General features: G+C 43.6%; 1 long non-coding RNA gene across 1 annotated transcript; it reads right to left on the bottom strand.

Annotated features, from left to right (window-relative positions):
• Nucleotides 1-21,243: 21,243 nt before the first annotated feature.
• Nucleotides 21,244-49,732, bottom strand: LOC310701404. The gene is made up of 3 exons (XR_014523039.1): nt 49,630-49,732; nt 35,315-35,400; nt 21,244-21,311 (listed from the first exon to the last, which is right to left on the bottom strand). It is a non-coding gene; the product is annotated as an uncharacterized lncRNA (long non-coding RNA).
• Nucleotides 49,733-72,089: the final 22,357 nt, after the last annotated feature.

Raw genomic sequence — 72,089 nt, 5'->3', positions numbered from 1 at the left:
CCCAGTTTCCAAAGTTCATAAAGTTGAATTTCAGTAAAGAACAAAGTGCCTGGGAACTCCTCTTCGCATTAGTTCTGTCTGTAGAGTAGTGAACTTTGTCCAGAGCACAGGGCAGCCTGTTGTTCAAAGATGTGTGTGTGTGTGTAACTGATTTGGCCTCTAGGGTAAAGAGACAGCAGCCTTTGGCTTCCTTGCTATTGTCAGTTCCTTCCCTCCAGTCACCTGGAGGTGTTCCTATGATTCAGTTAAAATTTGGCTGCACTGTACGCCCGGTGGCATTAAAATAAAACCAAATTAATTTAAGAGAAGAGGTATTTCAATGGGTTGTGTCCTTTACTAACCTGCCAAAATGAGGACATTGAGGTTTTAGGGAATGTATGGGTGAGAAAGGTGAATGCAGTAGCATGAAAGATGAGTTCCATGGTATGAATTGCATATGCAGTTGTTTGTATTCCAAAAAATGATCTCTCTATCTAACCCAGGACTGAGAGGGGGCATGTTGGGCCAGGCTTAGTGCCAGCATGCTGCATCCCTTGACAGTGCACACTGAGGTCTATTGCTGCATTGATGCTTGGAGCACTATTTAAATTCCCCACTGTGCCACAGAGATACTTATGGCACTGTAAGAAATTAAAATGGTGGGCTCGAGCCACACCCAGCTGTCATTTCTCCTCTGGTCACTGCTGTGGATACATGACCTGACTGTCTCCAGGTACTGGTGAATGGGACAGAACAGCAATATCTGGAGGGCTACATGTTCTCTACCCTTAATCTATACAATGTTGGAAAGTGTATAACTGTAACTACCTTGTGAAATAAAAGTGTCCTCACCTCCATTGAGATTGTCCTCTGCACTCTTGTCCAGAAAGGTGGGGTGAACTATAAGAGAGCAGAATGCAGTGGACTAAGGTTTCCTCAGTTGATAGATTCACCACTGCGGTCACATTTCTGGTGAGCCAATGGCAGAAACAAAGCTTCAGCTCTCATACAGACCCAGCATGCCACAAATTACTAGGAGGACAATTGCGAGATTTAAGGCAACGTGGGCAGTGCACAGGGCACTGAGTCGAGGGGGCACAAAATTGAGAAGATCCATTTTGGGGCACCAAATTTGGGCCTTGCACAGAGCACCATATTACAAGTGATTATCAAAGTCAGCCCCTGATGAGGAGTCCAGGAGGGCTGCAAAATGAGAGGTCCTTTTCTTGGGAGCAAGAAGGGGCAGCTTAGGAAAAGTAAACGCTTGCTCTAGTCTCCAGTGAAGGTCTGAAGTGCAATTCTGAAAGACCTAAACCTAGAACCTTGCAGTTTCACTGCATGGAAGAGATCAGTGCAAAGTAATAAGGAACAGACTGAAAAGATCTGGAAGTCATTACCCATAATGATTATATTAGGAGGGGGAACTGGCGCAAAGTCCACAAAAAGCCCAGCTTTGGTCCTTTCTCTTTCTCTCCCCCTGCCTCCACCTCCCTGATGCTTTCAAGTAACAAAGAACAACTGGCACTCATTTTGACTTCTGTTCTGAGTCATCAAAAACGAGAGAGGAAGAAAGGCTGGCCTCCTGTCCAGCTGTGCCTTGTCCACTTGCTATGGAAACACACACCTGGGTTAGAAACAACAAGGGACTCCAGAAAAGCAGAAAGTGCTGCAGACCAAGATGGGAACACCTTTCTGACTGGGACGACTGAGCCACTATATCCCCTCCTTCAGTCCAAAGTAAGGGAGGATGTCTGAATGCTGCACATAGTTATTCATTAAGAAAGCAAACCTTGTGGTAACTTAAGAGCAGGGAGGGCCAATATGTCAGTTTTGGTTCCTTCCAGTTTCTCGTTTTTCCAATCCTAAATTCAGTTCTCCACTTTTCCCTGTCTGTTTGAAATTTGTTTATTCTTTAAAAGTCCTCATGAAAATTCCTCAGAATTTCAGTTTGGATTTCTCCTAATATACACATGCTTCTGTGCAACTTTGCATAATATGCACAAAGATCTCTCCTAATATTGCACATTTCTGCATGTTGTTTTCATCAACATATGCATTCTTATGCACACTTTACCCTACTTTACCTATTGTATGGGGTGTTTGGGGAGGGGCAGTACCTCTGGTGGGGGACATGTCATGCTCCTTCTGGAGTCGTTTGTCCACCTTTGGGCCTCCTACCCTTGGCAACAGCAGCCACACCTCAGGAATGGCTTAAACTGGCCAACTAAGCCTCTGTGTGCTGTCTCTCTGTGTGTAGCAGCCTTGTTGCCCAGGAATTCAAAGAAACCAAAATGTGAAGTTTTTATATCAGTGGTTAAAATTTGTGCAGTTTTGAAATGTTCCATCTGCCACTTTGATTCAAAATGTCTTCCAATTGTATACAAATAGACAAATACCTGCTCCTTGATCTCAGGAACCATCATGTAAAAGTTGCTTATGATATCTCAGCAGGTGCCCATATGCCTAGTGAACAGGCAAACAATGTTCCAATATATCTATTGTGTGCATGTAAGTATCTATATCTATCTATGCATATGTAAATTTTAGGCAAATCAGTTTCCTCCACTTTGGTAATGTGTTTCCTCTTTGTAGGGAGATGCAGAAGTGGCCACCCAACTAGACTGGGCATCAGCAATGTTTATAACCATGCCTTTCCTTCCCATCAGTTGCCTTCTGAATGCATATATATATATATATAGAGAGAGAGAGTGTGTGTTTCCCATTCTCCTGAAGTAGGGCAGATGACAAGGAGCATCATTATGCCAGTCTTCTCACCTACCCAGTCCCCCCAACTCTTTCCTAAGCATCCACAATGAACAGATTCCTTTTCTGCATCGTTAAAAAGGAAACATGAACAATGTATTTGGAAAATCTGCAGTGTTCCTTCTTCCCATGTCACATAAAACACAGCTACAGAGGAACAAAAAGCACAGTAGTGCCTTGGGGAGTGGGGGTTTGGCTTTGATTATGCCAATATGGAGGAAAGTCTGAAACAGGTTACTCAGTTGATGGGAGCAAGGAACCAGTGAACTCAGCTCTGGGGCTAGTAAAACCTGTCTGAATTAGAGACAAGCGGAGCAAGATTAATGCTTTACTAGGTCCTTCCCTCCCTCCCTCCCCTACACACACACATTTGGCCAACTCGAGACACAAATGATTAATTTTTCTAGTTGCAGGGGGTAATAGAGTTAGCAGATGTAACTAAAGTATTACAAGTCATGCTCTCAGTTACAAGAACAGCCGCTTCCCTTTGCCAGGTACATGGAAAGATTTTTCTTTCTTTTTTGAATTGTATAGTTAACAAAAGTACTGAAAATGGAAATGGCTGCAGGGGAATATAGGGAGGTTTGGATGGTATTTTCATCAAATGGTGTTGGGCTTTCCATGGTTGAGAAAGGCTTAATTGAAAATCACAAACTTTAAGCATTTCATGGAGTAGTTGGGCGAGTGGCTGTTCCGCATGTAACACGGTGAAGATGAAAAATGGGAGTGCAAGTCACTCATGGTTCCTCCATGGTGGAAACCATAATAAGAGTAATTATATTTCAAGTGAAGAATGTTTCAGACAATCTTAGGCTTTTTAAAAAAAATATTAAAAAGTTGGACACTCTGTTTCACAAGGCCTGGATCGTGCTGAGTTGTGAATGACTCCCTTACTACAAAATGGGATCTCTAAGGACTGTCTACAAGGAAGGATTTGCACCCTATTCAGGTATTTGGTACCTGTGGGCACCAAATGCATGAAGGGTGGTAGTGTCAAGTTTAGGAACCTAGCGTGGCACTCTAGATGTTGCAGGACTCCAACTCCCATCAGCCCCACTCAGCACGATCAATAGTCAGGGATGATGGGAGTTGGAGTGCCATCTGCACTAAACAATTCCGGCAAGTATAGTTTGTTAAGAGTTCTGAGAGTTGTTAGGAAACCCCTGTTCCCCTCACCAAGCCACAATTCCTAGAGTGGTTCAACAGTCAATCCCTCTTCCCAGGGAACTCACAGCACGTACAACTTCTTATTAGTTCCCATATTTCATGATTGTTAATATATCATGGAAAAGTTCAGGTCCCCCATGTTTTGAGGATAGCAGGTTATCTTGCAAACAAAGCCTTCTTGGAATGTAGAGTCATCCCAAGAGTCATCCCCTACCCAAGACAATTAGCATTGTGTTTGCTGGAGAGCAGGGACAATTCAGTTGGCATCCCCCATCACTATTCTTGCAGATCCCCACATATTGGGGGCTGCCCTGCAGTGGGTTTCTTGATGTCCTCCAGAAGTATTCCTCCATACTTTAGAACCCAGATCCCCCAGGGTTCCAAATGTGCAAAGAGTTTACTTAACTTGAGTAGTCTCCCTGCCACAGGTGTTCAGACCCTGGCACATGGGAGGCTGTAAGAATGGCAACTTGGCTGTATGGGAGGGGGTGAGGCCAATGAACTCATTCCCATTTCCCCCCTTGTGCATTTGTGTGTGTGTGTGTTGGGGGTGGGGGTAGATGAGCAAATAGGGCTATTGCATCATATGGCTGGCACTGATCAGGTCAAGTCTTCCCAGCTTTTCTTTCACAGCGCCATCATAACCTCAACTGTTATTCTTTCACAGTTGCATCTTTGTCCAGAGCCATCTAAATCTCAGCTTCCTCATCAGCCAGAGTTGCCTCTGGGGGGCTTCTGTGTGCCTTTTCCTCCCCGAAAGCCAGCAGGAGATCCAAGTTTTTTGGATTGCACCAAGCAGAAATTTATGGATAGACAACAAAAGAAAGCGTCTTGGCATGTGCAAGTGTCTGGGAGGATTAAAGAGGCAACAAGATGCTCCAAATCTAGGCTTAGAAAGAGCAGCAGAGATGGGATTTGCAAAGAAGACTCGACTGAGAGGCTGCCTGGGGGCAATTGCTTTTGATTCACATTGCAGCACTTTCTCACCATGTACCAAATAGCCAGGACTCTAATATTGTGCGCTGACACTGACACAAAAAGCCACAACAAGCCTTGACTAGAGAGGCCATGCAATTTAGAAAGGTTTGTGGTTCAAGCCAAACCCAAGCTTTCACCTCACATGACCTGTGCTGCTAATCTAGATCAGGCACAGTGGGAACCTGAACAATTTCACCACATCATTGCCTGTGTGCATGTGTCTCTGCAGGTACACAACTTCCATTTGCCTTGTTGCTAGCATCACAGCTGACATAGCAGTGGCGGAGACAGTGCTGCCATCACCATGTGAACCCACTAATAGGATGCTTTCCCATAGCCGCACATCTTATGGAGAATGCTGCAATGTTTAGTCACTTACTTTGCCAGAAAGGGAAATAGAGGACTTCTTACATTGTCAACATCATAAAAATAGCCTTGCTGGAACTATCTAGACTAGCCTCATGTATCCAATCATGGTCTGTTGGAATTTCAAGTGCACAGAAAGTTGCTCCCAATACCAGTCACCACACAGAAGCAGCTTATTTACTGTTGCAGTAGATAAGGCTTGGTAAAACAGTTCTGGATGTAGATATATACAGATACAGATACAGATACAGATACAGATACAGATACAGATACAGATACAGATACAGATACAGATACAGATACAGATACACAGAAGTACAAAGCATCTCAGTTGCTCCAAATAAACTCCAGTAATTCAAGATGTAGCACTGAACAGGTAACACAAACAGGCTGATAACTCACAAACTGAGCTGACATGTATTAATCACAGATATAGTTGGGGCACTGTGTTGTTACCATAGCGACTGGCTTGACTGACCCCTCCACCTGAGATTAACTCATCCATTGGGCAATTTACTCTCATGAAGGAAATTAACACTTTCCCATGTTCAGTTACTCCAACATGGTCAACCGGGTGCATATGAAAAGGCCATATGAGAAGCAGAACAGAGCAACAGCCCTGTCCTGCTTTTGATTTCCAGGGACTGGTAATGGGAAGCACAATCCCTCTGATCCTACAGGTAGAATACAGACATCATGACATGCAGCTATTGACAACCTTGTCCTACATGAATTTGACTAATCTCTGTTTAAAGCTGTCTAAGCTGGAGGAAATTTCAAGAAGCAGCAAGTACATGCAGGAGCTTTTGGATCCAGATGAACAGTTTGTATTTTGACCCTAACATTTCAACATGAAGATTTGTAAATAGCAATCCAATTGGAAAGCAAAGGGCAGTAGAGTAGAGCAAAAACATCTGACTCTAATCTCCCAAAATATTTGTGAGCCCAGAGCTCCCATCCTGAATTCTGCATGCCTTGGTCCCGCCAACTGAATGTTACTCAATACAGTAAGTTCTAGTGGAGCCAGAGGGTTCTCTGCCATTGCAGGCTACATTGCATCTGTGCAAAAGCATCCTGTGCTGACATGGCATGATACTATAAGTGTGTCACTTTGATGCAGAGAGCTTCTGTTCACATACGGTATGACCTGCAATGTTGGAAAAGGCTTATGGACCTGCCAGATTCTAGTTGGTCCAGGTACCATTCAATTTTTGAATGCCATGAGTGAAATCACAAATCCAGTTCTGAATTCCACTGTTATGTTTTCTGAAGCAGTTTCCCTAAAGTACACTGGGCAATATAAAGTGGAACACTGGGCTACACTAGTAGGCAACAACAACCTCCTGTTATTCCGGTTTGGAACAGGCTTTGGAGAAAGCTTTTTAATGTTCAAGGAAGTAATTTTTTAAAATTCGCTTTGATCAAGAGCATTTACCTGCTGGCACTCCACTGCTTGCTGTTAGATGGGCACAAGGAGAAAGAGAGTCCCGCCCCTGCTACCGCCCCGGACGTGGAATGCCACAAAAAGATGCTAAGCCAGATTTCTCCAGCCTTGACAAATAGCACAGTGAATGGCCAAGGCACATCTCATGCCAGGATTCTGCTTAGGGAAGGGTTTCCAGTTGGAAAACATGTTTTCTTGTTGGCCAGGGTGAGAAGGCACTGTGGAGGATTCCATCACTCAGCCCTGCCTTTACACCACACAAACGTGCCTAGTATTTTCATCAGCTGGCCAAGTTGCAAAGAGCTCTAACAGAGACCAGTGCTGTGACCAAATTAGCTGAGGATATCTCCTCTTGTGGCTATACTTGGAACAGAAAAAATATCATTGTGCTAGTAAGATGAGCAAAGTGGCTCCTTCCTGCTGGCCATTTAAAATGGGGGTATGAAAGAACTAACTCTGGAACATTTTAAGGCCAAGTTACAGGTAGGTAGCCGTGTTGGTCTGCCGTAGTCAAAACAAAATAATAATAATAAAAATTCCTTCCAGTAGCACCTTAGAAACCAACTAAGTTTGTTATTGGTATGAGCTTTCATGTACATGCACGCTTCTTCCAAGTTAGACATTATATGCTTTTGTTTTTAGTTTAATGCAAACATCAGATGTGATGAGCAGGGGTGAGGTTTCGTGAGACTCCCGTCATACAGTTATGGGAGATTGACTTCCCTCATCAGCCTTTGCTGCTGGAGTGGGGCTTATGACTCAGTGAGAATCAGTGGGAGGTTCAAAAATGGGTGGATTTCATCAAAGATCCCCATACCCCACCCCATTTAACCAGGGCTTTGTGCCTTAAAATTGTCAGTTTACACATTTTAAGGTTATCAGTATACAAGGTAGGATTCAGAAGGAACCAACAATAATGTTTCTAAGGTATTTGCCTGAATTTTTGAGGGTTAAAAGTGTGAAGAGTGGCAGGCCCTGTTCACAATTGTCCCCTGGCACACCGACTGTCCCCAAACACATTAATCACAAAGCTGTGAATGGTCTTGTTTTGTTTTGTTTAAACAAAACAAAACAAAACAAAAATTCCTTCCAGTAGCACCATGGAGACCAACTAAGTTTGTTATTGGTATGAGCTTTCATGTGCATGCACACTTCTTCAGATACACTGAAACAGAAGTCACCAGACCCTTATATATAGTGAGAGGGTGAGAAGGGGTATTACTCAGAAGGGTGGTAGGAATGGGTGATTGGTTGATAGGTGTGGTAAACCTGCTGACGACTGTTAATGACTGCAATTGGTTTTACAGGGAAAACCAAGGGGTGAGATGGCTAAAAATAGCTTTATCAGGTATAATGAGATAAGAATCCAATGTCTTTATTCAAACCAGGTCTCTCCGTGGTTTTAAGTTTGGTAATAAGTTGCAATTCAGCAACTTCTCTTTCCAGTCTATTTCTGAAATTCTTTTGTAATAAGACAGCTACTTTGAGATCTTGTATAGAATGTCCTGGGAGACTGAAGTGTTCTCCTGCTGGTTTCTCTGTCTTGTGATTCCTGATGTCAGATTTATGTCCATTTATCCTTTGGCGTAGGGTTTGTTTTGTTTGTTTGTTTTTATTTAACATGAATTGCCACCAAACATGCTTAGAAGCCTCTACTGGATCCCCAATGACACTGAGGCTTCTAAGCTTAAATCTTGAATTTCAACCTGCCTTTTCAAATTACTTGGTATTAGTTTAAGGACAAACCAGAATTGACATTATTCATTTCATTAGCTGTGTGAATGTGTTGCCCTTCCTAAAGTACATTGTCTCCATGCAATCTGGAGCAGGCCCTTCACCAGCTTCCAATTGCAGCAAGAGGAAAACTCAAATTACTGCCAATAGGAGATTTCTCCCCATGCAAATAGAAGCTATGAGTGTCCTGATTCAGATCAGGCATTCTCTTTAAAATAACCAGGTAGGTTGATTTCTATAGCTGTCAGAACGACTAAGCTTAGCTTAAGCTCTTATACCTCTGAATATATCTAGCCCTGATTAAATAAGGTTGTGTATACATTTAAAGCACATTTAAAGCATGTGACTCCCCCCCCCAAAAAAACCCCACTGGGAACTGTAGGTTGTTAAGGGTGCTGGGAATTATAGCTCTGTGAGGTTCCCATAATTCTTGGGGGGAAGTCGTGCATGCTATGTGTACAGCGAAATCAAGGATGAACCTATGGTTTTTTCAATCATTGCCTATAGCTTTAGATATGATTATCAAGTGTGTACAGTAAAGAGATACACACATGTTACTCTTTCTCCACATTGGGGTTTTGTTAATGCCAAGCTATCAGCAACATTGGGGAGTTTCCAAGGAATGATTCTCTCTGGCTGCGTAGGGAGCAGAAGGAGAGGAAAGCAACCAGACACACTGAGACCGGAGCTTAGCCTTGCACTTAGAAGGTCCATCTCTGGCTGATGATATGAGACTCCAATCCCCAGCCTGGCCGAAAAGGCATAAAGAAGCAGTCCATGCCAGAAGAACAGACCATATAACCCCCCAAAGGCCCAAAGAGAATAGCAACTACATCTCTGAAGCTTCTGCTTTTTGGAGCCTATTACCCAAATACCTCCCCCATCTGCATGGAACAGCCTTTTTAAAAAGATGAGAATTGCAAGATTGATGGGGAGGAGGAGTTGGCCTGGCACTGAATGGCCTGCAGCTGTTTCAAGTGAAATTTGGGGAAAGATTTAAGGACGTGAAGCTTTGGCTGAAATGGAAAAGAAATGTTTAGCTGAACAAGTGCAGCTTTCTGTGGGATGGAGGTCAGAAGGGCCTGCATGGGCCAGAAGTATAGGATCTAAATCTGCTCTGGGAAACTTGGAAATCACATTTGTAACTAATCAGATGTTCCTCTGTTTCTTCTTAGCCCAAAGAACGGGATTAGGCACCTGTGGAAAGGAGGGAACTGTTACAATCCTGCTGTTACCATTGCTTGCTAAAGAGCAGAATTGACTTTGTGATGCTTGGCAAGGAGGAATGTTCCCAGGAGAAGTAGTACAAAAACACAGGCTGCAGAATGGGCAAGGTGCTTCTGAGGAAAGCATGGTGAGTCGCAAGATGCGGAAGCCCACCATAAAGAGATACTCGCAACACCTTGCAGGTGCAATGTTATGCTGCCCAAACTGCATAAACTTTAGTGAGTCTGGCATCACAGTGTTGCCGAATAACCTAAAATGGAAATGGGGGTGCAGATCAGTGCCTTCAAAAACTCTTCCTATAAATTATTCGGAATGGGTTTGCAAAATCTGGAAAACACTGTAACTTTTTGTCTGACAGATAACAACATTGTTGCACTGAGCATCAGTCCAGGTCAGAAACGTATACTGGAAAAGCCCTCTGGTAGTATCACTATCTTGTGATAAGAATTTTAATGTGTGTTTCAAAAGCTTAGGCAAAGAAGACAATATGCATTGGGGTCGAAGAGGTGACCCAGGCAAGATTTGCTTCAGGATTTGATATCCAATATGGGGTAGGGCAATTTGGTGGCTGGTGATGAGGCTACTCAAGTTGTGTTCCAGAGGGAATCTGGAAATATGGAATGTCCCTCAGGGCACAACAGCCAACTGCCTCGGTGGCAGATCTGGCTCCTGAAGAGACCATGACTGGCAACGTCTTGTGGAATTGCAAGGTCCTGGGGAATTAGGAAGTCTTACAAGAACCAGAAAACTTGAAAGATCCTCATGGTAGAGGCCATGCCCAGCTGGAGTCCTTATAATGTTCTGGGGGGACTCCGGTGGACAGAAATAGTAAGAACTTAGGGAGAACACCCCAGAGCTGACATACTGCATGAAATCAGGGTTAGCACCATGGTTCCCCACCATCACCAATGACTTAAGACTTCTCTTGGTAGAGGATGAAAACTTTCTCATGGGCTCATCATAGCATGTGACAGGGACCTAATACATTTCTGTATAACACCAGAGGGTCCTGCCATGCTTCTTTAGGTAAAGTGCCTATATGGAGGTAAAACATGGCCAAGGCTTAAGGAAGGTTTCGTAAGATCAATTTTCAGCCAGGTGATTTTGGACTCTCATCAGCCCCAGCCAGCATGGTCAACTATGATGGGAGTTGTGTCCCTTCAGATGTTGCTAGATTACAAGTCTCCCTACCTCTAAAAACAAAGCAATTAACACTAAGCAATGGGTCTAGGAGTGAAAGAGAACCGCAGGTGCACTCTTCACATTCAGCAACGTGAGGCCTGGAGATATTGAATGTGTCATAATATTTGGTTTTTCCTCTTTTTGAGGAGTGAAAGAAAGAAGTGGGTGAAAAAGGGCTTCATATTATGTAACTTGCAAAAATGTGTTTCCACTTATAGGCTAATTGACATCTCCCACATCAGACCATGTTGTCAAGTGGATTACCCCTGATCTGCGCTTTGTCTCAGCTGTGGATTAAGGAGTGTAATGCTATCCCATTTAATATTTTAACCGTATGGTCTGCAATTTCACAGGCAATTATATGACAAGGGAAGAATCCAAGCAGCCAATCGCAGCCCAGAGAGCGGTTATTTTCTCACAGAAAGCTTCAGTGATCCGATAGGCAGTCAGTGCCATCACCCTGCGGCTACTCAATAACTTCTTCCACACAGAAGCTCACCATCTCACACAGCTGAATCCCTTATATCGCTTTGGGATATTAGCTGTTTTCTTATTTTAAGGCTCACCTTGCATTATGCAATCTTAAACTATTGCTTTTAGGGTAGCAACAATACCATCAGGTGTTCCACACCACCCAGGTAATGATGGAAAACCCAGGACATATTGGAGCAGCTCAGGCTGTTGCCAACTCCCAGGCCAGTGTTGCCTCCTCCAGAAAGTATAGGATTGAAGGCATGGGGCAAAGTTCCAGCTCGGGATCCTCCTCTGTGGCTGGGATCAGGTGGTGCAGTACATCCTTTGCCTTAAACACTGTTTCCCACAAACTGGTGGCCTGATGGAGTACAATTTTCATCAGACTAAGTTGGAATGGCCAGTAATCAGGGATGATGGGACTAGTGGTCCAAGAAATCTGGAGGGCTACAGGTTGTGGAAGGCTGCCTTAAAGGTGATGTCAGAAGGAGCCCTGTTGGCTGAGCTGAGCACAAAATGGAAGACTAAAATTATGTTGCTGATGGGGTGCACATCAGATACATTGAAGTATAAGACAAAAATCTGTCTTTGTAAGACTAATTGTGGTTGAAAATGTGCACAACGCAGGGTGGAAACCTCATCTTTCATTACTTTTGTTAACAAATCAATTAATGATTAATATAGATCCTGGAAGCATAGTAGGTGTTTCTCAAAGATTAAACATTATTGCCAAAAGCTACTTATAATGATATGAGAAAGGGATCATCTTGGGCAAACAGACAAGCCACTTTGCCCAAGTCATACATGAGACTCTCCTTTCTCTGGAGGAGAATGAAAATCGCTGGACATAAAAAATGGGTAAGTCACTTTGGTATGCCCCCCCCCATTCTTCTTCCATTTCTCCATTAATCTGCCATTTTTTAAATTTCATAAATACCCTGAACATTAATATATATTCAAATGTTTATTTTCTTTCAAAATTCACAATTAAATGTAATTTCTCTCTCTCAAAATACCTTCCTTAAATGTGCACTTTCTCTCAAAATAACCAATCTGTACCCCCCCCCCAAAAAAACAGCCAATACCAAACACCATTCGGAAAAATATGCAGTCCAGTAGATAGCTAAGATCTGAAGAGCACATCTGTCTGAGAGGGGCAGGTCAGATCAATTTGAATGGGAATTGACAAAGAGCAGATCCCTCAACCTTCCCTAAGCATATGCTGTCCTGTTGAAATCAGTGGACTTTAAAGTGCTTGGTTTGGGATGAATGCAGTCTAGATTTTGAGACTGGCATGGTGTATGCAGCTTGGTTCTCTGGTACCAGGAATGAACCAAAACAGAGTATGGAGGGCAGACTGTGAATATTTTATTCCATTGCAAAATGTGCCCACCCCCCTTTCTGAGGTTTTTCTTGGGGGGTGGGTGGGCATTTTTGGCATTTTGCTTTTCATTGGAGTAGCTGTACAGAGGTGTGCCAACACCCAATGCATTTAAGAAGCCCATGCCTCTCTAATATTCCAGCATCTGCGCTCCACTGTGAACCTTATGGTAGAATCATAGAATCATAGAGTTGGAATAGACCAGAAGGGTCATCGAGTCTAACCCCCTGCCAAGCAGGAAACACCATCAGAGCACTCCTGACATATGGTTGTCATATCAACATCATCAGAGCACTCCTGACATATGGTTGCCTGAACATGGCTATCATATCACTCCTTAACCTCCTCTTCTCCAGGCTAAACATGCCCAGCTCCCTTAGCCGTTCCTCATAAGGCATCGTTTCCAGGCCTTTGACCATTTTGGTTGCCCTCCTCTGGACACATTCCATTTTGTCAGTGTCCTTCTTGAACTGTGGTGCCCAGAACTGGACACAGTACTCCAGGTGAGGTCTGACCAGAGCAGAATACAGTGGCACTATTACTTCCCTTGATCTAGATGCTATACTCCTATTGATGCAGCCCAGAATTGCATTGACTTTTTTAGCTGCCACGTCACACTGTTGGCTCATGTCAAGTTTGTGGTCAACCAAGACTCTTAGAGCCTTTTCACATGTACTGCTCTCAAGCCAGGTGTCCCCCATCTTGTATTTGTGCCTCTCATTTTTTTTGCCCAAGTGCAATACTTTACATTTCTCCCTGTTAAAGTTCATCTTGTTTGTTTTGGCCCAGTTCTCTAATCTGTCAAGGTCGTTTTGAAGTGTGATCCTGTCCTCTGGGGTGTTAGCCACCCCTCCCAGTTTGGTGTCATCTGCAAATTTGATCAGGATGCCCTTGAGTCCATCATCCAAGTCGTTGATAAAGATGTTGAATAAGACCGGGCCCAAGACAGAACCCTGTGGCACCCCACTAGTCACTCTTCTCCAGGATGAAGAGGAACCATTGATGAGCACCCTTTGGGTTCGGTCAGTCAGCCAGTTACAAATCCACTGAGTGGTAGCATAGTCAAGACCGCATTTTACCAGCTTCTTTACAAGAATATCATGGGGCACCTTGTCAAATGCCTTGCTGAAATCAAGGTAGGCTACATCCACTGCGTTCCCTTCATCTACCAGGCTTGTAATTCTGTCAAAAAACGAGATCAGGTTAGTCTGACATGACTTATTTTTCAGAAATCCATGCTGACTATTGGTGATCACAGCATTCCTTTCTAGGTGCTCACAGACTGTTTGCTTAATGATCTGCTCCAGAATCTTCCCTGGTATTGATGTCAGACTGACTGGGCGGTAATTATTTGGGTCCTCTCTTTTCCCCTTTTTGAAAATAGGGACAACATTTGCCCTCCTCCAGTCTGCCGGGACTTCGCCTGTTCTCCAGCAATTCTCAAATGGTAGCCCCAGTGGGTAGCAGATTCAGCATCTGTGTAGGAAAAATACCCCTTTAGCCAGTGGCATCATCACACAGGCATTAAGAAAGTTGCTGCTGCTTCTTTGGCGATCACTCGTAGCCGAATAAGATTGTCTTCCATAAACACGGTTTTAACAATGAGTCCGTAAGTGACTGTGGAGGCCAGTTCTGGACCCCACATGTCCTTCCACAGTGGGACATTGGTTTCCGGGCAGGAGTTGATCACGGGGTGGATTTTCCAAGCGTGCCTTCATCTTAGCATGTTTCTCCCATGCATCCTGAGTTCAGGTGTCTTCAAAGCCCATGACACCTTTGGTAAAGGCTGTTCTCCAACTGGAGCGCTTGCAGGCCAGTGTTTCCCAGTTGTCAGTGTTTATACTACATTTTTAAAGATTTGCCTTGAGAGAGTCTTTAAACCTCTTTTGTTGACCACCAGCATTACGCTTTCCATTTTTAAGTTCAGAATAAAGTAGTTGCTTTGGAAGACGATCATCAGGCATCTGCACAACATGACCAGTCCAACGAAGTTGATGTTGAAGAATCATTGCTTCAGCACTGGTGATCTTTGCTTCTTCCAGTACACTGATATTAGTTCGCCTGCCTTCCCAAGTGATGTGTAAAATTTTTCGGAGACACCGTTGATGGAATCTTTTGAGGAGATGGAGATGGCGTTTATAAGTGGTCAATGTTTCACAAGCATATAGTAAGGTTGGTAGTACAATAGCTTTGTAAACAAGCATTTTGGTTTCCCTGTGAATGTCCCGGTCCTCAAACACTCTGCACTTCAATCGGGAGAAAGCCACACTCGCAGAGCTCAGGCGATTAAGAGAGCAAACAAAGCTAGCTGAGAGTGAAGCCAATGCCTATTCAGCGTTGCCTTTATTCTAAATTGCCTTTGTTCTCCATTAGTGATGACATCATCCAGCCCAATGTGCATTGTTCTCTGACAACCTCATGGTTTCTATGTAGAAGAGCTATTTTACAGACAGAAATTGGCACTGAAACTACAGCTCATCTGAGCTGCAAACAGTAGTGAAATACTATGATATATGTAAGCTTCTGTAAGGTCTTTGGGGAAACCTTTTGGCCCCACCAAATCTCCCTTCAATAGAGAATATTTGGCTCAGCCTTATAGGTCCCCCCCCTCATCCTGTCCTAAGGAAGACACTCAGCTATAACTCTGCAATAAATTCAGTATTCTGAACTCACCTGGGATCCACCACAGCAAATTCCAAAGCTGGATATTTAAAACTACATTTGAGAAGGTGGATTTTCCTCACTGCAAGTTCTTATATTTCATATAGCTTATAGTGTTCAGTATCACCCATGGATCTGATCCAGTCACCTGTCTAGTCAAGGATTTAGGCCTGGAACCCTTAAAGTGAATTGATGTTCATACCCTACTTAAATTGGGTTACACTTGTAGCAATTTAGGCTTCAATTTTCTTTACAGATTTTTAAGAGGGGTGATGTTTCAAGTTTGGGAATATATTTCATACAGGATTATGTAGATATGTTGTCAATTTTTTGGTACTAATTTAGATTAATTTCTCCTGGTAATGCAGGCTTGTCTCACTAATTATAACAATTAATAATCCAGAAATGAATTCAGTTGATGATGACTGTCCACTTTCCTCACACAGAAGAGATTTGGTATAATTAAAGTAGGACATAATGTCTCCATATTTAGTAGGAAATATATTGGCACACAGGGCCTGTGGCTTTATAGCTATATAAATAAAATTGGAACTGAAGATAAGAAGACTTTGATCTCCCAGCTGCCACCTGCAGGCTCATAAAACAGCTGTGACAAAGTAGCAGCAAATAAAGGCACATCAGCCCAAACTTTAACATTCCTGGTGATGTGTAATGATCAAGGCCAAGTAGGAAGCTTAGGAGTAGGGGCAATAAAAGCCCCACTTATTTCTAAGTAAAACTTCATATCATATAAGGGTGCAACAATTGGGTGGCTCTGCGAGGGGAAGTGACCATTGGATGTCCGCATGCTTGGAATGGAGGAGGAAATCTTGTTTTGGTCCTGCTTTTTCAATGTTTACCCTGAACTGATGCTCCCAAATAAGCTTGTGGGTTGGAACACAACTCCTAGCTAGGTTATGTGCTTCTCTAGATTTTGTGAAGGTGCACAGAGGAAAAAAGTATTGCGTGTTAAAAATGTGTACAAAATGCTTAATATACAAGGAAGTGCCGAATGGTGATGAATGTTGCTCATCAGTTGGCTGTCTTTTATACCAGTAACAAGAATGCACCTAAAGCTATAGAGACATCAGGAGTTCATTTTCAGGTTATGTATGAGCATCTGCAAGAACTGCTAGCAGTTTTACTGGCACTGAATAAGATAATGGACAACCTGAAAGATCACTGGACTATACACAAAGGGTTATTAAAATCTGTCCATCAGAATCCTTCTAAATTTGGTCTCCAGGAAGGTAAGGGGGAGCCATTTGAGAAGTTACCGTATTTAAAATTGTAAAGCCAATTATTGAATGAGACAACAAAAACAACAACTATTTATTATTTATACCCCACCCATCAGGCTGGGTTTCCGCAGCCACTCTGGGTGCCTTCCAATAACAGATTAAAAATACATTGAAACAATAGTCATTAAAAACTTCCCTAAACAGGGCTGCCTTCAGATGTCTTCCAAACATCAGATAGTTGTTTATTTCTTTGACAGCTGATGGGAGGGCGTTCCACAGGGTGTGTACTACTACTGAGAAGGCTGGTTCCCTGTAACGTTGCTTCTCGCAGTGAGGGAACCACCAGAAGGCCCTCGGTGCTGGACCTCAGTGTCCGGGCAGAATGATGGGGGTGGAGACGCTTCATCAGGTATACTGGGCTGAGGCCATTTAGGGCTTTAAAGGGATGATATTCCAGGCTTATATATAACAGCAATTTGATTGCCTCAATGGTGGAGTGTCAGTGTTGAACATCACTTTTGCTGAGAAGTTCGTGCATATATTCACAATTTTTTTTTGCAAATGTGGAACTAAGGTGGACCCTTTTTGCATTCACATTATTGTTTGTAAAAGTTCTTATATTTGTCTAGTGGCAAACTTAAATATTCTTTGCTGTGTTTATTTGCTCAGGGTGGAACCCTCAGGAATAAGTATGTAGGAATTTGTGGGCTCTTTGTACTGCATTTTCAGATTTTTCAGACAGTAGATAAGAAATTTACAAATTGTTACTGGACATTTGCAAAAAGCTGAAGATTTTCTAATCATCCTCTGATAATTAAATTTCACAAACAACATAAAAATAAAAGGTTTTTTTGGGGGGGAAATCCTTGTTAACCTCCTGTTCATGTTTATCTCTGCTGAAGTCAAGCTATGCAACCTTGCTTGTAATATTTCGTTGCAGTAATGAATTTCTAATATGCAGTTCTGTTGCAGTGAGTGAGACTGACTGATTTTCTCAGCAGTATTAATACACTGCTTACAACTGTGGCACACAACACTACAATAATTATTTCTAAATAAACATTCATAAATAAAAATTAGCATATAGAAGTTTAATGAATAAATGTGTCCTTTTTGTGGAAGTTTTTCACAGGCCAGCACGTTCCCCAAATTCAGCATTGTGCTGGCCCAGGAAGTGGGTAGAAGACTGCCTACCAATTGGCCAATCACAGGTCAGCTGGCCAGCAAACTCCACCCCTGATGTGGACCTGAATGGGCCAGCAGGCTTCACTCCAGTCAACATCTCGTATATTTAAACCTATCCAGCCTCCACCTCCTTGCCCATTCCCTCATAATAAAAAAATCTGTCACTGAGGTTCATTTGCCTCCCCTGGACCCCTGGCTGGTCCACTTCCAACACTGGGTTTTAAACTCTCTCTCTGTGTGTGAAAACTAAAGAGAACAATGATTTTGCCTTGTCCTTTGCCTAGTCTTGGCTTCCCTTTAAATCTGATTTTATATTCTCTTCCCCAAAGGCAGTCCTGGGCTGGAAGCTGATGATTTCTTCATGGAAAATGGGCCATCGTGTGCAAAGCCACACTCTTAACAATCAGTGGTTTTGAGCTGTTTGTTTTTCAAATACTTTAATTGCATGGTCTGCCCATAAGTGATCAGTTCTGAAAATTATATCTCCGCGCTAAGTGCAACCATATGGATGGGAAAAATAAGACATTTCTTAAAAGAGCTAATTCTTCCCCCCATAAGAATAAAAGCAAACAAACAAATACCCATATGGGTGCTCACTCCATCATTTGCTTGGATTTTGGTAAATTTCATATAAACATTTCCCCTGTAATGGGATGAAAGTAAATCTAGATTTATATTGTTGCATAGGGGCCGCAGCTTTCACATTCTGGAAGGCAACTCAGATGTGTTGATTTCAGACGGGCTGCTGAACTGATGTGGAGGCAACTTCTTCTAGCTACTCTGAGGAAACTTAAAACTCGTTTTCAGAGGCAGTTTACTTTTGTTGCACATTTGGGTCTGGCACTTGGTTTTCATTAGCAGCTCCCCTGTCCCCGCTGGTCAAAAGGGACAGAGAAAGAGAGAGATTCCTCATGTTCTGTGTTCATCCTCAAATGGATTAAATTACCTGTTTGTATAATTTGGAGGCTAATGGAAGAATATGAGGTGCCATGCAGGACATAATTCATGTCGGTGAAAGACACACAGTGCCATATACTGGACTGAAGTGGAATAGAACCCAACAGATAAAGCTGATCTTAATCCTTGGGAAAAATCCTTATGAGAGGGTGGTGCATGGTTCTGTTCTTCTATCTGGAAAAAAGCAGATTGTGTGCCAGTGGCTTGGAAGAAGTAAACTGAACATACAGAGTGATAAGACTGAACTGCCAGGTTCTACTCTATTTGAGCAGGATTGGATTTTAATTTTTTTAAAGTTATTTTCTGAGTTTGGATTCTGCTCAAATGTCAGGATTAGATCCAGATATTCCAGGAAGGCCAGCACAGTTCAGCAGAACACATTTGTTTAGTCTGGATGTAAGAATCACAGGGATTCATGAGTAGCCAACAAGATTCCAGAATGACTGTTCTGGGCTCCATTCAAAATGGCCCTGGAATGACTGCTAGGCCTCTTCACATATTTACAGAGACTTTTAGTCTTCTGTATGTCACCACACCATATCAGCATGGAGGCATCAATAGCCTCAAGAACCATGAAAGAAATGAACTGGATTTGGGCAATGTGCCCATTTGAGTGCTGTTTCGACACGGGCAGAATGGTTAGCTGCTGTTTCAAATCTGAACACCACTTGAAGCAGAATTTGCTGGCAATTTGATACCAACCCACAGAGGTTCTGGGAAATTTTCTATGCGTGTAAACAGCGGGTCTTTAAACTCAAGTGGCTCATGCCTTTCATTTATATTTTGGAATCAGGAAAAGAAAGGCATAGAATACCAGAAAACCACTATATCAAAATATTTCACCCTTCTGTAATTCAGAAGACGAAGTATTAGAAAATATTATATGCTTTCAGGAAAAAATATTAGGGGCTTGCATCGGCTCTCAGTGAATAATGAGGTTTATCAGGGTAAACTGACAGGCTTCCTCAGCTCCTGAGTCAAAATACAATACAAATAACAGTAAATAGAATAAAAAATAAATAGCTGTATATAAATAGTTATATATAAATAAAATATAAATAGCTCTCCTCCCCAAGTCAGATCAGAGACCCACAACTCTATTGTTGCTCTGTAGTTTCTATACATTATAGCTCCAAGTTTTCATATGGGCATGTGTTTTCCAAGAAATGAGGCTGTCCAAAATATTGCATAATACAGTGGTACCTCGGGTTAAGTACTTAATTCGTTCTGGAGGTCTGTTCTTAACCTGAAACTGTTCTTAACCTGAAGCATCACTTTAGCTAATGGGGCCTCCCACTGCTGCTGTGCTGCCAGAGCACAATTTCTGTTCTCATCCTGAAGCAAAGTTCTTAACCCGGGGTACTATTTCTGGGTTAGCGGAGCCTGTAACCTGAAGCGTATGTAACCTGAAGCGTATGTAACCCGAGGTACCACTCTCTCTCTGTGTGTGTGTGTATACACACACACACACATACTCTCTCTCTCTCTCACACATGTACATACACATAAATATATGTTAAAGCACAGCAGTGGAGCATTATTTTTCTTTAAAGGTAAAGCTTCATTTTGGTTTTTTAAAATCTGCTTTAATGACAACAGCAACAACAACCCCAAAGCCCTTAAGAATTGTCCATACAACATTTGGACAGTGACACATTGCAAGGCCTATAGGAAGCCAGCAAGGCCTGTCTAAAGACACAAGCACCAGAAAGGCAAGGTCAGCCTGAGGGAGCAAAGTTTTTTTAAAAAATGTACAAGCAAGAATATATACTACTCAGCTACTTCTTAATTATTTTAAGGTTAGAAAGAGCAAGAAATGAACCCCATATTCTTCTCCCTGCTTCCGCTGCACCACAAGGGATTATAAAGGAAAGTGAATCCCTTTTACGTCTCCCACAAAAAGTCCCTGGAACTATTTGTCTCAAGTTTGGCAAGCATAATCTGCTCTGTGCCTGTAAAGCTGTGCCTGTAAAGTTCATTCCTTTGGCCAAAAGGGGTGGGGGGAACTTGGGGCCTTTTTTTGTTTCCTAATTTTAGTCAGCTTCATTTTGTAGAGAGCAGCTTGGAACCCAAAACCTAGATCAAAGCAGAGAGAGTGCGCAGCCACTGAGAAGCAAATCAGAATTTTTAAAAATGTAACGATACAAGGTTAATCTTTGTGCCTTTGCACACCCCTAAAATCTACTATATATTTTAGAAAGTGGTTTGTTTGTCTGATTTCTACACATTCAGATGCCTCTTGAGACATCATCACCAAATTTGGCATGAGAGTTCCCAAAGTGGGAATGGTGCTCTTCATTGATGTTTGGATGCCAGGCACTATTTTGAATCAAAATGGGGGACTGAAATATCACTTTGACATGACTTTGCCCATTATTTACCCATTTCCTTGAGGTATCACCATCAAACTTGAACCGAGGTTTCCTGAATTGGAGGTCATGGACTTTGTTGCTGTTGGATGTCATTTTGAATCAAGATGGTGGACTGTGACTTTGGTGTGACTGCACCCATTTTATAGCATAGATCTAGCTCGGCATTTTGAAGCCTTGTTGAGAAAGAAGAGTCTTCAACACATCTTAAAAGACAATTAAGAAACACCAGTCTGATATGTAACAGCCTGATTCCGACATGGTGCAGAACAGACTTCCTGTTAAGATGTTATCTGCAGGAGGTGCTCTCCAGTGATTGCTTAGTCAGATGCTCTTTTAGGTATCTTGATTTCAAGCTGTATAGAGATATGTATTCTAGCACCTTGAAATTAGTCCCGTCACTGATTAGCAGCTAAGGCAGTTCTTTCAGCAGCAGCATAATATGTTGGTGATTTTCAGCCCTGGTGAGCAGTTGAGCCCACCACATTGTGGACTAGCTGAAACTTCAATGGCAGTGGACATTGGAGATTACCAGTGCATGGGCGACAATGGTCAGCCTGAAATAGCCTTGCCAGTCACAGCTGGTAAAAGGAATTCCTAACTGCTGAGGACAACTGGGTCTCTAATTATAGAGCTGGATCCAAGAGCACTCCCACACTACAAGCGTGTTCCTTCAGGGGTAGTATAATCCCATCCATAGCTGCTAATTGACCATTTATCTGGAGTCTTGAACTGCTTACCCTCAGTCTTCAGATGCTGCTAGCTCTCATTCACTCCACCACCAAACCCAGGCTGATCTAGTCTGGCCACGTCTGCTGTGGCATGCAGGCAGCTGTCGGGATGCTCTGGCAATCATGGTAGAGGGTGAAAATTGCCCTCCAAGCCTCCTGCCCCCACCCAGGCACAGCAGGGGATGGCAGCGCCCACAATATTGGGGAGCTCAACCCACTGCCTCAAAATATTGAGGGGGCTGAAGCCCCTTCTGCCCCCTATAGCTGGCACCCCTGGCAAGAATGGCTTATCTCTTTAGTGGAACCAGTTAAAAAAACCACACACTTCATGTCATAATCATGGAACAAGATGGGAATCAGGGGGAGGGAATGCATTTAAGTTCAACATTGAGATTATCAGAAAATTCCATCCCTGCCAGCAGCACAGTGATGTTTCTTGGTATCAATATTTGAAATGAGGGAAGCTTAGCTAGAACTGTCTATAAAGACAGGTTCATGGAAAGAATCTTGCAGAGTATTTCAAGTCATTCTCATCCAGAAGTATGTCTCACTTGCCATCTTGGGATCATGAGCAGAGAGTAGCAGTCATCATGTATACCTGATTTGGGAATTACAATCTTTGCCTCTACATCTGGATCTTATTACCTTCATCCAGACCTTGCTGGCTTTTAAAATGGATTACTGCTGAGCTCTTTAATTGGATTTGCCCCACAAAAGACCATTCAGAATTTGCAGTGAGATCCACCCACATGGACTTCTAAAATGCACCTCTTCCACTAATGAGGTATCCAAGACCTGTATTCCTTTGGGGAGCCTTTCTCCTCCACATAAAACGGAGCAAGGGGCCATCCTCACTGCACTGATAGGAATACTTCAGTGCCTAGACAAAAATATCAAAATGAGTTTGGAAATTTAAGACTTTCACTCTGCCGTTGTAGAATGTTCTGACTAGGCTACCTCTTGGTGATGTGTGTTTTCACGGTTTTGGAGGAGAGCAAGGGTTGCTAACCTGTGGCCATCCAGATGTTGTGACACTCCATTAGTCCTAGCTCACATAGCGGATGATCAGGGATGATCGAGTTGTATCCCCCCCCAAATCATCTGGAGCACAACAGGTTCCTCACCCCTAAAATAGGGGATAGGACATTATGAAGTTTGTTTCTTTGAGGAATAAATGGATTTCCCTTTTTCTATCTGCAGCTTCTTGTTTTGTCACAACATTGAGGTTGCTCAATGAACAATAATGAACAATACAAATTACCAGGGCAGATTCTTTTACCTAATAAATTATTATTTTTTAAATGGCCCAATGATCCAAGAATACAATGATACTGTCTTACAAGCTGTGCCATGTCAATAGAACCACCTGCTTGACAAGTGTTCTGTTCTTCTCAAAGTCTTGCATGTACATGCTTATGTTAGGACAGACTGACAGCAACAGACCAGTAGTCTTCAGCCTTTTCAGACCCAGGATCCAGCTTTAAAATATGCATTTCGGGGACCCATTTCTTCTTCTTCTTCTTCTTCTTCTTCTTTTTACCATGTATTTGTACAATAGTGGTTCTGCTGTTGTGAAGAACCATAGACCAGGCTGCAACCACGTAGTGAGTCCTGACCCACCAGTTGAAGACTAATGCAGTCGACAACCACATCAGCTGTGGCCTCTACTGGGCAGAGATGACTTGACTTTTAGCATCCAGAACATTTAGACTTGAGTGCTGTAATGTGTGGTACATGGGGTGATTGTTTGGAAACACCAGCCAGTTCTAAATGCCGCTGCCAGGCTGTTGACTGGGACTGGCCAGTGGGAGCATATCACGCTTCTCTGGTGTGAACATATCTTGCCTAGAGTGTTGTTATTGTTTAGTTGTTTAGTCGTGTCCAACTCTTCGTGACCCCATGGACCAGAGCACGCCAGGCACTCCTGTCTTCCACTGCCTCCCGCAGTTTGGTCAAACTCATGCTGGTAGCTTCGAGAACACTGTCCAACCATCTCGTCCTCTGTCGTCCCCTTCTCCTTCTGCCCTCCATCTTTCCCAAAATCAGGGTCTTTTCCAGGGAATCTTCTCTTCTCATGAGGTGGCCTAGAGTATGCAGCCCCTATTGTGAAGTCTCAGAACAAAGAATATCTTGGAGTGCTTGGAGGCAGTCTTAGAAGTGTAGATCCCATGGGGAGGATTGGGGTAGGAGATTCTGAATCATGACCCAGAGGAAGAAGACGTCAGGAGAACAGGCTGTGACAACATAGACCTTTCTTGAGTAAGGAGACTCTCTTCCCACCCCAGTGTCAGGTTGATTGGAACTGAATGCAGCACTTCCATTTGGGTCACTTCTTATTTCATTCAAGTTGGCTTTGCTTAATCCTTCTTGAGGTTTACCAGTTCTTCTTGAACCTCATTTTTCTTCTCTGATCCTGCCGCCTCTGCCATCCATCAGGAAAAGTTGTTTAGATCTCTAAATCTCTGCTCTGGAATAATTTTTTAAAGGTCTCTGCAAGGGGATAGGTGCCAAACACCATCCTGGACTCCCCCTTAAAAGAACTGTTCAAAGGAACAGCTTACACTTTCGATGGATGCCTTTTTCCAAGGGAAATAGAAAAAAATAAAGCAGCCACCAAGAATAACATCCGATTTAATGCTGCCAGCCTATTTTATGTTTTTTTAAAAACCAGTAAATTTTATCCAACATAGTTTCTGGGAAAGAAAAAAAAAAGCTTAAGAGAGAGATCCACATATTTATAATCATTTTCAAGAAGGCGCAGACTAGTGCTAGCTCCAAACCAACCGTGGTGAGGACTGGCTTCTTACCATCATAGAAATAGAACTCAGAGTGCAGCTGGGCCTTTCTCATGAGAAGAACATGTCACTGATGCTGAAAATGTGTTCGTTCAAAGTCCTGTGACTTCACATGGAAAATATTGTGCTGCTTAATTAACGGCAATAAGGAGAGATGAGGCATTGCCTTGTAGAAAAAGCAACCCAAACACTCAAATCACTCTCCAAAAGGAAAACAAATATGGCAATATAAAGGTCCGGGAGTTTCAAACTGTGTGTGTGTGTGTGTGTGTGTGTGTGTGTGGAGACAGAGAGAGAAGAAAATGAAGCATTTGGGATAGAGTGCCCATCGAGTCCAGCATCCTGTCCTCACAGCAGCCATCCAGATACCAACAGGAAGCAAGATTTGAGCACAACAGTACTATCCTCACCTGCAATTCTCAGTAGAATCACACCAGGAATTGCACTTTGCAATAAAAGAGACTTTTCATTATTAGGACTGTGCAAGGAACTCCAGATTTGGTTCAGGGCGGAATTCAGTGAAGAAGAAGAAGAAGAAGAAGAAGAAGAAGAAGAAGAAGAAGAAGAAGAGGAGGAGGAGGAGGAGGAGGAGGAGGAGGAGGAGGAGGAGGAGGAGGAGGAGGAGGAGAAAGATACGTTGTGTGTTGCTTTCCGCTTGCTCACCTATTGGATACAGCCCATAAAAGTTATTACAATGGATACAAGATACTGCAAATGTATGACTCATAAAAGTACACATTCCACTTCTGCAGGAAAGAACCCTCATCTCCTTCACCTGACATATATGGCTGAAAAAGCAATGAGATTGACTTGTAAGCAAAGGTTACAACAGATGGGATCCAGCATGGAACTAAAAGTAGCCAGATGGAAGGTGTTCTGGTCTCTGAGGCCCTGTCTGCACTATAAATTGAAAGCAGCCTCATACCACTTTCAACAAGCCATGGCTTCCCCCAAAGAATCCTGGAAACTGTAGTTTCTTAAGGGTGCTGAGAGTTATTTCCCTTACCTTATTCACTGAATAAGGTGACCAACAGATGAGTCATTATTTCCATTAAAATATTTTGTGAGTCCTTGTGTATTCACAGTGGTGCAGCACCTGGAACCAGCTAAGTGGTCATGCAACATTGCAGGGTCATGTTCCAAGAAATGTTACCAGACTAAAAGCAAGTGTGCAAAGAGTCCTGGGCCCCTGAGAACACCAATGAGGCTTTTCTAAATACTGCTGTTAATATTGCTCTCAGAACTTTAGGAAGGCCCTGTTCACATTCATCATTGCTCATCAGCAATCCAGAATGCACTTGGAACCAGTGTCCAAAGGATCATGTGCTGGTACGACTATGAGCAGGGCTTTTAAGACCATTTTAAGGGAAGCACAGACCCCTCAGCCACCTCACCTCACCTTTACTGTAGTAAACAAGAGCAGCACAACCCCTCCTCCTCCCAGTCCCATGAAATCACTACAAAGTTTTCCGATACTCCCTGAAAGCTGCGTAAGTTTTCTCACCAAATTTGCAAGGGGTGAATGACTTTAGGAACATTTTTTGACCCATCTTTGGAGTACAGAGTCCAAGTGCTATTAGGACAGTTCAAGGGTCTCCCATCCCTGTAAACTTGACACATTCTCTTTGCAAGCTCAACTCACTTTAATTGCTTCCTGTCGAACAGAGTGGAGGGATTAGTGATATACAGGCTTTGGTTTTAATAGCCTTTCTGAATTGCCCCAATGTCAGTTCCTTTTCCTGTGAGGAAGGGGGATTAAATACATACTTTCTCTCATGATTGCGTGCCTCTTTTTCTATAAATAGTGCTATTTCAACATTTTGTATAGACAAGACAAAAAATATGAGGAATTCAGTAACTAAAGCCTCCATTTTCCTCCCAGGGAGAGAACTGACAATAAGTGGAATTCAGATAAGTTACTTCAGGACAGCAGCAGAGGCTATCTGTCATTAGCCCCAAAATTCAGGTAAAAAAATGCAAATAGGAGACTTCCAATTAGCACAAGAAAATAACATTGTAAAATTAATTAGACATTATAGAAAAAGATATTGACCTTGTAGAAAGACATCACTGGATAATACAAGGATATTTATTTAGTGTTACGTGGAAAGTTTATTTCAATTTCACATCCAGGAAACTGAGAAAAGCGGTCTTGCAGCTACAATGGTGGGCTTCTATGTGGAAGCCACACTAGGTTTTAATTGTCATTCTGTTATTTCAGAGCAAAACATCCAGATTATCTGACTTGATTACTACGCAACTTTCCCCAAATGTTACTTTCACGGTGATTTCAGAATGACACATTCTACATCTGAATAGAGTCACTGGCTGATACTTTGTATTTAGGTGGGCTAGTACTGCAGGGACAAGGGTGGCACTGTGGTCTAAACCACTGAGCCTCTTGGGCTTGACAATCAGAAGGTTGGCAGTTCGAATCCCTGCAATGGGGTGAGCTCCCTTTGCTCTGTCCCAGCTCCTGCCAACCTAGCAGTTCGAAAGCACGCCAGTACAAGTAGATAAAAAGGTACCACTGCGGTGGGAAAGTATATGGCGTTTCTGTGCACTCTGGTTTCTGTCACAGTGTTCCATTGTGCCAGAAGCAGTTTAGTCATGCTGGTCACATGACCCAGACAGCTGTCTGCAGACAAAAGTCGGCTCATCAGCCTGAAAGCGAGATGAGCGCCACAACCCCATAGTTGCCCTTGACTGGACTTAACCGTCCAGGGGTGGGTCCTTTACCTACTGCAGGGAGTTTGCCAACATTTGTATTAAAAATAACCCATAACTTGGCTATTCTTTCAATACTAGTGTAATACCACCATGGCTTTTGGCATTACACTGGCACAGTCAGTATGCACCAAACCATCTGAAGGACCTTTTGGTTGCTTCAAGAAGTCCTAGGGTCAGTGGTTCCCTTGCATTTGCTTTGATATGGATCTAGAGTTAAAAGTCATTCTTAGGCCAAATGCAGTTGCTTTAAAAGTAAATAGCTTGATAGACTTCCACTCTACTTTTGACCATGTCCAATTTGTTCTCTTGGGGCCAAATCCTTTTTCAGGACTCCAATCAGCTAACAGAGACATCTAGTGGCTGAGTGACACATTGCAGGATGGTCAAAAGCCACAACTCTCCTAAAGAGTATTTTCAGTTTCCTTCATAGGTCTATCTATGGAGAATGCATAAATGTTATGCATTTTAACATTTGTATTGTGATACTGTGTGTTTTGTTTTTAACTGTAGGTTGCAACTGTAAAAAATAATCAATAATAACCAGGCAGAGGGCCTTCTCAGTAGCAGCGCCCGTCCTGTGGAACGCCCTCCCATGTCAAGAAAATAAACAATGATCTGACTTTCAGAAGACATCTGAAGGCAGCCCTGTTTAGAGAAGTTCTTAATGTTTGGTTCTATTTTTAATATTCTGTTTGGAGCTGCCCAGAGTGGCTGGGGAAACCCAGCCAGATGAGCTGAGTATGTATGTATAAGTAAGCAAATAAATAAATAAATAAATGCAAACAAACAAACAACCAATCATGTAAGTTCCTCTAATGTTTCTTTAGCTCATGACACTACCTTCAGTATTGGGCTGTGATTTGGGAATTTAATTCAGATGTAAAAGAGACAAATAAATCTTCAGCATGTGAAACTACCATTCAAACTTGTCTGAGAACGGGTAGCAAGTAACAAACCAAGACAACAGACCAAATTTCTGCATCCTATGCAGTGCTATCCTGAGACAGTAGAACCTGTCTCTGATTTAAAAAAAAGAGTTGTGGCTGTCTTTAATTATTCTGGGGTTTTTTTTAAGTGATCTAGGTGTGATCACTTTAGATGATCTAAAGTGATCTTTTTAAAGTGATTTTAAAGTGATCTGTATTCTGCCAATACAGCACCATTTGCTTTCCATATCAGTGCCTGTAAATAGCTGCAGCCAATTACACTGGGAGGAAAGGCACAGCTTTCAAATGATTGGTTTAATTTGCTTTTCCGGATGAGATGACTGCAGATCTAATTTTGCTTGGCATGCCATTGGAAATACTTGCCAGTTATCTTTCAGGGTGATGAGGAGGAGAAAATTAATCTGCAGTTGGAAGTTTTGGTTTCTCTGTGAGTGTGAGTGTTTAAATTTGCAACCTTGCTGTCCATCAAAGTAAGAGATGCAAAACAACAACCACAGCAATTCTTTTCTTGGGCCACACCATCCTAGCTCTTCAGCAGGCCTGGTGTCAGTGGCTGGTATGACTGAACATCTGCTGGGGCCCACACACCAGTGGAGGGGCTCATCATCAGCCAGAGTCCCCCACACCCAATTGACCAACCACTGATGTCACCGCTGCTTCCATTTCTGATGTCATTATTCTTGGGTGGGCTGCCTTGCTCCCCACATGTGCACCAGCTGCCAAACTGGAGACTTCAACCTGCTGCTCCATATTCTGGTTCAGCTGCTCCACCAATAAGAGGCAATGACCATTTCCAACTAGGGGAATAAGAAAGTATTGGCAGCTTTCCCCTTTGGCTCAGCGCTGCATGGCTTGTTTTGTACTAAGCAAGTTTGGAAATTAAGGAGCTGATGGTGGTGATATCAGTGCCCTATAACTGCTTAGGAAATATTTTCTCTTTTGGAAGGATGTGTGAAATACCTTTAAAAAGAAAAAAGAAAAAAGGCAGGGCTTTATTGTGGTTTTGCAACCAATTCAGCTTGCTGCAAATCCCTTAGACCAACAGTGAATTTAGCATTGCTACCATAGCTCGCCTAGGTTATTTAACAAGAAGCAGTTTTAGGACACAATCTTGGAAAAGGAGCTTCAAATGTTCCAAGACACAGAATGTTTTCAGGTGTTTGGGGGGCAGGATTGCAATCTGGAGCTCTGCCAAGCACGTTTGCTCCTGCAAGAATGGTAGCAAAAGGTTGTGCAATGCAGGTCTGTGTTTCGTCATGCCTTTCAACTTTCTGTGGATACCTCTGTCTGCAACCTCATGAAATAAACTAACAAATGTGAAAATACACAATATGAAAAGAACCAAGACTATCCAGCTCCACCAGCATTTCCTCAATGGGTTTGCATTCCAAACCCATGATCCTCTTCCTTGCTCACTACCTAACAACACTCTAAATCTTCCCACTGTCTAAAGCTCAACTTGCAACTTGAAAAGTGGACACAAGAGAAACGTGAATGAATGAAAACCTTGCTGAGGCAGCAGCCAAGGTCATCCCAGTTCCTGAATCTCACACATTCTTTGCCTTAATTTATTTTTTTATCACACCACTTAATTGCAGTGGAGGTTGTTTATTGGCAGGATAGGCTGAACTTCAAAATGAGTGTATCGCAAAGGCAATTAAATGGGAAAGCGAAACATGCCAGATGAAGTGAGCACTGGAAAAAGTTCCTCGATGTAATTCCCACAGGGAAAGTGTGGGCTGCTCATTCAGTCTAATCTTTTCGCAGAATGTTTAATCACCAAATTCACAGCACAAGGAGTCTCAGCTCCTTCTCCCCCCACATCCTCCCCATCAGTCTGGCGGTTCCCAGGACTTAAAAGAGAAGTCACAAACACCAACAAGATATTAGAACCATTGAGAACAGAAATTCAAAAACCACATTAGAGCAATACCAAAATGTCCCCATTTAGGTCAGAATATGATTTATTGAATCCAAAGCTCTGTTCCCATTCACCCCCAATTGTCTACAATGGGAATGAAACTCACTCACTTTCTTTCTTTCTTTCTTTCTTTCTTTCTTTCTTTCTTTCTCAGCAGTATTCGGGGGGGGGGTGGAGGGAAAGAATGAAGTTTGCGGCATTTGAGCTCAAAATAATTTAAGTGCCAAGCATGGATTCCTCCTTGTTGAAAGGTCCTATTCCCATCCCAACATTTATCTTGACATTCTTCATCCTTTGTTCCCGAGGTGTTCCTGGACTACAGCTCCCATCATCCCTGACTAAGCTAGTTGGAGATGATGTGAGTTGTGGTCCAACAGCTTTAGAGGACCCAAGGCCGAAGAACAGTGATCTAGCTCATATTCTCAGAAAGCCCTTTGCACAGATTACCTTCAGCTTCATGGAAATCAGCCATATGCTTTTCCATAGACAAACCACAGCCATCACATTTGACCCATAGTATTACTTGTAAGATCACAACACCCCCTTTTGAGGCTCTTTTTCTCTCCACCCCCCACAACTCCTCCATCAGACATGGTCTTCCTCATACTGTCAAGCTTCTCCATCTGAAGTCTCTGAACCTCCACACTCCATTTATGGCTTTTCATTGCAACAGAGATATGTTCGTTGTCTGTGTTCACCATATTACAATAAGCCTGGGCTACTGGCTTATCATATTTTATTTTGAATGAGCTGTATAGTGGTTGATACTCCACTGTCATTCCTGCTTTGCTCCTTTCCTGCCATGAGTTGGAGAAATGAACCATGACACAGCTTGACTTCCTTTTACATTCATTTCCAGGAGCACGAATGCCCCCCCCATAACAAGCCAGGATCCATAAGGCAAGGTTTAAGCTTCACAAGCCATTCTAGCTATTAGGGAGCAACAAACCATGATATAGCGGGAAGTCAAGTGAAATTGTGGATTCCTGGTTTGTTGCTTCTGTTCACATCAGGGACAGACCGAAGGAGGAGTGTTCAGGAAGTGTTCACCAGTAATCAAGCTGCTCATGCATAAAAAGGCACAAGAAAACAGCAATCCTGGCTTTTTGTGACACATGAATGTGCCCGTTTTTATACCAGGCATGTCCAACAGGTAGATCGTGATCTACCAGTAGATCACTGGACATCTGTGGTAGATCACTGATAGATCACCGGCTCCCCCCAAAGAAGCTCAACAACTTTGACCTGAACCCCTCAAAAGGGGGTAGATCACTGCCAGTTTTTAACTCTGTGAGTAGATTGCAGCCTCTTAGGAGTTGGCCACCCCTGATATAAACCATGTTTATTAGTTTTTCACAGACAGTTTCTGCACCGATCATCATTCTCTGCCTTTTACTCCTCAGCTGTTAAGTGAGCTGGACAAAACCAGAACATCATGGAAATGGATATTTTAGCAATGTTACCAAGGGGCGTTGGGACCAATGAATGAATGTTACAGCAGAGTTATATTGCTATTTGGTAACTCACTAAAGGGGACAGATAAATAGAAAGTATACCACTGTGTACTGCTGGAGGCTACTTGAGGCTGGGGACCATATTTTTTATATTGTAGTTCTTAAACTGTGGTCTGCATTTTCAGAATGTCCCCTAAACCACAATGAAAATAACAGAAAAATGTTTAAGAGTCAGAGGTTTCTTTGAAGTTTCCATTATATACCGAAGCAGTGATCTACTTTACCTTGGGCAGGGTATGTGGAGGGGAACCAACAGCAGCTTTTTTTTAAAAAAAAAATTATTGCTTTTCTCAGATACAGATATAAAGTCAAATATATAAAAGAAGTAACAGTAAGAAGAAAAAGAAAAAAAAAAGAAATCCATCTTTCCAAGACATTTTTTCATCACCAACCGGACTTCCCCACGTCTCCCTCACCCTGCATTCTTTACAATAAAAATATCAACAAATTATTACCTTGTTTCATGCATTCCTTTGTACTTTCAAATAGTTATGTTTTAGGTTTAAAATACTTGTTGTCAATTTACTTTTGCCTTAATATAAATGTAATATCACTTTAAACCTTAGTCCCTTCATAATTGTAACTTAATTTCCCATATCACCGAGTCTTGTTGCTGAAGCTAGATTTTCCAAATCATGCAAATTCTTAACATTCATATAACTTATAATATTTTTGTAAATAGTCCTTGAATTTTTTCCAGTCCTCCTCCATTGTTCCTTCTCCCAAATCTCGGATTCTGCCAGTCATTTCAGCCAGTTCCATATAGTCCATCAATTGCGTCTGCCACTCTTCCAGTGTGGGTAAATCTTGTGTCTTCCAGTGTTTTGCAATAAGTATTCTTGCTGCTGTCGTTGCGTACATAAAAAAAGTTCTGTCCTTCTTTAACACCTTCTGGCCGACAATGCCCAGGAGGAAGGCCTCTGGTTTCTTGGGAAAGGTGTACTTAAACACCCTCTTTAACTCATTATAGATCATTTCCCAGAAGGCCTTCACTTTTGGGCAAGTCCACCAGAGGTGAAAGAATGTCCCTTCAGCCTTCTTACATTTCCAACATTTATTATCAGACAAATGATATATCTTAGCAAGCTTGACTGGGGTCATGTACCACCTGTATATCATTTTCATAATATTCTCTTTCAAGGCATTACATGCCGTGAATTTCATACCAGTGGTCCATAACCTTTCCCAGTCTTCAAACATAATGTTGTACCCAATGTCCTGAGCCCATTTTATCATGGCTGATTTGACTGTCTCATCCGGGAACCAACAGCAGCTTGACCATTTAGTAGTATATGTTGCCACAGTAGAAAATTGAAATTCAAAGACACTCACACACCATCCCCACCTGTTTGGACAGTTCTGACCTGTGCACACTTAATTAGATGATATACAATTAATTAAATGGTTTTTGTTGGATTGTGTGCATAACGGATAATGAAGTTATATTTTAATTTGGAAGCCACTGAAGCATCCCCTTTATGTGGTAGCTTTAAAATAGGAAAATATGGCCACTTGCAAAACAAACAAACAAAAACGATCAAAGCAGAATAGTGGTGCTCAAGGCAGAAAAGTTAAGTGCAACAAACAGCTGATTCTGATGGATGGTGCTCAGTTGTAAAGCTTTCGTGAATGTGCCTTAACTCACTTGAACTAGCCGTGATGGCTATGCTCTGCCTTCACCGTCAGAGGCCGTAATGCTTCTAAATACCAGTTGCCAGAATCCACAGGAGGAAAGAGTTCTCTTTTGCTTAGGTCCTGCTTGCAGGCAGTGGCGTAGCGTGGGGGGTGCAGGGGGGGGGCGGACGCACCGGGTGCAACATCGGGGGGGGGGGGCGCTCGCACTTGCAGCTCTAAAATCCACGGGTTAGGGGGCGCAAATTACTTGCCTTGCCCCGGGTGCTGACAACCCACGCTACGCCACTGCTTGCAGGTTTCCCACAGGCATCTCATTGGCCACCGTGAGATGAGGATGCTGGACTAGATGGGTCCTTGGCCTGATCCAGCAGACTCTCCTTATGCACCAGTACCTGGAGGCAGAGGTTGAGTGGATGAGAGCAAACAAATAAAAGCTGAATCCAGGCAAGTCAAAGGTGATACCGGCAGTGAATCTTCAAGCCTCAGGTAGAATGCGACACTTTTCCTATCTGAAGAGGCACACAGCCCAGGACTGTTCCTGGGCCCAGTTTTGCTTTTAGAGAAGCAGCAAGTAGTGACAGCGGCCTAAGGAGCTGGGAGAAATGTGTTTGCATTATAATGCAAATTTACCAAATTTGCACTTCCAGTGCACACACTGAAACACAGCTCTCCTGTGAACTTCCCTGTTCTCCAAATGCTTTGCTGCAGTTCTCCCGCTAAATAATGTGTGGAGGCATCAACAGACCAATGTTTACTGGGTGAGAGAAGCATAACGTGTCATCCAAGAAAAACAAGAGAAGAACTGCGGGGGTGGGGGTGGGGAGGCAGCCCTATCCTGCATTAGAAGATGCAGGCAAAAACACCTACTATTTAGGTATGCTGAAATCAAGAGAGGTACTTTATTAAGTGAAACCCATCCATGTATTTCACTTGGGGCAGACACTCTCCGTGAAGCCAGCTGCTTGCTAGATGGGTTGTGGTTGCTTATAATTTCACTTGAGACGGGTGTGTGGGAGGCTGCATTCTCTACGTGCCATTCCCTTCTACCTCTAAGGAGGCAGAAATTCAGAGCACAAATCAGGAAACATCCTTTTCCTGTGGAATACTTGGTCAGATTAGCCTAGATTCAACATAACTCAGTGTCTCAGTCAATTGACGACAACCGTGTTGGGCTGCTGCCCATGTGATGGATCCAATGACTCGGGAGTTTTGCCTACTGGTATATTTCTGGATGTATTCATGCATTGCCTTTTGCAAGCAAGAACTTCATTCTGGAAGGAACAAGAGAAGCAAATTCCTCCCCCCCTCTAAAGTCATATTGCCCTTCTTCACTCCCATTTCAAATGAGAGCTGGAAGAAAGGTTGCTTAGAGTCTCAAGCCTGTCTAAGATCTAAGAGAAGGGTTAGCAAAAAGACTGGATATGTCCATCTAAGTGCTGGTTTGTGTAATGTGGATCTCCTTATTACAGCTCCAGTAAGGAATCCTTCACTTGTGAGTTATTATTGTCCTCTGTCATTCATTTCAGCGATTCGATTGCAAAAGCCTTTGAAGGACCTTCATTTTATCGAGAGGCTATACCATGTATCCAGTAGGCCAGTATTCAGTATTGTATTAAAAACTAAGGGTTCTGGAAGCATTGCTTGATATACATGATACATAGCTGGTGGGCTATTCCATTCTCATTCCAGTAGGAGTGAGTGGAGAGATGTTTTCTTTTGCCCAGACATTTTCTGCTGCCTCTGTTCTGTATCACATGGCAAGTCCAGGAGAAAGTCCAGCTGAGGAAGTCATGAGTTGAATTGCTGTGGCCCCCATAGACTGCAACCCTCAGAAATAGCAGGCATTGAGATGTGATGTATCAAAAGCTGAGGGTAACACAAAAGAATATGAGAAGAGATTTACACCATGCACAGGGCAGGGATCCTTTCATCTTACCAGTTCCAGCTTGCAGATTCCTCCAGGTCCTGATTTATTGTATTCCAGAACACTGCATCTCTGTTGCATTCGCTGGCAGCTCATTTCTAATATAATATTGAAAAAATGGAATAGGTATGGGGGGAATAAAACCTGGCATCATTGTGTATCTGGAGTTTGGAATATACAGGGATCATGCAAGTAGCTGGATTAGCCTTTCTTGCATCTATGTTCTTACACAAAGAAGCCAGATGTCTACCTGATGAAGGCAGTGGTGGTGGGGGAAGGGGGAGGATTTAATAAATGCAATGAGAACCTTATGCCAAGACCTAAGTCTGCAGCAATTCTAGAACATGGATCCTGAGGGATGGCTCATGAGAGTTAAGACTGTGTTGTATCACCAGCTTCTGGCCAAATGAAGGGAACAGCAATAGATTACCACACCTTTTTTTTAAAAAAAAGCAAAAGCACTCCAGGAGGGAGGAATTCAGAGAATGGAACTGTGGGGGAAGGACACTTATCACTTCCTTTACAGCTTTCCCATATTCCCTGCTTCCCTGGTTTGTAAGGGGAAACATGCATGTGAAACCCAAAGGGTTTGTAAACACGAGTGTGTAAAAATAAGAGGCAGGGAGAGTTAAGCACCCTTCTCTTATCCACCACAACTTCTCTGATCTAATTAACACCCACCTTAAAACGAGTGTCTGCAAGAAGCAAAAGAAAAGCACCAGGGCACCATGAAACACTTTACTGCATTACTGTAGCTCACCGCTAAGAAGGCACAGAACAAGCAATCCATGATGCTGCCATGCAGATTTCCCCTGACAAGATTATTGTGGGTTTTCATAGGCTGCAGGGTGTAGACCATACATCCTGCGAGGTTGGAAGGTAAGTGCTTTGGCTGAGGTATCCATAGAAATCAGACCAATGTTTGCAAGATGAGCACTTAAGATAACAGGAAGACAAACCACCTTCTAGCTACCTGAACCAACTTACTAGCATGCCCATTTATACATAACCAAAAAAGAGGGCAAAGGCAGACACAGATTTGCATTACATGTGTTTATGATAATTTACATCTGACTAATTTGTTGAAATACAGCACATTTCACCATCATGGGAAAAACTGTGTGCCTGATCAGTTTTTCTGTCCCAGTGCTACTAACTGTTGATAGGCAACTTCAAGCCCCCCCCCCCAATCCTGATCTTCCTCCTGAGGGTTCTTGACCATTAAACTGGACTTGGGCCAGACAGCACTTCACAAAAGAAAAAGAAAAAAGAAAAGAAAAGAAAAGAAAAGAAAAGAAAAGAAAAGAAAAGAAAAGAAAAGAAAAGAAAAGAAAAGGGGAAAAAGAGGACACATTCAAAGAGAGGCCTGTTCTCTGACAGCCCTTAAATAGGAAACAGTCCTCTGAAGTATGACATGTGGCCACTCTAACCACAACACGTTTGGTGTCTCTGTGTGTACACGGAGGGAGTAGATTTCCCATGGAGGCTGGGGAGACAACCAGCATTAGTATCTCTACCAGCCATTGGTTCTGGCTCCAGTTACTGTTGGTCTTCTAGCCTTCTGCCCTACCCATCCCAATGGGCACCAGCTGCCATTGGCAGTGGAAGTTAGTCCATTAGGGTAGTTCCCTATCAAGCTCAGTCTGCCCTCAGCCAGCCCCTACCTGCCTACCTCCTCACTTACAAGCATCTATTCTTCCTGATCCTCCTTAGTCTCAATGTTGTCTTTGTGGGACTCAGGAGGGAAGATAATGGTGATGAAACAAAAACGGGCAGGCTCTGCCTCTCACTGGCTCTCATTCTGCCAACATTTGCTTTGGCTCCTGATGACCTCTCTGTCTGTCCTGATGGGGGCCAGCCTCCACTGACTGCTGGTCATTGTCCACATGATTAAAACCAAATCCAGAGTCTTATGACTATGCCAGACCTTTGCCAAGGTGTCTTCTCCATTCCTAGGCCCCAGAATACTGTGATGAAAACACGGAGGGCCTGAAGGAGAGCAGCAAATGTTGACTCTTCCTCACCTACCCTTGTGCTCAGGCAGAGGTCAGCTGGTTAAAGGGAGGTCCCTTCCTCTCCTCCTTGTCTGTCTCCTACACAGCTGGTTTCTCGTTGAAGGTCCTTCCCTTCACACAGTGTCCCCTATGCGACCCCTTGGCAGGTTGGGGGAGTGAAGAGAAAAGGTATGTTAAGGGCTTCTCTGTTTCCAGCAGACCACCCAAAAGCACAACCAAGGAGGCTGGATAGGAGAATGATTTCTTACTTTCTTTTCCTCTTGTCCTGCCAAAAATCTCAGAAAGCACCAAACCTCTTTCTCTCCACCCCCCGCCACATCAGAAAGCTCTCCCGCCTCCCCCACCCCTTTTTTGGGGCCTTATCCTGGCATGATATAGCAAAGGGCAGCATTTCTCAAAGGGGACCCACAATCACTTTTATCTGATGGCAGATTTAAAATTAAGAAAACAGGGAGGGGGAACGACACCAACAAAAGTTCTCATGATCTCATCATTTGATATGCAAATTCTGGGGAGGGGGTTGTGTGGTAGCCCCTCTTACCGCCAAGGAGCGGAAGTCATTTGTCAGCTTCATTGCCATTTCGTCTAGCAAAAAAGAGAGAGAGACAGAGAGGGTGCCTATAAAATGTGGCGACACTCCCCGCCTGAGATGAAACAATATTCTGAAAGAGACATTTCATTCAAATGCAGTCTTAATAGGTGCGGTCTAGCTGCAGCCAGATGCAGAAGAGAATTTGATTGGCTGGGGCTAGGCGCAGGGGTTTGGATGGAATGACCTCAGCCTTCTGATTTTAAAATAATGTTGCTTTGGAATTTAAAGGAATCAAGGAAGTAGGGATAAAAAGAATGAATGTTTATTGTGTGCCAGGAAAGACTCCCAACCCATCCATCTGTTCCACTTTGCTGTGTCACACAATGAATGTCCAAAATTTTTGGTGAATGTTGAATTGATGCCCACATGGGAATACTGACAAACCCAGATGTATAACCAAAATGTTTAGATATACTGTATATACTGGGCAATTTTTCTGACATGCACCAATGAATGTTGACGATGGCATTTAGGCGATATCTTTGAGTCTGTGGACATTCATAACATTTGTCCACCAGGGATTGTCAACATTCCTTTATGAGTATCAACTGTTACCAAATCTCAGACATTCAGTGAAATATAATATAGTGTGTGTGTGTGTGTGTGTGTGTGTGTGAGTGTGTGTGTATTATCATCAGGATAAATGCCATCATTCTTACATACTAATAGAATGTGGATAAGACCCATCAGTGGCTATACAACGGCTCTGTCCTTGCCTCTGTACACCAGTTGCTGGGAGTGGGGACAGTGCTTTTGCACTCAGGTCCTGCTTGGGGGTTCCCCATAGGCCTCTGGTTGGCCAATGAGAACAGAACACTGGACGAGAAGGGTCAATGGCTCCAGGACCTGCTGAGCACCTCACTGCATAGATTCTTAACATAGCCAGAGACTGCAACCCGCAGAGTAGAAGCCTTTTGTGATAGACTCCCAAGTGTCTGGCTGGCATGCTAGGAAGTTGTTGAAACCTCTAGCACACAAGCTGGCTTTAGTTTGGCTGCCTACATATCACATCTTTGAAAAAGAAAATGCATCACCAAGACAGAGGACAAAGGAAGACAGAGAGTTGCATGAAATTTGCACATTTCATTTTAAATGTATAACTGCAACTGTAGAAATAATTGCTAGTATTTAAACAGAAATACAATGCATCTCACCACCGGGGTGGGGGAAGCTTTGTGCCTGCTCAGTCCAGGTGCAAATAATTGATGGGTAAGGGCCCCCGCTCCTGCATTTAAGTTTTCTTGATCTTTAAATGAGGCATGGACTAGACAGCCCCTTGAAACACAGGGCACTTTCAAGCAGAGGATTGTGCTCTGTAAAGCAGAACACATGGTCACCCCGGTGAACAACCTACACTCCTCACTTTGATTTTAGGCAGCCCCCAGCCTAATAAAATGGGGGATTCTGGTCACTTTTGGCTCTGACCCCACTCAGCACTGCCTGTTGAGGCACCTATATACTACCACTGCAACTCCCAGTAGACTACCCAAAATAGAGTGAGATCCTCAACAGGAAAAAAAGGCTCCCCACGCTTGCTCTAGCACAAAAGTAGATCTTCTTTCTTTGAGTATCTGGGCTATCTATCTTTAATATTATACAGGTGAATCCCTCCGTGCATATGTCTTCTTTCAAAATACAGAGAAATGTTATGTGCATGCAAAATCAATGGTCAGAAGCATAACAAATTAGTCATTTCTCTGGCACTCTTCAGCGCACAATTAGAAGTCTTACATCATGTGTCCTCTCTATAGTCTTCTGACTGAGGTTGAGAAATAGTGACTGCCCAGGACCACCCAGGGAGTTCCATGGATGATCTCACTTGAACTGGGTTTCCCAAGCCTGACATGATTTGAGTGTCCCATTTCAGCATACCAGCCATCATACTGGCCTAAATAAACCAGTACCGTCATCGGGGTGTGACTACAGAGCGTCTAAGAGAGCCAGTGGAGGTGTGTGGCAATAGTAATCCCAGTGATCAGGACAGAGATTCAATGCTTTTAACACTATCCCCACCCTCCTACTTATAAAGACTACACTGACATGAAATTCTTCTCATCCCACAAATCAGAAAGGGACCTGCCCTTTTTATCTACCCTGCTGGAGTTAGAATCAACAGTCAGCATTGACGCTGTGAGCTTGGAACCTTGCCAGAGTGCATGCATCATGGTTGAATAATGTCCTGTTGTGACTAGTATGGAGAAAGGAGAAAGGTGTCCAACCATGGAGACCAAAGAGTAGGAACAGTCACGCTCTCCCTCCATCCCAGACAATGTTGCCTCTTAGTTCCACCTTTTTTATTTCCATTCATGTATACTGAACTCAAGATAAGAACATAGGAAGAGCCTTCTGGATCAGAGCCTAGCATCCTATTCTCACAGGGGCCAACCTGTGGGAAACTTTCAAGCAGAACCTGAGCAGAAGAGCACTCTCTCTTGTGGTCTCCAGAAAAGGTATTCAGAAGCAGCTGTGGAGGGAGAGCAATGGCCCTCATAGCTCGTAACCACTGACAGCCTTCTCCTCCATCAATTTGTCCAATCTTCCTCCATCAATTTGTCCATCACTGCCTCCTGTGGGAGCAAGCTCTATAGTTTAACTAAGTGCCTCCACATCTCCATTTCTTTTTTTGCACCACAGCTTGGAAGCTGTGATGGAAAACAGTAGCAGCAAACATACTGGCAGCTGTTGTTGTCTCGTCAGCAGTCCCTATCCACAGTCCCATGCATTGGAGCTCCGTGAGAGGGCAGGATTCAGGGACAGTGGTCCAAAAGAATGATTTCTACAAACACTGATACCTATCGGCTGAATTCAAGGAAGTCAAGCGCAAACAATTTTCACAAACAAAGGCGATGGGGGTATGGGAAGGAGCAAGGTTTGACTCAAGGGATCTTTTTCACAGAGCGATCCTGAAAGCTCAGACCTAACCCACATGCCTCTTACGTATTTCATGTAATTTACTGCACACATGGTAGAAATATATCTGACAAAGTATAAAACATTTTTGTTAAACAACAACCCCCCAAAAAGAGAATAAATGAAAGGAAGAAAAGAATGCAAAGAAAAGAATTGGCCCATTGTCCTGCTGTTTAAAATATGAGACACCACAGCATAGACTTTAAAATTAATAGAATGGGCTGAAAATATATTATGTGTCATCCTGTATAATATATTTGAAAGAGCATGGCAGAGGCCCTGGACTGTAATATGTTCCAGCTATACTCTAAATGCCGGTGTAATATACCGGTATTTTATGCAGCATGTGGCATACCAATTATATATGCATACAGACTGAGAGAGATAGTAAGGGAGAACCACACTGTGGAAAAAACTCTCTAACGCAGCCATCTGATTAAGATAAAGAAGGCTGTGAGTAAAACCACCACAATAAACATGGTAAACTTGCAGTGCTTTTGTTTTGTGTATGCAAGTCCATATGGGGATTATGCACACCAATTCTGAAGTTAATCCATGGTGTGTATATGAGCCTTCAAAAGACTAGTTACAATTAGGAGGACCACCTCTCTACACTCAGATATCGCCACTTTATGCAATTGGAATAAAGTATGTGGATTAATATAAATGTATTTTGTTTTCTCCATGCACTCCAAGATCTATAATCTTGTGGTGCAGAGACAGGTAGGTAGAGATGAAAAATTTGCATTATAAGGGAAAGATGGGCCTATGGGAACTATGAAAGCAGGGCTCTGGTGCCTGGAGTACTCAGGCAGTGAGAGAGGCAAAGTAATCATCATAGCTATGTATGTAATCATACATTTTGTGTGCACTTTTGCCTAATAGTCTCATTTTTAAAAAGCAATCCCCCCCCCCAAATAATTTATGTATGTTACTTTTACTAATATATGCACACTTTGCCCTAGTCTGCGCATTTTGTACACATTACTTGGAGAATTACACTGCAAAATTCAGAAAAGTGTGAATTCCGAAGAGTGGCTGTCTTTTGGTTTGTGCATTGTTCTGGAAAATGCAGATTAGGGAAATTTGCCTTTAAATGCAAGCAGAATCAAATTTCTTCCCCATCCCTTGTTTGACCAAGCGCAGCAAAACATACTTTGGCTTGGGTGTGATTGGGGTTGAGAAATAAAGGTTTATGCTTCAGGCTTCTGAGAAAAGGACTCGTCTTGAGTGGGGAAAGGGCTGCATTCTCTCAGGAGTAATTCATCGTGGAAAGTGGAGTAGATCAAAGTTAAAGGTAAGTGGGTCCATTCCCTTTTCTCTTTCTGTCAGCCCTTTGCCCCTCTTCACCCTATTTTCCCCATGCTACCCACATGCAATTGGATCAATGGCTGCATGAAATTCAGTCTAAGCTTTCAAGTTGCCACCTCTGGTCCTGAGAAAGAGTTTGAATGAAGAGAGGGGTAGCCACCACCAATGTTTTCAGGAACAGGATTCCAAATGTAAGGAATAGCAAGGGTGGAGTGATTTAAGAGAGCTTTTGGGTGATTGAGGGATTTAGAGGAGCAAAGTCAGTGTTAGCAGCTTGTAGACTCCGGCATGAACCCACATGCTCCTTTTCGATACGGTCAAGTCACCATGATATTTTCCATCAGTTTCACATGGCAGATATTTCTGATGCATGCACTTCCTACATGGGGGACAGCTGATATGTACACCATGTCATTAGAAAAGCATGAGGACTAGCAGGCTTACAGACATAGTAAATACCGGCTGTCAGCATGAGAAATTGACAAGATAAAGTCATCTTGTAAGGATTCCACTGTGTCAAAAGTAAATCAGGTCTTAGTTACAGCTATTCAGGTCAAGACTAGGAGGGCTCCCAGGTGAGTTCAGGTTGCAGCTTTTGGCATCTATCAGTGCACAGTGTCCAACTGAATGCCAAGGTTTAGGGTGCATTTCCTGCTGCGTATCATGCTAAAGTTTGTTGAGAACAAAGTTCAGTTCAGCTAAGCATTAAGTGCTAAGTTAGTAGTGTGAGCATGCACTGGCCTGTGTTGCCTTATGCAACAACTTCCCATTTAGCTCACATTAAGATTCTAAAGGAGCACAGAGGTGGTGGTGCTCCACAAAAGCACCTCCCCTCCAAGCAATATCTCAAATATCAGAACATAGTGAGCAACAGTAGGAGGAAAGCTAAACTAGACTTGCCATACGCATGTCCTGGTTTTTGGGTGTAAAAATGGCGTCTGGGGGGAATTTAGCCAAATCGGCAAAATGTCAGGGAAAACCCGGATGTATGTCAATGTGATGGAAAAAGCAGCGAAAACAGCTCAAGAAGCTTAAAATCACTGTAGATCCCCCCCAAAAGCTCAACAATCCAGGTTTGTTCCTCCCAAAAGCAACAACTTTGCAGGTGTCAGACATTTTACTTCAAATATGGCAACCCTAGCAAAACACTCCTCTCTCCCAAATTTTACATAGCTACAGGAGACCAATTTCAACTTGGACAGGAGAGTATAGAAGAGAGCAACAAGTATACTGGGGTATAAACTCTATTTTCATGCTGCAAGACTATCACATCCACCAAAGCCTCCACCAGCTGTTAGAAAAACATTCGAAGTCCAAGATGCAGATTATCACAGTAGCTAAATGAAACAGTCATGGCTCGTGAAAGGGGACACTGCCACAGAGCTTCCCTCATAGCTCTGGTGGCACTACTACTTACTGGGACTGGGATGGGGGCAGGATACTGTGGCAGCAAGAGGGGCAGCACTGGGCTGTCATTGGTGGTGGGCCCAGATGGGCTAAGGGGCTTTGGGGAGGGGGGGTTGTTCAGGGATAGGGGGTATGTGGGATTAGTAAGTGGTGTGGAGCAAGCAGAGATGCAGCCCCCAGTATTGACATATTTAGGATGTGGGTACAAGCCTATCCTCTTTAGGAGATATCCTTGTATTCTGCCTATCCAACACACATGCCAACTACATGGAGGTTGAAAACAGATTTTTGTTGCTACTGGAGCCAATTTCTTAAGGTTCTGAAAGTAGATATTTCATATTTTGTATAGCAAAAAATCATCCCCATTGAAATACAGTGGTACTTCAGGTTATAGACGCTTCAGGTTACAGACTCCGCTAACCCAGAAATAGTACCTCGGGTTAAGAACTTTGCTTCAGGATGAGAACAGAAATTGCATGGTAGCAGCACGGCAGCAGCAGGAGGCCCCATTAGCTAAAGTGGTACTTCAGGTTAAGAACAGTTTCAGGTTAAGAACGGACCTCCGGAATGAATTAAGTTCTTAACCTGAGGTACCACTGTATGCAAAAGACAAAAACAAAGTAAAAAATTTATAGTGATGTGCAAATGACCATGATTTTTTAAAAAGCTTTTTTGGGGAAAAGAAAGTAATTTTGTAAAAACAAAGCAACAATTACAGTGTTGTTTGGGGCTTTTTAAACGACATTGACCAGGATCCACAGAACCCTAAAATTAATTTTGTGAACTCATGGGGTGTGTGCTAAACTTATTTTTCTCAGTCAAACCCCATGCTGCATGACACATTATTTTTGGATTTGAAGAAGGAAAAGTCAAAACTCCTCTGGGTTAGGCTACCACAAATCCTTTCTGTGATTGTCAGCAGCTCTTTGGATCCCAGCCATTGTTTCAACATTTGTGGCCCTCCAGATGTTCGTGAGCTACACCTCCTACAATCTCTGAGCATTGGCCACACTGGAAGTGGCTAAGAGTTGGAGTTAAACAATATCTGGTGGGCTACAGATCACCCATTCCTATATTCAGGCAAAGCTCAATGCATGTCAAAAAACAAATACTCCAGCTTTTGAACATTAGTTTTTGAAATGGTTTGTTTGACTTATTGCAAATTGTGAAACAATGTTATTTCATGGTGGGGACTCCTGCTATGTACTCTTCTGAATAATGAATTCTAAAGGTAAGATGGTATGTAGGTGTGAAGGAGAATCAGTCCATTTCTGCACCTATGGAAAACCCACCTTGCTTTTCCAGGGACAAGGTAAGATCAGGAGCGATGCTCACTTATAGGTGAGGAGATGGGGCTGGCAAGTGGGGTGGGAGAGGAGGGAGCAATGAAGGGAATTGGACTGTCCCAACTCACAGATTCATGAGGTGTTAGAGGGACTAAAAAACCCCAACCAAATAATTTCCAGATGCATCTTTTGCCATAGCAGCCAGATCCATGTTGCCTCCTGGGCACATCAGGTCACTTTCCCATCAGGTCTTGGGGGGAGAGAGAGAAAAAGGAGACAATAGCAGAGCTTCTCAAGCCTCATCCGTCTTATTGCCATCAGGCCTCTGGCAATGAAAGCCAGATTATGCTGGGGTGGACTCATAATGAACTAGCTGCACTTCACCTGGCTTGCAGGCACATGGCAGATCATAAAATCAAATAAAAATCAGATTTGATTGGGAAGCATGTTTTGCAGAGATGGCCCTGGCATCCAAATGCTTTCCAGCAAAGCGCAGCAAGATCTGTACTTGCAACAATGGTGCTAAGGGGATGGCTGCAGATGTTCTTACTACTTTCACCTGGGATTCTCAGACTCTGACAACCTCCAAGAGTTGCATACTGCAAAAATCCTAGGTACAGTTGGGAGAGGCCAGCTCAGGCAAAATATTCCCAGAAATGGTAATGGAAGTTATTGGAGGTTTCCTTCATTGGAGGCTTTTAAGCAGAGGTTGGATAGCCACCTGTCATGGATGCTTTAGCTGAGTTTCCTGCATTGCATGGGGTTGAACTAGATGCCCCTTGGCGGTACCTTCTAACTCTACAATTCTATGATTGTGCTAAGCACCTTGAGTTGGGAGGACTATCTTGGGACATCCTTGGTCATCACAGTGCAGGTTTGTGGCTGCTGACACCAGTGAGGACTCATTGCAAGCCATCAGCTGGGCATTTGCACTGTGCTGATGCCAGCTGACTTGTAGCCCCATGACCATCCCATGTGACCCACAGGGAAAGGCATCTAGCTACCCTCCCCCTTGGGCACCACTCGGTGGTTTATTACTTCCCAGTATACCACCCCACTGGCTGCAACTGCCAGCCATTGTATATTAAATCATAGCATCACAAAAGAGAATCTTCCCTCCCTTCTATAGTTCTCCAGAAACTAAATGATAAAAGGAGCTGTTTTGTACTGAGTCAGGCCACTGACTCATCTAGCCCTGTATTGTCTTTCTTTCCCAACTGGCGTTGGCTCTCTGCAGGCTCGGGCAGACTACTTTCCTCCCCTCTGCCCTGCAACCTGATAAACATTTAACAGGAGATTCCAAGGACTGAAACTGATACTTTATATAAGCAAAGCACTAATTCTGCGACTGAGCTATGTGCCCTTCCTTGCAACCGCTCCACTTTTACAACACATGAGTGTTCCTGGAGTCCTTTAAAATAAAATGAGCCATGCCTAGCATAAGCAGGGCACATCCTCTCCTGCAGTTTCCAGACCCTAAAACAACAGCAGCAGAGTGGCAAGCAGGCATTTTCCCAGCTGCAGAACGCCTTGTCCTTCTATGGACAGTTATAATGTTACTCCTATAGGACTGGGGCTAGAGGCATGGTAGCCTTAGGGGGGACTTCCATGGCTTATCATCTGCACAAGTCGCTAGTGGCATCTCATGATCAATTGCACACAGACGTTCTGTGCAGACACTATTAGCATTTCAATTTTTTACACAACTGGGAATGCAAAGCCGCTGCTGACCTCACGCCATATGATAAAGCCGCTTTCTAGAGCACATGGAATTTTAAAGGAGCCCAGCAAAGTAAGCTAAAGTGACAACAACAACAACCATCACTTTTCTTTTCCCAAGATTAATGCAGGCTTTGCTTTATTGTATACTTAGCCTGATGGTTAATCTAGTCCTGTATAAGAAAAACTGGAAACAAGGCACGCTAGCCTCTCTCTTTGATTTCTCCTTTTATCTTCTCTGCTCATCCTCCCCGCAACCTTCATGCCCTGTTCTGGTGACATGAAAGCTACTAGTCTTCACTGAGGTCTGCTGTGGGAGGATTTAAGATGCCTGCGTCTTGGTTTGGGGGCATTACAGTTTTGGGACCATCTCTATTCCACCTTTCACTATTGAGAGGGGAAAAAATGAAATTTGCAGGCATATTGTATCATTCATTGCGGATAAAGCTTGACAAATTAAAAGCAAATACTGGTAAATATGGGAGTTTTGTGTTGGATACCTCTATAACATGCTGTTTGCTTTTCCCAAATAGGAATCTTCTCTAACCTTCTTTATCTTTTTGCCAGAATTTGATGAAATTTGCAGGGAAGGTCACCCTACCTGAGGATATGAAGCCTGCTAAATTTCAGAACAGCCTCAGTGGTTTTTCTGCAAGCAGCAGAGGGTGTTCTGTGGATTATAGGCATGAGAGGTCCCCTGGGTAATAAACTTGCTGAATAACACACATAGAAGCTTGATAGATTTTGTGCTAGGTACCATTCAAGTTGATTTTCCTGTAGGAAGAACCAACAGCAATTTGCTTTCTGGGTAAAAATCATACCTTCTCATTACAAATTAGACTTGTCATTCATGAAGGAGCTCCTTCTCTTTCCCCCTTCCCACCCTGGTGTCTTCCTTAGACTCAGAGACATACATTTTGCCCTGGAAAAGCTGCTCGCCAATCCCAAAGAACAAGGACTGAAGAGCACTGGCAAAATAATTCCTTCTGATTGTAAACTAGACTTATCAGTCACAATGGAGCTCTTCCTACACTCTCTCTTCACACTATGGTGTCTGTTCTCCCTTCCTCTATCTCTTACCCTGGCATTATGGTACAGTGGTACCTCGGGTTACATACGCTTCAGGTTACATATGCTTCAGGTTACAGACTCCGCTAACTCAGAAATAGTACCTCAGGTTAAGAACTTTGCTTCAGGCTAAGAACAGAAATCGTGCTCCAGCGGCATGGCAGCAGCAGGAGACCCCATTAGCTAAAGTGGTGCTTCAGGTTAAGAACAGCTTCAGGTTAAGAACGGACCTCCGGAATGAATTAAGTCCTTACCACTGTACTTTTGGAGACATTAACCTTCAGCAGATACATGTCTGCATCTTTTTTTTATTTAATGTGGATCTCTGAGGTGCCACAGAGCACTTCAAGGGTTCCTGTTTTGTTTAATGCCCATCTTCTACAGATCCAACTTTCCCTCTGACAGGCCCAGGACATACATGTGAGGCATCCTGCTTCACATCGGGATTCAGGATTTATCCAAATCTAATGCACACCTTTTTCTAAACAATACCCTTGTCAAGGACAGATCCTGAAACTGAGGCTCCAATATTTTGGCCACCTCATGAGAAGAGAAGACTCCCTGGAAAAGACCCTGATGTTTGGAAAGCTGGAGGGCACAAGGAGAAGGGGACGATAGAGGACGAGATGGTTGGACAGTGTTCTCGAAGCTACAAACATGAGTTTGACCAAACTGCGGGAGGCAGCGGAAGACTGAAGTGCCTGGCGTGCTCTGGTCCATGGGGTCACGAAGAGTCGGACACGACTAAACGACTAAACAACAACAAAAAATAGCTGGAAACCATTTTTAAGCAAATCTTATCTTTAAGTTTCCCACGTGAAAATTGTCTGTATCAGAGTGCTCAAAAGAACCCTGACCCTGGAAGCCAGAGTCTCCTTATTTTAATCTCTGCCTGTTTTAGTTGAACATCCTCCTCCTTCATGTCTGCTGCTAAGGACTTTTGCAGCATGCATTGCCAAACACCTCACCATTTCCCTCAGCACATAACAGAAGTGCAAGGCATGAGCTTTGAACACTCCTTGCTCTATTTTAGTATCAAACAGTTGGGTCACTGTGGTCTTGCATAGCTAAAATTAGAAGAGATTAAAGTAATAGGAGTGGAGCCTGGGAAAGACTAAGACAAAACAGGTTTGCAGAGTAATCAATAGCAAACAAAAGAAAAATACATGTGGACTCAAATGCTCTTGGGAGTAGGGTTTATTCTTGTCTCACCTTGAAATGTGAAGGGGGGACCCTTTGCAAAAATGGAATCAAAGTTTGTGCCTTGGTTTCAGTATATCTATCTGCTGCTGAAGGGATGTATTTTACTATTTTTGTCTTCGTAAAGAGGACATAAATGCCAGCCATAATCTCATGTCCAATTAGACTATTTAGGCTCAACTGGTCCTGCAAGCTTCAAGTCTGCACACCCTACCAGATCTAGATGAACTGACCTTTCAGCTCCACATTGACAAAGTCAATACAGTACATTGTATGTGATCAAAAAGTGACGGTGAACTCCCAAAGCAAATTCTAAAAACTGCTGGGCATCCTTTTCAGCCATTGTACTTGTCTCCTCCTGACATGCTGAACTCTGGCATTCACACCACAAGATCATTTGAGCCTGGAGAAGCTACTTTGTTGCTTGCCACCAGTGATGGAATGGTCACTTTCCAACAGATGCTTTTAAGACTTACACAGCAGTCTGCATAAACCACTCCAAATCAATCCTGCATCTCTTGTTCTATAATTCAGCCATTCAGATCAATGCTGCCCGGACTCTAGAAACCCATTAGTCTAGGCCATGCATTTCAAGTTTTGTGTACCAGAGCAAAAGCAATAGGAAATGAAGCCTCAGCCTATGTCACTTCCTGTGTAACTCAGCAACATAAAACCAAAACTCACACTAGAGGGCCAAATATGTCATCGTCGTTCCCAAGCCTTTCTATTTTCATACCACCCAACATTTCTCTGATGACGATAGGGGCATCCCCCTTGAGACACCACAGCCACACACATCCAAAACTCTGGTGTACGTACCTCTCACCAGCCTTGCTCCTCACCCTCCTTGAATGTTTTTGCCTGGTCAGAATGTGTCCTTGAGCTCTGATGGTGCCTTTTTCTTGCCTGGGTATTCTTCACACTTTTTACCTCTGGCCTTGCCAACAAGTGGCTTTTGGAAGGTTGCTCAGAGAAGAATGTGACCCACAGACAGAAAAAAAAAATCCCCACCCCTGGCTTAGGGTGTGCCTAAATGTGCTTTCTGCTAAAGAAAAAAGAGTTCTGGGTTCTTGTGATAAACCTCAGATGATATTTGGCAACCTGGTGCCTCTCGTGGCCCGACTCCTACATTGATAAGAGGTGACATTTTGGAATTCCCCATCTCGCAGTCCAACTGGCAAATATCAAAGTGAGCTTAGAATGGCCAGCTCCACTGATGACAGATCCAGGTGAAGCAATGGGGAGGTTTATCTCAGCCTTGGCAGCAAAATCTTGTGTTCTCCACTGTACTCCCACACCCATTCCCCTACCATACAACTTGGGCAATGCTTGATTTCCAGCTTCTTGATGGGCTGGTGTCATGCTCTTAGAATGTTGAGGGAGAAATTGCTGGAGAGTGACAGAAGCATTCTAGGCAATTCAAAATCAGCTGAGAGAAGCTGAGGGAGAAGGAATGAGATTCAGTTAGAGTGAGTTGAGGGAGGGCCGAGGGTTAGCCTGAGTAGGACTTCATGATTAATGTTCATTGTTCCATTTGTTTCAATAGTAATTCACAAATCCTTTGATGACTACTGTCTCTGCCTCCTCTGTAAGTGTGAAGTAAGTGTGCCAGTTCCTCTGACTGTGCTGGGGCATGACTAACACCATTGTATTATGTTACTGATGGTAATAACTTGTCAACAGCAGACTTTTTTTCACACAAAAAGAGCGTAAGGGATGCAGTTTATGTGTGTTCCCAAAGAGTAAGCTTTATTCCAGAAGATATATCATTTATCTAAAATACAATTTATTTTTCATCATGCCTTGTCCAAACTTTCAAGGATCACAGTATACTTTGGGCCAAGCCTGGTGAGACAACAGCCTCTAAAACTGCTTAGGAAACTAAGTTTTGTATTCTCAGCTGTTAACATCTTAGGGCGAAGGTGAAGCTGAAGCCAAGTTCTCTCATATCTTCATTCCTCAGTTTAACCTGTTCAGTGTCGGCTCAGAGGCCACTTTATTATCCATATGTATTTATTTGTGGAAGAACTTGAATCTCACAGTTCCCTTCAAAAATGCGAAAGTTCAACCTGTGGACAGGGGAAGCAGAGTGCAGAAGAAGCCCCACCTCCTTGTGCACTTATCCTTGTGACCATCAGTTCTGACCACCCTGTGTGGACCATGCTGTTTCATTGGTGGTGATGCAGGTGTGCTGGTGAAACAATACTTACCAGAAGTGCAACTGCATGGCAGATAATTCTGCAAGAAGAGGAGTTGGGGAAAAGATGGCATATCAGGAGGTTGGCACGGGCATGCCATGTCCAAATCTCGAATTTGCTTCCTCAGCATGCTCACAGAACCAGCACAGTCTGAGGCCTGTCCTGGAGCAGGGGCTCTTAACTGTCTCCCATTCGAAGCACTTCACATAGGCTATCTCAGCACCCCTTACAATCATCACGTAAAATAAGCCCACAGTATTATTTCCATATTGCAGGTGGGGGTCTGAAGCCAAGAGAACAGTGGAAATTGTAGCTGAATGAACTGTTTAGAGGAATGAGACCTCAATAGTCTGGGCAGATCACAACCTTTATCTAAACAACTCTTACCTCTTACAAATCTTCTCTTGCAAATCAAAATTGGCTGTCATGCAGTAACCTTTTTTTTTAAAAAAACACCTGGTTTATTGGTAAAAAGTAACCAGTTGTGTTTTGTTAGCAGACCTTGTTTTCAAATGACAAAAAGCAGTGTTAAAGTATTGGTCAAATTTATTAGGACATTTATTAGGGGAAAATTCTACAGTGCTTGCAGTTGGAAAGCACACAACAAGCTGCAGGTCTTTCTTTCACGGTGTTTTCTGAGCCCTTCATAAACACTTTCTTGTGACATCACACAATGGTTCATCATTTGCACCAAAGCCCTGTCTCCAAGAGTGGACTTTGGCCAAGCTAGGATGAATCAGAGGATTGGAAAGAGTTCACTTTTTCCTTTCTGGTTTCCAGCAGCTCCACAGACAACAGATACCTAACACTCTATGCCGCGGCTATGCCACTTAAAACTGCATCTGCATTAGAACAAACTTATTGACCAGCTGTGTGCTGGAAGCAACCAAAGGCCAGCTGACCCATGAAGAGAGCCAGTGCCAAGCCTTCATCATAGATCCTGATCTATACCATTGGTCTTCAACTGGCAGGTTGGTATCTATCACCAGCTCGCAGCCTGATCAAAGTTCAGTTGCATTAGCAGCTGCAGCACCATAGAAATGTATGGCAAAAGAAAGAAAGAAAAAGAAAAGGGTTTCCAAATGCATGCTTGGATTAAAGGCGGATCCCAGGTCTGAAGTTTGAAGACTACTGACATCCACAACAAACAGTTTTGAGTGCAGTCATAGTGTCACTGCCCAAACCAGAGCAATGCTATCCTGAAATGTTCTGGACCACCAAGATTCTAGCTGAAGAGGTGCTATCAGTCTCATGACTCATCCTTGGTCTTGAAGGAATCATGACACAGCAGATAAGGCCGCTTAGCTGCTAAGACCTCCACAACCTTTTAATCTGCTTTCAGCAAAATAAGCAATTGCCATCAAGACATAACAGTGAGTCCCAGAAGATGTGGTGTAGCAGTCAACATGGCACCCCTCCAAATTAGCTAGACTTCAGCTCCCATCTTTTGTGACCACTGGCTGTGGCTGATGGGACTTAGAGTTCATCAATTGCTGCCCCTGTAATATAGATTCTTTACCAACAAGGACAGCAATATTCCTATTCGATGTGATCTGATAGATGATATGATCGTACACCAACCCCATTTCACATACTTACAACCTTGTTAAGCCCTAAGATAATTGGCCCTAAAAAGATTAATGACCCACACAGGGGTTGTGGACTGTGGGTCAGACAATGAAGTCTTTGAGCACCCCACCCCTTGCCTCCTTTCTCCATGGGTGCAGTAGCCTTTTGGTCCATTTTTTTATTTCTTAAATTGAAAGTCTCACTTATTCTAAAGCTGAATTTGGCAGCCAGCCCAGAGCCAGATGGAACTTAACTGCTTTCTAAGAAAAATGTGAGCAAGGGAATTGCAGTTGGATGCTGTAATTTCTTCACCAGGGCATTAATTTCCTTGCACGATCTCTCCTCTCTCCCCCTACCCTCCGCATCTCCTGTTTTCCTCTCATCTGTAAATTTTTGTGTGCAAAAGCCAAGAAAACTATCAAGCCTCTTATGATTATTATTATGATTATTGTGATTATTATTAGGGGGAATTAAAATAAAATGACAGCTGTGTTTAAGTTTGGAGGAAAAAGGCATAACTGGCAGAGGTGGAAAACAAAATATGTGCTATATAGTCATGGCAGAAGAAGAAAGTACACAACAGTCCATCACTTTGCTTCATGTGTTTGAATTATTGTTGCTAAAATATTTGTTCTTGAAAACAGAGGAAGGGCTAGGTTGACCCACTCACTGGTCTTGCCAACCCCAGGGAGGCTTTGTGCCCAAATTGGTCTCTGAGCAAAGGCGAGAGCAGAATTACCCCTGAAGTTCTGCCTGAAGCAAGCTTTGGAACAAATGCAAAGTGAAATACCGGAAGATTTCCAAGGGAAGGTGAAAGGGTTTCAGCAAGACCAGCACAAGGGTTGGTGGAGGTCTGTACTACCCTAGATTTCCATGGGAGTTTGCCCAAAGCACAATCTGAAGATAATTGCCAGAAACCAAACAGCTGGGAAATTTCGAGAAAAGTCCAAAAGGTCTAGTAAGGATTTCTATGGAATTTCTCTGAAGCTGGATTTCGACCTTTGTAAGGGAGAGGTTTCTTTCCCATATGAAGAGACAGAAGGTGCGCTCTGTGTGTGCTTGGGTGGGTGGTTGCACAGTGTTTATGTGCATTTGTGTGTGTATGTCTGTGTGCAAGAGGTTAATAATGCCTGAAACAGAAGCCGTGCCTTCATTCTAACAGCAGTGGCAGCTGGTAAAGTGACTTGCTGGTGGGAACAGTGGCGTGTCTCTGTGTTGTAGCAGGGGTGAGGGAAATTCCTTCCATCACTGGGAGTTAGCAATGTAGGCAGAGTGTATCTCTGTCAGCACCAAGCTAGTGTGTGGTTCTGACAGGCTAGCTGTCCCTGCTGATGTCATCAGCAACCATGTACTTCTGTGGTGCAGTTGACTGAGGTGTACCTCAGTCACTATGCGTGATGTCCAATATTTCCAATTATGTGTCAAGGTCCTCAAGCCACCCCAATAAAACACAATTCACACAGATTTTTTGTTGAAGGTTTTTGGCATAATTTTGGCCACAACTTTATTAAAATACAAATAATTGTGAGTGGTTGCTTAGGCATTGGTTGCGACTATCTGACCCTGCCCAGGGACAGACTGACATTCGCACACCTGCGAAAATCAGAAAGGGAAAACATTTGGGGGAGAAAGATGCCCTCACCTTTCCCCAAATGCTCCCAGGGACTCTTGCGTGGCCCTAGCCCCTTGACAGGGGTTCGGACAAAAGCATGGCGAGCCCCTGGATTCCCTAAATGGAATACCCTTGCAGCAGCAGCACTGGAGGGGCAGGCACAGCTAATCCATGCCCCTCCACCAACCATTTCATAAAACCAATGCCTAACCGCAACCTTACAAGTTGTGACGATTTGCTACGCAGTAGGCATAAACCAAGTGGCACCAGCCAATCAGCCAAATGGACAAAATTCCTGCCAGGCTCCTGCCCCCAAAGCAGATGACCCCATGACAGGCATAGCAAGGTCAATGCAAACAACCCTAAATATAGGGAGGGTGGGCGGGTGATCCGATGTGTGCAGCTAAAAGAGGAAGCGCAACGCTGCGCGCAGGGAATATAAGACTTCTTGGCTGCCCATCACAAAATGGCAGTACCAAATTCTCCCCAATGACTAGAAGAGCCCAATCACAATGGTGGCCAACTACCTTTACCTGCCCAGCAACAGTGGGATGTCTTGTTAAACCCCACCACAACACATGCTCTCCATGAAGGAGAACACACTTTGGTAAAATACATTGCTGGCCACTATGTAGAGTGTTTTCAAGGAACTTGCCACGTAAAGCTATCTGCTCGTCTAGTTCTTCTCTCACCTCCCTTTCCAGTACAAGTGTCCCTTAGAACTAAAGTGCTTTGGTTCAACCTAGTTCAACCCCAGCCTGCAAGAGTTAGGGGGAGTACAAATGTGTTCTCAGCATTACCAAATGTTGGTAATATGATACCTTTCAGCAGACCAGGGTATATCACCAAGACTGCACAAGCTTTCAAACTGCCACAAAGTTTGCACACAAACCTTTAAAAGAGGTGCTGGCTTGCTAAGAGCCATAACATTTAGCAACCTGCTTATCTAACACATTAAAAAATTGGACAAAGGAGGAGCTGAGGAGTTTTCTTGGAACTGCCCACTCAGTTTTTTGGCTTCCTTGGTGAAACTTTCCAATAAATTCTCAAATACACATTACATTTAATTCCTGGCTTTGGGCCTGTCATTCATCCCATAGGGAACACCATTAACATGCTTCAACTTCACATTATATATGTACACAAATAATCATATGATGGAAAGAGCCCCAGCATCACAAGGGGCTCCTTTGTCATGTGGATTACAGACTGTGGCAATGTTATAGTCTATTTTCAAGAGTTCAGAGTGAGCAAAGATGCACAGCCACAGGCCTCTGCAGTGTTGATGCAATGTGGTTATTGATTTGAAATAATGGCAATCTTGAATTAGTCCCATCCATATTCCATTGGTTTTGTGGCATCTCCATGTAGCCACATCTGACCGGCTATGTAGAATTGTGATGTCATCATGCTGATCCCTGACTAGCTGAGATCACATAATGGAGGAGGAGAAGCCCTTAGAGCTCCCAAGGCTTAGAAAATAATATGGAAGGAGCAATAAGGTAAGCAGGTGTTACAAACAATCACAAACAAAATACTTACATTCAAGCACTTCAGTGGGGTTTCATGCCCACTCTTGAGCACCACTTTCACGAAGCAAAGTTTTGTATATGCACATTTGGCGGAATAGACCCCTGTAGTGCCATACAGAATGCAACTCAAGAACTTTAGGCATTCACCTAACAGAGTCGTGGAGCTCCTTGAACTCTTGGAAATCAGAAAAGGCATACAAGGAAAACAATGACTAGGAGCCCACAAGGACAACTGTGGGCAGTGCAGAGCCCAGGTGGATTGCACTGTGTCTATTTATATATTAAAAGCTTGCCACAGTTGCCTCAGGAACAGTTCATCTGATTCAGTAACATGACACTATCGCCCTTGTTTTGACAGTTGCCTTCAAGGAAAGCTTGGTGGTTTCAGTGCAGCATGTTTTGAAAACAGTCATAAGAATCCTGTAGATTGAGCCAGGGGGGAAAAGTAGTGTGTAATATCATCAGTGTCAGACTCTCATTCCAAAACTCATGTTTCAAAAGGAGCAGATGAACCCAGTGGATAAAAATCCCTGCAACTTGAAAATCAGGCACCAGGTACCCTCAGACAAGTGCCCAGGTGGCTTCTACCTCACTCACAGATTCATGCTGATCCATGTTGTAGTGGAATGTGGCTGTTTCATTTCCCGGTGCCTGTTTCCAGAAGCCCTTGCACAGCCTGTAGCCTGAGCAACACAGACCAGGCCTTTCCAGCCACCACAGCTGAAGAAGGGGGCATGAATGGCAAAGAGGGCTGTATCTGCAACATCCAAACTATGCAGAAATGTTGCCTGATGGGAATTATCCCAATGCATGGAAGCACCCAAAGCCTGTCAGGCAGCAGCCCACACATGGAACAGATTAAATCCTTTCATCCCGCCACTGACTTCCTGTGCAGAACAATGAGCTGGTCCTCCCCCTTCTGCTGCTGAGCAGTGAACTACAGAGGAGAAAGAGGACAACTGAGGTGAAAAGAGAGTCTGGTTTGCACTGTTCAAACACATGGACCTGGTCTGCAGTCTGCTTTGGTGCAAATAGGTGGAGCCAGATGCAAATGAAGACAGGGCTCCTGCACCTTTTGCCATCAAAGAAATACTTTTGGGGCTTGTTGCTTAGGGATGAGAAAAGCTGCCCCTGTTGAAATCCTCTAGCAGGGAAATCTGTGGCTCATCAGATGTCATTAGACTCCAACTCCCATCAGTCCCTGCTTAGTGTGACCAATGGAATACTTTCCAACATCCTGGGTACCAAAATCAGGAGACTCCATTTTTGGTCCTGAGAGCTGACTTGTGCCAGACCAAAAATGGAGCATCTTCCAGTCCAGCACTCTGGTGTGAGCCAACTGACTCATGCCAGAGTGCCAGACCAAAAGACAGAAGTCAGGATTGGCTTCTGTAATTCCAGGATGTCCTGCTTAGACTAGGACTATTGAGTGGTATGGCAGTGATCTGAGGCAATGGGCGTTGTAGTCCATCAACATCTGGGGGCTGCAGTTTCCCCATGGCTGTGCTAAAATGTACAGGAGATCTGGCTTCGTCTGCTTCTGGGTGTGAATCAGTGAGGTGTATCTCAGTCTCGTTCTGTTTGCGCTGCCTTGTTCATTAATCTTAGTCTTTCCTTCCTGCCTAGATCTCACTCTCCTCTGGGAAGGGTTTGCAATTACAGGGGCAGGTGCTACTTTGCCTCTTATGTAATGAAAAATTTTAATGGTTTCCTTCCACACCTGTCAGGAAGTCTGGAAGTGTGATATTCTCTTAGTCAGAGCCAATCAGCGTTGCTGCTCCAGCGTTCTCTACACTGCCACTTTGCTACACAGACCATCTGCTGAAGACTTGCTCTTGCTCTGTGTGAGCAAGAGTGGACTTTGTCAAATACCTGCTCTGACCACCTCAACGTCTCTGCCCCCCTTCCCCCCTCTATCTCCAAATCTTGCTTTTCTTTGTATGGAGGGTTTTCATGGTGCTGCGTCTTGTAGTTTTGATTCCCCTTAAATGAGTCAACAGAGGAATTTCGAAGGAAGCCAAAGGATTTTCAGTGTAAAATGCCTTCTGCCACAATGCTCCACACAAGCTTTCACCAAGCTGGTAACCTCTAGGTGCTTTGGGTTACAATTCCCATCAGCCCCAGCCAATACAACAGAAAGCACTACATTGGCAAAGGCTGTTGTATCTTGTATCCATTTACCTGAGATAAATGCTATTGAACTTCTTTTGAATGGACATATTCAGGATTGCTCTGTCAGTGGTCCCATCTGTAATATACATTTAAAGCAGTGTCGAGTCACTTTAAACAGACATGGCTCCCCCCCCCCCAAAAAAAAACATCCTGGGAACTATAGCCTGTTAAGGGTGCTTAGAGTTGTTAAGAGATTCCTATTCCCTTCACAGAGTTCCCTGGGAGTAGAGCTTGATTATTAGTCTACTCTGGAAACTGTAGCTCTATGAGAACCACTTTCAGTAGCAGTCAGCAAGGCAGGGTAGTGGAGCTAACCAGACCTCCTATCACTGGCATTGCTGTGGAGTTCTGGGAAGAGGAGGGCTCAGGCAGTGGTGAGGTTGGTGCAGTACACTCTTGTGCTCCTGCCAGACCTTATCACCACCTGACAATAGGAGGTCTGACCACTACTGGTCATCCTCCAATTCAGCAAATCAGGGCCCAAAGTGAATCTTGTGTTGAGTGCGCATTCCTCATAAATGGATGGCCTGCATACGTATGAATTCAGGCAAGGTATCATGTATTACAGCTTCCCAAGTTTGCTGGAGACTAAGCTATCTATGTCGTTCTTCAGACTTCTGGCATGTATTCTATGCTAGAGCTGCCCTTGCTAATGCCACCTTTTCATCTGGACCCCATAGCCAGGTCTTATGAGTGGCTTTCTCTACATGAATACGAAATGATACTTTTTTCAGTGACAAAGAGACAAACATCATCGTCATCACTGCAAATCCAGCTGCTGTCGAAGCTACAGCAACAGGGACTAGTTGGAAAATCGGCATGTACCATATATTTGTCCGGGAGTGAATAATATCTGTGAATCAGGAGTGGGGATCCTGTGACCCTCCTGATGTTGAACTCCAACTCCCATCAGCCCCAGCCAGCATGAGCAATAGTCAAGGTGATGGGAGTTGTAGTCCAGCAGCATTTGGAGGGTCACAGGTCCCGCACCCCTCATGTAAAGTGTAAAAAAAGAACCATTCATTGAGTTCTCTTCTCTGTCCTTTCTTCTATTCTATCAGCCAGTAGATGATACACAGGGAGGGGTGGGGGATGGGGAGACGACTCACTTGAAAGGTTATTCCTTCCAATAGAGGGAAGATAATATTTCCAGTGGGAAGGAGCAGCTCAATTAGTAATTCCTTTGCTGTTTCCTCTGAAGACCGCAACCTGGAACTTCAAAGTGTCCCCTTAATAAAGGCCAGCAGGAAGTTCTGAGTTCAACCTGCATTTCAAAAATGTAATGACATGATTGGTTGGTTTCCAGGAATTAGCTCATGTTGATCCTGCCACACACATCTCCACACTGTGTTCAGATAACAGGATCAAGCCAAATAAATGAAAACCACCTTTCGTCCAATATCACTACACGCATCTTAATCATAATGGCAGAGTCTTCAACCTGCCAGTGCTTGTCATTATCTGATAACTAGGCAGGAATACAGTTCAAAAGGATGGCCCTGGGCCATGTTCTCTGTGCATTTTGCAAGCCAATTGCTAATCACTGTAGTTCATTATTCCTGTTAGTTAATTTCATCATCCCACTGTGTTAGCCTAGCAAAGCTACACTGAGAGACTATTCACTTCCCTTGCGGAAGAGTGAACGAGGGGGAACCCCTGTTTCTCACCAAATGGTTTGCATTTGGTCAGTGTTATTATATTAGGTAATACTGCTCAAGGATATGAATGGAAGTTTCATAGTGCTTTCAGGCACTAGGCCTGTTGGCAGACAAACTCTGCGTTACAAAGATGTCTGCAAACGTGACATGAAGGCTGGCAACATCAACCCCATCATATGGGAATCTCTTGCAGACAATTGCAGTGCCTGGGGACAGGCAATCAGGTTATGTATCCACAGCAGTGACCAGAGAAGGAATGACAGCTGGGAGGAGCACTGAGAGAAGAAACGCCATGGGCCAAAAATGGACACCTTCATCTGCCCCACCTGCAATAAAACATGTCTCTCCCATATCAGTCTCTACCACCACAGCAGGCTCTGTAAATCTCCAGTGGTTTGCAGACTCACTCTTCCACTGTCTCCCGAGACAGACAGATGCCAACAACAAGTTCTCACCACCATGCAGGTTACCAGTTCAAACCTGAGCTGTTAACTGGCAGCCCAGTTGCTGTCCCAAAAGCTTGTAACTTAGAACTGCAGGTATGATGAAAACCAATATGTGTTCAAGGACACAATGACTGCAGACGAACAACTTTCATAAAAGTTAAATAAACATTACTCTCCCATTGAAGCACAATAATGTTCAGACAGATGCTAGATTAAACCAGTCTCCCCCTACCTGGTTCCTTCTAGATACTGCTGGACTGCAACTGCCTTCAGCCTCAGCCAGCATGGTCAATAGTCACAGATGATAGGAGTCACAGTCCAACAACATCTACTTGGGCACCAAGTTGGGGAATGCTGGTTTAAACCCACTCAACCCTCCACTTCCAACTCCCCCAGGCCAATCTAAATAGGTTTTATTAATCAAGCTTAAACTTCAGTAAGTCTCCAAGGGGATAAAGTTTCATAAGTAAGTAGGGTCAATGCCAAGAATGCTTTTTCTGCCTGCCTTGCTGTCTGATGCTGGCACACTAGTAGTATTTTTGACAGAGCTCCTACATTTTATACTGTCAAAGCTACCTTTCCCCCGTATGTTCTTCTCTGAACATTATAGAACATGTTGCAGAAAGTGGCCTCTGCAGTGGAATGGACCATATCTCCTGAGGCCCAAACCAGCACCTTGAATGGTAGCTAGGAAAATGGTGAAGCGCTGTTGTAATGTAGCCAGGTGAAAAAGAGGACAAAAGGGTTCCTTCCTGCACCCATAATAATGGCTGTGCAGAAGACAGCATTTCTGTTGAAATCACTTGTAAGACAAGCAACACCTGCTGAAATTCCTTCTGCTACACAACTCTCAGAGGTGCATCCTTTCCCAACCTTGTGCCCTCCAGATATTGTTAGAGTCAAGCTCTCATCAGCCCCGCCAGCATTGGCCTTATGTTCAGGGATGATGGGAGTAGTCATTCCATTTCCCCGTATGGGTAGACTGCTGTGTTGTGAACCAGTTCCGCTTTGCCAAAAGGGGTGAACTGCAGTTGGCCAGATCCACAGCCACGACTTGCCATGATCACAACTTCGATTCTGAAGCCAAGCAGCATATGAAGGTACATATCAAGCCTTGAGGTTATTATAAACCTGAGGAACCAAAGTGAGAGTACGAAAGGAGAAGGATAGAAGATAGAGAGGGGATTTATTTTGTTTGCTGCTAATAATCTCTGGGCTTTGGGAGGGTTAAAGGGAGTCATTTGCAAGAAGTGTGCCTTGAAATTCATCGCCTGTTAATGGGTGTCAGCTGTCTTTCTGTTTGCCTGCTCAGAGGTGAGTGTCAGGGAGGCATTTCTGCCAGGAACTCCTTTAGCTGTTGCCTTATATGGTTCTCTCATACACATATACACAGGTGGCAGGAAACCCTAAGATCATCTTCCACTGAAAGATCTGGTGCTGAAATGCAGAGAAACAGAATAGTCTGAAAGGCCAACAAAGAATCAGAGATGGTCCAAAAGATTAGATCATGTTGTTGCTGTTCTATTTCTTCACATGGAAACACTTCAGGATGGCCTTGTTCCAGAGTAGACAGAGCTCCTGTAGAAGGGAGAACCTTGCAAAGGACAGCTCCTTGCATCATAACTGGGAAAAGTTGCATGGGGTAAAAACTCTTCCTCTTTATAAACCCTGGGTTCCCGAACGGCTTGGCTCCTGAACAAATTGGCTCCCAAATGTTGCAAACCTGGAAGTAAGTGTTCCGGTTTGCAAATGTTTTTTCGAAGCTGAACATCTGTTTCGACCAGTGGCGTAGCGTGGGGGGTGCAGGGGGTGCCGGCCGCACCGGGCGCAACATCTGGGGATTAGGGTTAGGGGGCACAAATCCACGGGTTAGGGGGCGCAAATTACTTGCCTTGCCCCGGGTGCTGACAACCCACGCTACGCCACTGGTTTTGACTGTTCTCATTGTTTCTGGGGCCAATCAGAAGCCACGCCTTGGTTTGTGAACATTTTGGAAGTCGAACGGACTCCCATAATGGATTGAGTTCAGGAACCAAGGTTTCACTGTAGTTTATTCACATTCTCCATTATAGCAGCAGAACAGACAATAATTCACACAGAACACTTCTATTGCTAATATACTGGAGCAATAGATTAAGGAACATTTGCAGTGCCCACAAAGAGGAATTCTGTCCACAGTGTGCTATGACATTCTCATGATTTGCATCAGGGGTAGCCAACATGGTGCCCTCCACATATTTTTGAACTGCAATTGCTACCCCCTGTTCTGCATACTGCTGACCAGATGCAAAAGAGCCTAAGGCTCCTCCTCCTTTCATAGTTTCACATGGAAGTACATGGGCTGCAATTCCTTCTTCTGTTCAAAGCTGCAGGAGCCCTGCTCTTTTTTTCACCCTAGCCCTGACCTCAGAAATTAAACCCTCCTAAAATAAAGCAACACCTGGCAATCGCAAAAGTAGAGTGCTGAACCTGGCTGCTAGGAGCAGGAGTGAGATTGTGAAGCACCACACTCAAAGTGCTATAGTACGAGGGATAATAAAACAAGGTTGTGTGTGGTTTGGTTTCTTTTTAAAAAAATCTTGAGGATTGGTGTGGCTGTTGAGAGGGAGAATAAAACAACCCTATCTATAAATACTTCCAAACAGGCCACATTGAGACAGCTGTTTGCTTTGCTTATGAGCTGGGACCTGTCTGTATTCTTAGGTGATTATTTCGTACAAGCAAAGGCTTTGGATGTTGTTCTTTTTGGAGGTGCCTCCCTGATTCCCCTGCTCAGCTCCCAGCTGTGTTGATGGTCTGGGGCCACTTGCTAGAGTGCACTTGTTAGCACCTGTGGAATATTTGTGTGTGTGAGTGTGTGAGTTTTAACCGACCCCATGCACGCCCTCAAATACACGCACAGTCAGTTTAGCATTCAGAATGCACAGAATAACAGGGATATGAAAAGGGACTCCATTCTTTGTGATTTTTAGCAGGGCTGTGTCAATCAAACTCCTACCTAGGATTCATTTCGATTCTCGAGTATCAATTAGAGGGACCACACACAACCACTTCTCACAGCTTGCGCACCGCCAAGTCCTGACATGTTGCGCACTCTTCAGCTTCTTAATTGTGATCGTCTAATGAAGAAAGCTTCTGTGCTTCATATAAGTACATTGGATTTTAAACGAACACAGAAGAATAGGGTCTGCCCTGGACACTCTGGTGATGGAGATAGAAAATCCAAATTAGGGATGGGGAAGAAATTTGTTTCAGTTCACATCTGAAGGCAAACCTACCCAATTCACACTATGTGAAGCACAGTACAGTCATCTTTTGCAATTTGCACTTCTCTGATTTTTTTGCTGTGCAGTTCACCAGCCAAGCAATGTGCATGAAAATGCATATGCTAGGGTAAAGTAGGCATAAAAATGCACATGTTAGTTAAAATGGCATGCAGAACTACATCATTTTAGGACAAAGTGCTTTGCAAATATGCATATTAGGGGAAATTGCATACAAAAACTGTGCATATTGGGGAAAATGCATACTAAAACACTGAAGATTTTTATGAGGACTTAAAAAAAATTTACAAACTGATGTGGATGCATGGAGAATGGGACTTAAGACTGGAAAAATGAGAAACCAAGAAACCATAATTGACAGATTTGCCCATCCTAATCCAAATATCACCTGCCCTCCTGTCAAAATGTAACAATACATTAGATAACTGACAATTTTATGGTGTCTGAAATCTGCTGCCAGAGGCAGGTTACTCTGACCAATGGCAGTACAGTCACCCTTGTGGAAGAATGGAATCTGGATGATCAAGTTCTTATGCAAGTAATACAAATGCAGGTAGGAACATCTGGCGAATTTCCTTGGAGTATTTAAGCTCCTTTTCAACTATATTTTAAAAGAAATCTGAAATATAAATGTATTAGCTGATAGTATTGGAGCCTTCTCTACCATATTCGAGGATATGCAAAACTGAATAGACCATTGCTGTCTGTTATAGGTGATTTCAAAGGGTAACATTCCACTGCTACAATTTGTCTTCAAAGAGGAAATGTACCAAATATTCTGAGTAGCCATAAAGAGTTTTGAACACCAGAGGTCTTTGAGGCCAAAACCTTTTATCTTATGGTCTGGATATGATGTAGAATTTTAGAATTCAATTGTTTCTAACTCTAAACCTCACAGCCATATCTTCTCTGAGAGTTTTGGTCAGTGTTTCTGCCTCTGCAACATGTTTTTGAAATATTGCTGTATCTTGTTTGCACATTCCCCTGTCGTGTGTGATTTTATTTACTTATGTGCAGCTTGTTTCTTTTAACCATCTATTTATTTATCAATTTACTTTTCTATAATGCAGGTACTTCACTGCTGTATGTTTCTCCTCTCCTGTTCTCTTGCATGCTGAAGTCTGTATGAGTTAATAGACATCTTCACACACTCTTCCCTTGAAGGGGCAAGAAAGTATCTGTTGGGTCACGATGTCGGATCCAACGCTAGACATCCTCAGAGTAGACCCATTGAAATTAAGGGACATGAGCAACACAGGTAGATATTAGTTCAACCTAAGGCTTCCCCTGGCCCATCATATCTGGAGGGATAGCTTCTGAAACTGGGAGCATTTTCTCTCTGTGCAATTCAACATGGAAGGTCAGGGAACAATGAGACATGCGTGGTTTGATACATGGTGAAAGAAATCAGTTTCTGGTCCATGTCATTTTCACATGTGCTCACCCATAAGCCCATTCCATCCTGTTTCTGCATTACTCTGAGCTGCTGCTGCTGCTGCTGCTGCTTCTTCTTCTTCTTCTTCTTCTTCTTCTTCTTCTTCTTCTTCTTCTTCTTCGTCTTCTTTTCTTTTCAAACCATCACAATATGCGGTGGTGGCCACCAGCGTTCCTCCTGATTTCCCTGTTTGAACGTATGTTTTCTGACAAGGAAAGACAGGAGCATGGTATTGTGTAGCATGGTACTCAGTCCATAGGCATTACCATCTTGTGTGCCACACAGGCATTTGGTTATGGAGCTTGGTATGAGAAGGGATTTTGGATTTGGTGGTGGTATATATTCCACAGTGGTGGCTATGGAGAACACAGGTAGGCTCAGCTCCTCAATCAGAGCTATGCTCCTCTTGGCAATGCACATCTGGCACTTTTTAGAGCGAAGGAGGGACAGATGCATGGTTCCATTGGTGAGCTTTCGGCAAAAAATGTTCCATCATGCAAAAAGTTGAACTAGCATGTGCTGCTTTGACTGAACAAATACCTGGTTTTTTTAATAAAACAAAACCCTACTTTGTCAAAAGAGTTTATCATTCTAATCCAAGGTAAAATGAAAACGAACACTTAAGTGTTTGAGAACTGCTTTCCCTTGATCGCCGTCTTTAGAAATTCATACACCCCAAAATTGCTGGAGAATGGGTGAAGATGTGGGTGTGTTTGGAATGAAAGAGATAGTGATCAATGTGAGACACTGTCCTGTGCACAAGCTTTGAGAAAGCTCCACCAGACACATTAATCAGACTCATTTATGGCCATTCTATTCACACATAGCAAACACAAGCATCTGATTGTTGGCTGCTTACAGCTCCTTCCTCCTTACAGCATTTTAAGGACATGACCAGCAAAAACAGCACAGAAATTGGCCTTCAGTATAAAGCCAGCATTCTGGTTAATCAGAGGAAAGAGGTAAAGGCAGTGTCATTACTTTTACGATGTCTTTTCTGTTCTAAGAAGGTCACAGCTGCTTATAATATAGCCTTATCTCACTTCAGCCCCACAACATCTTTAATAGAGATTAGGCTGAGAGATAGTCTCTTACCAAGGCCACCCATTGAGCATCATTGCTGAGCAGGGATCTGAAAATGAAACAGAGATATATGCTGCACTGTCCCAGTTTCATTTGCCTCCTATGGTACAAAATGCAATACTAAAAGCAGCTGCCATAATGCATCAGCCTGGTTTCCATGTCACAAAAAGCCACACTTAATCTTAAACCATGGTTTTGATTGTGAATATGCCTCTCTCCGCAACACACCATCCATGCCACTCAACCAAGTCAGACCATGGTTTGTTTTAAACTACGAGTGGTAAGTCAGAAATAAACTAAGTCTGACATTCATAGACTCATAGATTAGAGCTGGAAGGGACCCAGAGGATCACCTAATCCCACCCCCTGCATTGCAGGAATATGCAGCTGACCCTTATAGGGATCGAACCTGTAACCTTGGTGTTATCAGCACCGTGCTCTAACCAACTGAGCTATCATGCTTCTTTAATGTAATTAATCGATTAAGGATTAGTGCTAGTGAAAGGGGATTTCCCACCATGTGTCCCCAGTGCCATCCCCATATCTGTTCCAGAGGGTTGGGAAAAAACCCAGAACAGATTTATGGGGCATATGAAAAGAGAGGACAGGAGTATTATGCAGTGCAAGCGGGGCCAGATTTAGGTTTGATGAGGCCCTAATCTACTGAAGGTAATGGGGCCCTTTATATGCCCAGCTGTCCTTTGTCAACAACAAATTGTCACTGTTTTTGTGCTGAATATATGCTATATGGTAATTTATGGACCTAAAGACATTTGCACATAACAAATAGGAGCCTACACAATGCAAAACACTGTTGCTGTATGTAGGTTTTATTTTATTTGTTTTTATCTTATATTTTGGAAATGTACATCCAGTCCCCCCCTTTAAATTATTTTGGGGCCCCCAAAAGAGTGGGGCCCTGAGCTAAAAGCTTGTTTAGCTTATACATAAATCTGGCACTGAAAATCATTGCGCTGACAGAACATTCACCTTAGCACTCTGTTGAATGCAACCCCAAGTTCTAAGTTTAGTTCCCCAACAGTCCACAGAGCTGAGAGGGGCTAGTGGAGGACTGGTCCAGGTCACGGACCCCAAATAGACAGCCCCATATGAAACTGCAGCCATATTCTTCCTGGCTCCCATTAGGCCTGCCATCTGGAGAAGGTCAGGTATCCAGGAGAAGCAGCTCCTGGTGCAAGCTGCAGGCAATAGATTTTGGATGAATTGTTTCCACTGGGGTGAAGTGGAGGGGGAGGCATTAAAAGGTGCTCTGCTTTGTGCATCCTCCTTGTCTTGTTTCTGAAGACAAATGCTCTGACCTTGGGGAGGGGGTGGGATGACGGGAACACTGAAACCTTCTTTCAGAGCTTAGTAATAGAAAATGAATCCTTTAAAGAGTCTCAGCGTGGACCCTGTCTGAGCAAATAATTAATCTTTTGCAGAAGTTCTTGCTTTTGACAGATCCATGCTGCTCCGTCCAGACTGGAGTGGAGAGCAGCGTTGCTGGATTTATGAGGAGTCGTCAGGCCAGAGACCCAAGGGGCATGTTGCACATACTTGTGCATTGTTTAATGTGCTTCTCGCATCCCTCTCTAAACCAGACTTTATTAAAATGGGAAAGACACACTTGAGAGCCCTCTCTTCTCATTTTGTTTTTCCCCTAGCAGAGTTAACACTGTTTACATGTGGTCTTGACAAGGCGTTCCCCATGGAGCAAGGAAAGAAAGAGCCGCAAAGTGCTTGTAGAGACAATCCTAAGGCCTCGAAATTCTTGCATTGTGTTAACAGCCAGTCATGGCTTCATCTCGAAAGGAAAGAGACGGAGTCTCAATTTGACCTGTATAAATAATCTCACAACGGAAACCCGGGTGAAGAGATCCCCCCCCCCCTCACTGGCAAAAGACACAGGGGTTTGAAATAGTGCTTTGTACACTGAGCTGGGAAGGGAAGGAGGAATTTTAAGAGCGAGGGAGAGAGAAATCCAAAAGGCTACCATTATTTCCAAGTATTGCCTAGAATCAATAGGATCCATGAGGGCCATCAAGCAAATCACTTGCCATAAATCACAGGCATCTGCACAACAGCCTCCAAAGAGGGATCATTTGTGTTTAACTGACTTCTACTCAGAGGAGACCCATTCAAATTATGGCACCTACATTAGTTCTAGAAATGGGGGGTGAATTCTATTCAGTTTGCATTCCACAAAGAACTTACCTAAATCACACTTTATGAAACCATATGCAAGCTGAAACACAGTCATTCTTTGAAATCCGCATGTCTCAGAGTTTTGGTTGTGGAAAGAGTGGCTGGGGAAACCCAGCCAGATGGGCGGGGTATAAATAAATTACTATTATTATTATTATTATTATTATTATTATTATTATTATTATTATTATTATTATTATTATTATTATTTTGCTATGCAGTTCTGCAGCCAGGAAATGTATGCAAAATTGCATATGGTAGAGTAACATGTGTGCATAAGTGCATGCATTACTGAAAATTGCATTAAAAATGCATTACTTTCGAGGAAATTGCTAATATCATGAGTCCCATGGAGATGTATTCGAGAAGGTGGTCAGGTGGTGAGGAGAAATGGGAGGAGCTCAGAGGGTTGTGGTTCTCTGACCCCGGGGAAGGCCCTAGCAAGCTGGGGGGGTGAGTCTAGCACCCCAGGAGGAGTCCAACCTGGTATACTGTGTGGATGCTTTCAGAATCTCAGTGGATTCGTTTTGATTTATGTTCAGTCCTTGTTGTCATTTAGTCCTTTAGTCATGTCCAACTCATCATGACCCCATGGACCAGAGCACGCCAGGCACGCCTGTCTTCCACTGCCTCCGGCATTTTGGTCAAACTCATGTTGGTAGCTTCGAGAACACTGTCCAACCATCTCGTCCTCTGTCGTCCCCTCAATCTTTCCCAACATCAGAGTCCTCTGTCATCCCCTCAATCTTTCCCAACATCACAGTCCTCTGTCGTCCCCTCAATCTTTCCCAACATCACAGTCTTTTCCAGGGAGTCTTCTCTTTTCATGAGGTGGCCAAAGTATTGGAGCCTAATGGTCTTCAGAAGCAGCACCACATACAATGCATTACAGCAATCTAGCCAGAAGGGTGCCAGAGGAAGGCTCACTGTGGCCAGTCTACCTCTGATCAGTTTAGAGCTGATTCATGGGCCTCTGTCAGTGAAAGGCACTTCAGTTCCCTGTGAGAAGGCCACATTCCTGGGAATAAAAACCACCCACCACCCATCCCTCCACCTTGTCATGATTTAGTGTCAGCTTACTGGTTTTCATTCAGTGCATGATTGAATCCAGACACCAGTTTAGTACTTCCAGGGCCACACCTGACCTGAATTGAAAAGGGATATAGAGCTGAGTGTCATCAGCATATTTCTGGCATATTGAACATTGCCCTGCACTTTTACCTTGCAGAGAGGTAAAGAATTGGCAAACAGCTTGTTGCATAACTTTCCTATGGGCTGCCCAGATCGAAGAGCATGATTGTCCCACCTTCTCTGGTCTTGCCAATGCAGTCTTAATACCAGGCTGCTGCATGTAAGGCAACTCTACGCCCTGGTTTATTTGAAAAGGCCCACAGGAGAGATGTAGATAAGGACAAGAGGCACTTGCTCTGACTTGCCATTTGCCATGTTTACATTGCATCACCTTGAGAAAACGCTGAAGATTCAAAGCTGATTGCAGAAGCGAAAACACAAGTAAGAATAAGGATTGCATTCAGCCACAAACATTCAGCCTAGAATGTACACACTGAGTACATGACTAATAGTTAGTTGTGGGCTTCATACTTGCTACAGAAATTTGAAACATGGAAGGTTGACATTGGTTGAATATCTCGGGTTCTGCAAGCATCATTGCTAATCTATCAATCACTAAATTGTTGGGATTTTTGCTTTTTGGGTAGTTAGCTCAAACCCCCAAATACTCTAGTTTAACTTGTTGAAGCATTGGAGGGGAGATAGCCATGGTCTGTGCAAGAAGGGGATTTTTTTATTGTTGCTGCAATTAAAACAACTACTATTACTACTCACAGAACCCCCCAAAATATGTAACTTGGCCAATAAGGGAATGTGGGACTCAGGTATGTTAATATTGCATAGTTTTCAGGGGTATTATATGCTGAGTTTTAATCTGGTGACTCAGTAGTGCCTTACTGGGATCAGGAAATATTTTTTTTTTTACACCAGAGTGTATTTCCTGCTTCCTCTGAGATGATTAGACATGTAGATCTGGGGATGAAATATCAGAAAATGAGGACTGGAATGTTAAGATAAACCAATCTTGGGAAACTGAAGTTCAATAATAGGGCTTCCTAATTCTCATTGTTATATTTGGAGGCAATTATTCCTTTAAGCCAGCCTTTACCAACCTGATGTCCTCTAGATCAGTGTTTCCCAACCGGTGTTCCGCGGCACACTACTGTGGTGCCGTGAGACATTGGCTGGTGTGCCGTGGGAGGGAGGCGGGCGAGTCGGGCGGTGAGAGGCGGCGGCGGCGAGGATCCGCGTCGAGCCGGGGGCGGCTCCGCGGTGGTGGTGCCGAGCGGCGGGGCAGCGCGTGCAAAAGGGAGGAGCGCGAGACAGCGGAGGAGGAGGAGGCCGGCATGTCCGGGCAGCAGCAGCAACAACAGCAGCAGCAACTCCCGGCGACGGCTCCTCAAGCCCCGCCGCCGCCCCCTCCTCCGCCCGCTATCGCCGCCACCACCACAACAGCCGCCGCCGCCTCAGTTGCCGCCGTCCCTCAGTCCCTCGCTCTGCTGCCTCCTCCCACCCCCAAAGCTTGGAGGTTCCCTGGCAAGGGGGAGGGAAAAAACTTTCACTTTCGTGCGTCCCTCCCGGCGTGACGCTGCACGCTGACGTCACGGGGCGGGGCTTTAATGGTGGTGTGCCGCGAGATTTTTTTCAGTAAACAGGTGTGCCGTTGCCCAAAAAAGTTTGGGAAACACTGCTCTAGATGTTGTTGCACTACCACTCCACACATCCCTATCCATAGATCATGATGGCTGGGGATGCTGGAAGTTGGAGGAGAAAACATCTGGAGGGTTCCAGTTTGAATAAAGCTGCTCTAGACTTTACTGACTGATACAATTGCCCAAGGTCATCCCAAACAATTTCCTTTCAGTTCATTACTTTGAGCTTTAGATTATAGACTTGTAGAGTTGGAAGGGACCCTGAGAGTCATCTTGTCCAACCCTTGCAATGCAGGCATCTCAACATGTGGTCCCCATCCAATTTGAAACCATACTAGACCCCGCTTAGCTTTGCTCATGTGCTAGCAGTTTTATTGCTGCACTACTATGAATCAGCCTGCATGCATTTTAATCAATTTATCTCTACTCCTTCATTAATTAGCTTGTTTTGGTGAGATGTTTGTAAATCACCTTGAGACATATGTAAAAGGGAATTAATGACAGATAATGATAGATAAATAAGTATGGCTCTAGTCCTTTCTGGTGTGATTCACCTTATTTCCTCCGGTTTTCACTCTGGCATATTGTAATGTGGAAATAGGTTTGCTCTTACCAGAGCTATACTAGTGTTCCCCACAACATTGTTCCCACTTCACATATGCACACATATTTTTAAGACCCCCTGTGCCCAAAACACATCCGAGAAACTTGGCCTCATCAGGGTACATATATTCATTTAGGTTGCCCACCATGCTGTTGGGAACATGTTGCAAACCCCGGTGCATGTGCAACAATATTGTGTGCTGCTGTCTAATATGTACATCTGGCCTAAAAGTACCCTGGCACCAGCATAGAAGGCTGGGTTTTGTTCCACATTAGGTACATCCTTGCTGAGATATTGTGTATAGTGACTCATACCTTTCTGATTTTACTCCATGATAGCACTCTGATCCTACGTGTGTTTCTGTGGAAGCAAGTCATTGAATTTTAATGGGGATTGCTCCCAAAAGTGTGTGTATACAAATAAAGGCAGACAATTATTTGCAGCAGAAGAAAGAAAAGAGTTGTGGTTAATGGGAAGGGATATGGGAAGACCTCTTTGGGGGATCATGATCAGCTTACAGGGAAAGAGTGGAGGTGTCGCTCACACAGTCCTCATAAAGCTACAGCACATTTGTCAGAATATTCCATTTCCCATTCTATCACAAAGCCAAACCATACTTTGTCCACTTTTGCTGATGCATTCAAGCAAACAGGCATTAAATGAAAAGTCCCATATGGTTCTTGGAAGACGTGCACTGAAAAACAGCTTTACTTCTTGAATCAGGTAATTATGATCAAAACCGCCATAATCATTGATCA

Source organism: Podarcis liolepis (genome assembly GCF_965112155.1).
Source record: "Podarcis liolepis genome assembly, chromosome: 1".
NCBI lineage: Eukaryota > Metazoa > Chordata > Lepidosauria > Squamata > Lacertidae > Podarcis > Podarcis liolepis.
This window is presented reverse-complemented; position numbering and strand designations above follow the sequence as displayed.